General features: G+C 42.3%; 1 long non-coding RNA gene across 1 annotated transcript; it reads right to left on the bottom strand.

The window, feature by feature from the left end:
* Positions 1-17693: 17693 nt before the first annotated feature.
* Positions 17694-63676, bottom strand: LOC140454611 (uncharacterized). The gene is made up of 4 exons (XR_011952722.1): positions 63590-63676; positions 41945-42170; positions 19983-20131; positions 17694-17925 (listed from the first exon to the last, which is right to left on the bottom strand). It is a non-coding gene; the product is annotated as an uncharacterized lncRNA (long non-coding RNA).
* Between the last annotated feature and the right edge of the window lie 8413 nt (positions 63677-72089).

The raw sequence follows: 72089 nt of genomic DNA, 5'->3' as shown, positions 1-72089 counted from the left end.
GAATAACAATTTCTTCAACGGCTGCTGCAGTGAATCAGCAAAGAGTGAAGCCAGGGAGAGGAAGCTGAATGGGAGATGAGGCAGGGTGAATATCAGGATGGAGAATTAGCACATATAATGCATAGATCAGCTCCCTAGATCACATGCATTCACACACATAATGAAGTGCTTCACATTACTCACTGCCAAAAAGAAGACAAAATTGATTCTGTTAAAGAGAGACTTTTTTATTCACTGGCAGTGTTCACGTTGCTGGCAAGAACAACATTGATTGTCCAACTCTGACTGCCCTAGAGAAGGGGGTGATGTGCCCCTTCCTGAAATTCTACAGTGAATCTGATCCAGGAGCACCCATAGTGCTGTTAGGAAAGGCATTCCAGGACTTTTGTCCAATCATAAAGAAACTATTACATTTTTTTCCAGGGCAGAAGGATGTGTAGCTGCAAGGAGGACTTGCAGTTGGTAGTGTTTATAATTATCTGCTGTACTTATCCTTGAAGGTGACAAAGCTCCTGTGTCGAAGCAACCTTGGTGAGTTGATGTAGTACACCCTGAGACAGTGCACACTGGTGCCACTGTGCATTGGTGGTGGGGATCTAAACCTTAGTTGTGGTGGACATGGTGTCAAACAATGGCAGCTTTGTCCTGGATGGCACTCAGCTTCTTGAGTGTTGGCAGAACTGCAACCATCCAGCTAAATGGAGAATATTCCATCTCACCCTTGACTGGTGTTTTGTTGGTAGGTAGTCAGGCTATTGGGAAGCCAGGTGGCAAGTTACTCACTGCACAATCCTCTGCCTCTGATCTGCTTTTGTAGCCACAGTATTTAGATGGCTAGTCCAGTTCAGTTTTTGGTCAAAGGTGACCCTCAGAATGTGGCACAGATTTACACATAGAATCAATATATCAGTTACATACTTAATGAGCCAATTGTCAACTAATAGACCAATATTGCAAATTTACTTCAGGAAAATAGTAATGTAGGCATTGAGTACCATGATTAATTTTATTACATTGGCATTGCAGTGACCTTTCTGCACAAAGGCTTGGGACCAAGGGAAGCAAATACTTTTTCTTGTTTGTTGTCTCAGAAGCAAAGCCTAGTGCTTTCTAGGATCAGTGAGTCATGTGGTCAAATGTAGCCACTTAGGAGATGGGCACCTGCAAGTTCGGAACCAGCAGCTGCCTCCTATATCTGCTGAGCCCTACTTCCCACTGGAGCTTTTCCTCCTTGTTCACCACAAACCAAGTAAAGGGCAATTATAATGAGAAATGCCATTGTTGTCTCCTGTGACAAATGAAGTTTACTTAGAAAAAATGGATTGGAGCATCAGCAGCAATACAGGGATGAATATATAAACTCAAAACTGGAAAGCACTTTCGCAGTAACATTATTGCTGTATCCTAAATCACTGCTGCATCACCACATTTTTTAATTAACATTGACTCCAATGTTAGTTATAGGTGGGAACATGAAAGAAAATTAAGATTGCTTGTCATGAAGTTGGAGAAACGTTAGGACAGACGAAGACTTGGTACGGCTCAATCTTCCACACCATATCGATTTCCTCTGTTGTCCAACATGAAACCAGTAGAAAAGAATGATAATTATGTGAATGGTTTCAGCACTTGTTAGAGTGCAAAGTGAACGATCAAAGTTCTCTGACTCTAGTATTTTACAATTTCCAATGGCATTATGTATTTTGACCTCTTTGTAGCTAATATCTGCAGCTAAAGATAAAGATAAATATTTCCTATAATTTTGTCTTAACTTTGAGTTGCTGGTACAGTACTTCGATGAAAGATTGTGCAAGTGATTTGATTTCTTTTATCAAATGGTATCTGACAAGGATCAGGAATGCAAGTGGTAGGGAAAATAGAACAACAAATCTAAAGAATGCAAGGGATCTATGCACTGTTCCTTGGTGACATTGAAATACTGCAGATGTTTGAGACAATGCATTGCTTTGGCATTTGGAGACAGAATTACAGAATTGTTGCAGTGCTGGAGGAGCCATGTGGCCCATTGTGTCTACACTGACTTTTATTGAATGCCAATTTCCTGTCTTTTCCCCATATCCCTATGCATCATATCTGTCCAAATGGTCATCCAATTGCAGATTGAATGCCAGCTATATTGATTCTATGTGTACATTAGTATTATCATCTGAGGCTCATCTTTGACCAGAAACTGAACTGGACTAGCCAGGGAAATACTGTGACTACAAAAACAGGTCAGAGGCAGAGAATTCTGCAGTGAGTAACTGACATCCTGGCTTCCCAAAAGCCTGTCCACCACCAATTAGGCACAAGTCAGGGGTGTGATGGAATATTCTCCATTTACCTGGATAGTTGCAGCTTCAACAACGCTCAAGAAGTTTGGTGACATCCAGGACAAAGTAGCCCATTGTTTGGTGTTTTGTTTTTTTGGTAACTATGACAGCTTTCCCATACGAGCAGCCTTATCCCAAAATAATAGTAAGAAGGAATGAGCAACTAAGCTGTTTATTTTTGGATGCATTCCTCGTGGTGATGTGTTTGTAGTACTCCACTGCTGTTACTCTACAAACCTTTTAATATCCACCTGAATAGAAATGTACAGAGTGAAGTTCCTCCAGAGAGGAGTACGTTCTGTCTTTCAGTTTGAGCAACTCTTAGCAATTCAGTGGGAGAAAAGCCAAGGAGAAAGAGAGTACAGAATTCTATTTTAACTTGACTCATACATATTTCTAAGTAATACTGGAGATTAATTGAGCACGTGAGTTGATGCATAACATTCAGCGGCTAGAAGAAAAGTGGACTCTCGACTAGGTCCAGCCGGGATCCAGGAAAGCAGCCTGGATCTCAGAATTTTGGGGGGGAAAGAATCAAGGCTTACATCAGAATGGGTGAGGGAAGTTGGTCCTGGGGAAAGAGAGAGATTGAAAGGAGTGAGGAACCCATCTCATCAATGGCAGGTAGACAACAGAGGAATCAATACTGGGTGGCACAAATGAAGGAAGGACATGGGTATCCAAATGTAACAGGCCAAAATCTCAGTTAAGCATTTACTGCAATTAAGTGACAGCCTAGATTATGTACTCAATCCTGTTGAGGGACATCAATCTATAACGTTCTGAATGATCTGCCCAGATGCTAAAAGCTGGAATCCAGAATTTATTTCATAAGTGCAAAGCCTATAGGGCAGACGTCCCACAGGACTTGACGACTTATAACTTCCCTCGCTGTTAGTGAAATGAACTTTGTACTCTTGCTAAAACTGCAAATGATTGTATTTATCAATACATGCTAATGGTATTCAGGAAATTGAAAGTGATTTTCTTGAAGTCGCTTTGAGATTTCATTTTGATTCTGGGTTAAGGGCCATGTTAAAATATCACAATGATATATTTTACACAAAAAATGTTATGCTATGCACCACCAGAGGGAATTATTAACCAACAGTCTCATAAATCTTAGTTTAAACTAGTCCTCTATTATGGAGCGCATTGAACAACGTGGAGTAGGTACGGTTTATTCATTTGCATGTGAATGGTAGGTATCCATGAGTAAAGGCAAATGTTAGTTGTCTATCTGTTCCCAACAGGCTGTACTTCATGCTATAACCTTCCAGTTTCCCAGGGCGTTGAGACCAGACCCACAATAGGATTGTCTTCTGAGCTATCAGTGTCCACCTTTGCATTGCTGATAGTCTCGCATTTTATTCAAACCATCAATATCTAAAATTTAAATGGCCACTTTGGCTCACAATCAATTAGACAAGCTAGAAATTAATGCAATCAATTCCATTGGGCATTTCAGGAGGGGGCAGAAATATTGGCTTTACAAGCAATGTTCTTGTCCACGAATTAATAAAAATAACTTTGAACATTGCTCTTTCATCAGGCCAATGCTCCAAAAGTTAATGCTTCCAAATAAATCGTTGGACTATAACCTGGTGTTGTGTGATTTTTAACTTTGTCCACCCCAGTCTAATACTGACACCTCCAAATCATTTGTCCAGATGGCTTTCATTTATGAATGTATATTCACAATGAATGCTGGCATTGCAACTACATTCAACCATGTCTTCACATCACATTGACATACATGTACTCAGAGAAGGTATGCCCAGTGTTCAGGAATAGAGATACTTGACTCACTTTGTCTGCTATAACTTGAAGGTGCTGAAACTGATTGCATGCAACCATTGTCACAGTGCAAGCTGAGGAGCAGCAAATTCAAGATGATTAGTGATTGAGCCTCAGTTCAGTCTTGATGCCCATGACTCAGCTGTTCCCTGGACTCAATGACGTTCGTTGCCATTATATACAATAGTAAATCAGCCGCCTGTTGTACATCTCTCCCACATTTTATTATCAATGAGTTCAAGAGAAGTAAAAATTGGGAGAGAAATAAAACTGGCTGCGAATTTGCTCTTACTTGTTATACCATTCTTCACAAATGCAAAATCTCTTCAATTTTTTTTTTAGATGGCTTTGCCCAGAGAATATTAGAGGTTGAAGCCCATTGAATCTATTAAGGGAAACGTGAATAAACATTTGAAGTTATGGGACCTTGGAGAATGTGCAGAGCAATCTAATTTGTTTTTCATTGCTTCAGTAAAGAGAATGGCTTCCTTCTGTGTTGTGAATTTCTATGGTAGCTTTGATAACATTGTTGAACCAGAATGTAATTTTTCAAACAACTTCAGATTTTTTTCAATGTGTAGTAGGTGATTAAATCCCTGTGGTAAATGCATATTAATATCCGTGCACTAGTTGTTTCATCTATTTTTAAATTATTTACAAATTCTAGCCTTTCTTCTCTCGATTAGTGATGGCAAAAATGTATTATTAAGATGCATTCAACTGCTACAAATGAGACAAAATCAGTTTGTGCTGTTCTTTTTACAAAAGCAGGTTACAGGCAATATTCTTCTTGTTGACTAGTCAAAGATCTTTATGACTCATGTCATTTTAATGGATCATGGGATCCCACTTATCTTTGCATAATTTCCAGTTATGAAAGTAAAGGTACAACTACCAATCATTTCCAAACAAACTGAGTTTATGTCACTAATTTGTCAAATTAATGAGAACTCTAACATGTCGAATTACTGCAAGATAAACTTAAATTTAAATATGTCAATTATTCCCGTGCAGGCCCATGCTGTGTATAATTAGCTTAATTGAAACAGTCATGGTGATATAGAACTAATGAATGAATTAGAAAATGAGATAATCATTGTGTTTTATAATACAAGAAAAGCATTTACGTGTGAGCCTTAGGATTTTTAAAAGGATTTTTTTATTATTGCAAAAGATAATGAAACATATAGCTGTCGAAATTGAAGGTATGTGAGTACTGCAACTATACCATTATCTACTTAACAAGGTGCTCATTATTTTTCACCTTTTAGCATGAGCATTTGAGAAAGGATATGTTTCTGATTGTCCAAGCTCAGATATGAGCATCTAATTCACTCAACCTACATTTTTCGAAGTACTATTTTTGTACAGACGTTAATCTGTTCATTGAAATAGATTAAGGGAACTTATTGCACATTAGAATGCTTTATGAGAGTATTAAGCATTCAAGCCTAAGCTGTCTCTCATGTACATCTATACTTTTATGTAATGATTATAATGAGGTCAGCCAGGGGGACCTCATAAGATATGAGTTCCCTGATTGGGGCTGTTAATCTGGTCCAATCAGACAGCCCAGGGTGACGGATATAAACAGGAGTGTCAGAGGTTCTGTTCACTCTGAGAGCTGGCTCTGAGGAAGCCAGATCAGTGTCAAGGACTCTCCACATGGAAATAAAGCATAACTTTGTGACAGGATACTAGCCTTTGTGGAGTTATTTCATTTTCTACAGTACACATTCCTTTACTGGTGATTGAGCTCTTGCAATTCACATCTATTAAAATTACAGTCACTCGGTAGGGTCATTTTGGCTTTGGAATTTGATATAAAATTTGGTGCTATCAATTCAACTGCATTGACCTGCACTCAGTCTATTATTGTTGGATAAATTGGCTTATATTATGACACTAGGTAATTGATTGAACAATTCTATTTGCGTCTTGGTATGTGGTAGCATTCTTTGGAGGAATAAAAGTGAGATTTGTTTAAGCCTTTCAAAGCATTCCATTATTAGGGTTTCACTTGTGTAATTTCTGTAATGGACTCATTGATAGCAATTGATTGCTATAATTAATCAACTGTTCCATTCTTGTTGCATTGTGAAATTACCATGATGGTAGGAGATGCAACTACATCCAACATGGTTCATGAATGATCTGGCGATTCAGATCGTTCTATGAAGATGTTGAAAAAACCCTAAATGTCAAATTGGGACACGCACAGGTTAAAAAGAAAAAGCATCAAACCTATTAAAGAAAGTTCATTATGAGGGCCTAGTAAGTTAACTGTCATACCTCACATAAATAACTGATATTGTCAGAACTTTCTCTTGGCCAGTGGGAATGACCTGTGTACTGCCAGGAGGAGGTGTGAGTTGATATTGTTGTAGAACCTTTGGAAAAGGTGACTAGCAAAGTTAGCCTGGAGAAACAGAAGATCCCTTCCAAGTGACAACAATGGATCAAGCCTCCTGAAAATCAAAATGTTCGCAAGTTAAAACCATGATGAGTGGGTATGTTATAAAAGTGCCTAGGTTTCTTTATGACTGCCATTTTAACACTCTTCACCTTGATGTGATGGGTGAAGTCAAAGACTAAATATTTCATACAGTCTATTTATGATGAATATCTGGAGTGCAGACAGAACTCCAAAGTACGATTGGAATTTTAAAAATTTGTAATATATGTCTGGAGTCACGACATTTCCAGGTTTGGCATAATGGCCTTGGAAGAAAGTGATTTGAAGCATGTGACTTTTGCTGCTGGCAATGGTAATTGTCACCTTCCGTAGAAACAGTTCACATGTGGCCACAGGGTTGATGAGCTCCAAGATGAGCTGTTTGAAAGGCCTGCATTTGTTCTTCATCCCCATTGTTTTATTCAATATGAAGTTTCCATCCATCATCCCATCGCATTTATGGATGTTACTCTGGCAGTTATGTAGTTAACTTAGTGTTGTAATGCATGCCCAGGATCATATTACAGGGGTCCAGTAACAGAGAATGGTAATGCACTGTGATAGGTTACGTGTAATGTAGGGAACCAGTGTGGCACTAATGATGGTTAGTTTAGAAAGACAATGCAATCGGTATGATTGGTTATGCTTATGTTATCCGATAAGCGCAGGAACAACTGCATAAACTTCAGTAAGACAAAGGATTGGTGGGCAATCAGGAAACCATTAGCTGATTGTCACAACCTTCCTTTGCAAATTAAAGTTTAACTTCATTGGGAATTTTCTGCGTCTCCTGGTAAGTTTTACAGAATATTGAGTGATTCTTCCACAACAATTTTGGCACCCGAAATGGGACCAGGAAGAAACCTTTTCCTCTGAAAAGAGGCTGCAGCTGCAGGGCACTTCCCAGTTGAACCTAAAACTCTTCTGAGACTGACAGAATAAAAGGATTGGCCACACACAAAAGAAAGGGCAAGTGTTTTGCTGCTAATGTGGACTATATTCTGTCAAATAAGGGATGTGCCTGGGAATGCAGAAATGCAAAGAAAGTTGCTGGTGGGTCTCTCCAACCCAAAGAACCATAAGGTGAATGGAAACTTAAAGTTTGAGGAGATGGGCATGGGGGAAGCTAAGCAGCTAAGCTGCATATTGCAGCACCAGATTGGATGAAGTGGCTCAGGGATATCCACCTTGATACCAGAGGCTTGCGGTGGCTCATATTGCCAATGAGAAGCATCCTGTGTAACAATGGGCTACCCTGTGATCTTGTACATGCATCATAAGGTAACAGTATTGTTAGATAAAGGGCAGTTTGTTTTGATGCCTACCAGGATAATAGCATACCGGATGTTAATGATATTTGCTAAATTCAGGATAGATTTACAGTCTGAGCCACTGCCTGATGAGGTTAAAAAAGTTCTTTCTATAGATGGCTCATGTTACAGAGACTATGATGGGTGTCATGGGGGTTTTTGCCATTGTCCAACAGGAGGAGTCTCAGTTTAGGACTGTTGTTGAGTTTTGAGAAGATTTGTAGCTCAGGTTGAGGTTCTGGATGTAGGTTTGCTCGCTGAGCTGTTGGTTCATTTTCAGACGTATTGTCATCATACTAGGTAACATCTTCAGTGAGCCTCCAGACGAAGCATTGCTGATGATTCCTGCTTTCTATTTATACGTATGGGTTTCTTTGGGTCGGTGATGTCATTTCCTGTGGTGATGTTATTTCCTGTTCTTTTTCTCAATGGGTGGTACATCATGTCCAAGTCAACTGTTTGTTGATAGAGTTCCAGTTGGAATGTCATGCTTCTCGGAATTCTCGTGTGCAAAACCATTTGGCTTATCATTGGTTTACCACTCCCTGAGAAAAGAACAGAAAATGATATCACTATAGGAAATAACATCACCACAGGAAATGACATCACCAATCCAAAGAAACCCAAACATATAAATAGAAAGCAGGAACCATCAGCAATGCTTCATCCAGAGGCTCACTGAAGATGTTACCAGTATGGTGACGAAATGTCTAGAAATGAACCTTGCAGCTCAGCGAGCAAACCTACATCCTTAGAGTCGTTATATTGGAGGCCTGGAGGAAGATCAACTCATCTTCTGCCTAGGAAACCTCCAATCACAAGGGATGAATGCAGAATTCTCCAGCTTCCTCATTTTGCTTCCCCCCACCTTTTCTCAGTCCCAACCCTCAGACTCAGCACAGCATTCTTGACCTGCAATCTTCTTCCTGACCTCTCCGCCCCCACCCTCTCTCTGGCCTATCAACCTCAACTTAACCTCCTTCCACCTATCGCATTCCCAATGCCCCTCCCCCAAGTCCCTCCTCCCTACCTTTTATCTTAGCCTGCTTGGCACACCTGCCTCATTCCTGAAGAAGGGCTTATGCCCGAAACACGATTCTCCTTCTCCTTTGATGCTGCCTGACCTGCTGCACTTTTCCAGCATTTATTTGGACAGTCTGGAAGCAAAGGGGCTCCCTGAAGAGCAATGGAGATCCCATGCAACATTGTCAGCAGATTGTCGAGTTGATGACACCATTGATAAGCCTAAAGCATTAGCTATTATAAAGTGTCAGGCACACAAAAAAGATAGTGATGTGATTGTTAACGGTAATGAGGCATCAGATGAAGTGGCTAGACTAGAGTCTGGGTTTAGGTCTATTTAGATCTGGAGCCTACCATAGCTGACATCATTGCAATGCAAGGTAAGGCGACCTTAGCTGAGCAGCTGTTGTGGGGTCAAAGGGGGGGCCAAGTGTAGCCAGGAAAGTCTGTGAAGCATAGAGGGTGGGTTGTGGGGTGGCACCTACCCCTTTATTGACCATTCTCATCTCAGAGGCACATAGGTTGGATCACTGTTCTCGAGGCGAAGTGCTGCCGAAGATAAAGAGGGACGGTTTTTGGACACGTGACTTGCAGGCCTCAGGGGATTACATATTATCGCAATGTGATGTCTGTGCTCAAAATAATGTCAGAAAGGAGATAGCAACCCCTATAGGACACATGCCTGTATCGAAGGAGCCATTTAAACATTTTGTGATCGACTATGTGGTCATATAAAGATGGTGAAAAAGAAGAAATATACATTGGTGGTCATTGACACATTTAGGAGACAGGTAGAAGCAACCTTGTTAAAAGATTCAGGGGCAGGCACAGTGGTAAAGTTTTTAACAACTGAAGTTATTCCGAGGTTTGGCATACCATCGGAGATCAGTTCAGATAACAGGTCTGCCTTTATCTAGAAAGTGGTTAAGTTGGCGCTGCAGACTTTGCGGATTAAGCAAAAGTTTGGCAGTGTGTATCATCCCCAGTCACAGGGTTTGATGGAATGAATTAATAGTACTTTGAAAGCTAAGTTGAATAAAATTGTGCGAGCACCAATCTGAGCTGGGTCAATGTGCTGCTGCTTGCACTAATGAACTATCGCATGCAGACTAATCGCATGACTAACTTGTCGCCACATGAAATGCTTGCCGGTAAACCCATGCCAGTGCCCGTGCGGAAGGGTCCATATGACAGGCATGGCTTGAAGCAATTGGAACTTGAACTTAAGCAACAGCTAACAACGATGCATGAGTCTATCCACACACAGGAAAAACTGAGGAAGCCAGAGTCTGGTAACAAGGAGGGGCCTATTAAACCTGGAGGTCAGGTGTATATACGGGTTTTCCAGAGAAAGTGGAATGAACCAAGAAGAGAGGGTCCCTTTACAGTAACCAAGGCGTCACCTACTGCCATTCAAGTGGAGGGTCAGCCCATGTGGTACCATCTGAATCACTGTACAAGGGTGCTCCCACAGGCACAGACAGACTCCGGGTTTCAGGTGTGTGAGGGTGGAGAAGTGGCTGCGATGGTTGGACGGACTATGCTGGGACCCGTTACTCCTTTACGTGACCTTGAGCAGTCGGTCAGTGAGGCTTGTGGGGGTACTGGTGTCCCTGAGGCCATCGTGGGATGCGTTCATGGAAAGAGACTTCTCTCCTGATTTTATGGCTGGGAACGGATTGGGGGCGGTTGTAGGTGTCCCCCTCTCCCGTCCTGAACCTTTCTATTCCTATCCTGATTTGGAGACAATCAATTTGTGGACTGGTGGATCTTGCTCGGTGGTGCCAATCCTTTGCACAGACTGCCCAACCAGCGTAGGGGGGTAAGGAGAGTAGAGCCCGCACCCCTATCATGGTTGTCTGCCCATATAATCATTGGTATCAGTGGATCAACTATGCAGCAGCCATGCTGGCTAGACAGGACTATTTCCTGTGTATTAAGTTGCAGCCCCTTGTACTTTGTCGATCCTGTACCCTATAATTCTTTCAACTGTTCTCAATGGCACTGCCAGCGTCGGTTTGCTCAACCATTTGATCCAAAGCACTTATCATTATATACGCAGCCCTATTGTCCTTCGTGATGCCTCTTCCTCCAGGTTTCCTCGGTTTATCGTCAGGATGAGTCTGGGTGGCAGCACCTTCAGGAGTGTTGTGGTTATGGTACTCCTTGGACTACCAGTAAGAGTAACCAGTCATTCTCCATGGCTGAGTGGGAGTTGCGGGATGGTTTGAGTTTTGAATGTTTCAGATGGCGTGGCTTTGTTTCAGTGAGCGACTTTGGGGGTCCTTGTGTGCACACATTTGATGTTGTGACTGCCTCACTTTTTTGTGTCAGTGTGATAAATGATGACCTCATTATGATTCTCAGTTTGCTCCCTTGGCTGAAACCTGGTGGCTGTGTGGCCTCAACAGAGGGCTGCATCTGACACTTCCTTTTGGTTGGGATGGTGTCTGCACCATGAGATTGTTGTATCACCATGGGCTCAGTTTGATACTCTATCCCTGTTGGCTTTGCGCCGCTCTAGATGGGTGTATGTCCTTGATCCTGCGGTGGTGTGGACACTATTAGTCAGCCAAGGTGTATCCCCACTGTGTTCAAGGCCAGGAATGAGATTGCTGTGGGCCAGGAGTCACTTATCCCTGCCATTGGTATTAGCAAGAATGCTGAATGGATTAATTATATCTATTACAATCAGGAGAGATTTATTAATTACTCTGATGATGCCCTCTCTGTGTTGGGTGAGCAATTGGATGTGACCAGTTGGCAGAATAGGCAGGCCTTGGACTGGTTGTTGGCTAAGAGAGGTGAGGTCTGTGTACTGTTTGGGGAACATTGCTGTACCTTTATACCCGATAATACTAGCCTGGAGGGATTTTTTTACTCAGGTGATGGGTAAGCTGTGGAATTTACAGGAGGAACTTAAGGAGAATGTGGGGTCTGGCCATCGGTTTTTTTGGCTGGTTGGATAGTATTCTGGTCGATGGGGAGCTTGGAATTGTTGTGGGTATTGTGCTACTTGTTGTTGCCTTTGTCTTTTGCTGTGCTCTGCCTCTTGTTAAGTCTTTTTTAGTGTGTCTTCCTGCGTGACAGTTCCCTGTTGTTCCAGTGGACTCTGGCCTAGCTCCCTTTCCACTGTGGGTTCTCAACTCTGTTTCAATGATCTGACTTCTGCTGTGGTACTGAAGCTTTGTTCAGATGGAGACAACTGACTTGCATGTGTTGCGTACATGTTTAGATTGTACGGGGTCTTTGGGTCTTTTTTCCTGTTCCAGCTGTTGTGGGACGGGTTTTTGGCCGGGGACTCCAGGTGCGGAGGGAGAGTCCTTTGAGTTTAGACCCTGGAAATTGTTATTGCCCACTTTTGGGGCTATGCCGATCGATTTGGCCTTTGTGCGTCCAGCCTCCTTGTATTCTTTCTCTGTGTGAGACCAGTTGGTCTCAAAGTGGGGAATACGTGGAAGTCACTCTGGCAGTTATGTACTTAACGTAGTGTTGTAATGCATGCCCGGGATAATATTACAGGGTTCCAGTAACAGATAATGGTAGTGCACTGTGAAAGGTTAAGTGTAATGTAGGGAACCAGTGTGGCAGACAATGATTAGTTGAGAAAGACAAAGTAAGTCAGTATGATTGGTTATGCTTATGTTATCCAATAAGCTTGGAACAACTGTATAAACTGCAGTGAGACAAAGGATTGGTGGGCAATCGGGAAGCCATTGGCAGATACTCACAGCTTTTCTTTGCAAATTAAAGTTTAATTTTGTGAGAGATTTTCTGCGTTACGTGGTAAATTTTACAGAATATTGAGTGATTCTTCCACAACACATTCCGTTATGATCCACCACCCCAATACTCCTCCTGCCCTCTCCAACATTCCTCCTGCTCTATCCAACACTCCCCCTGCTCTATCCAACACTCCTTTTGCCCTATCCAATATACCTCCTCCCCTCGCCAACACTCCTCCTGCTCTATCCAACACTCCGCCTGCACTATCCAATACTCCTCCTCCCATTTCTAACACTCTACCTGCTCTATTCAATACTCCTCCTGCACTATCCAACACTCCTCCTGCCCTCTCCTACACTCCCCCTGCTCTATCCAACAATCCTCCTGCTCTATCCAACACTCCCCCTGCCCTATCCAACACTCCGCCTGCCCTCTCCTACACTCCCCCTGCTCTATCCAACAATCCTCCTGCTCTATCCAACACTCCCCCTGCCCCATCCAATACTCCTCCTGCCCTCTCCAACACACCTCCTGCACTATCCAGCAGTCCTCCTGCCCTATCCAACAGTCCTCCTGCCCTATCCAATAGTCCTCCTGCTCTATCCAACACACCGCCTGCCCTATCCAACATACCTCCTGCCCTATCCAACACTGCTCCTGCCCTATGCAACAGTCCTCCTGCCCTAAACAATAGTCCTCCTGCTCTATCCAACACACCGCCTGCCCTATCCAACATACCTCCTGCCCTATCCAACACTGCTCCTGCCCTATGCAACAGTCCTCCTGCCCTATCCAACAGTCCTCCTGCTCAATCCAACACTCCTCCTGCCCTATCCAACACTCCTCCTGCCCTATCCAATACTCCTTCTGCTCTCTCCAATGTTCCTCCTGCCCTCTTCAATACTCGTCCTGCTCTCTCCAACACTCCTCCTGATCTCTCCAACAATCGTCCTGCCGTATCCAACATTCCTCCTACTCTATCCCACACTCCTTCTGCTCTCTCCAACACTCCTCCTGCCCTATCCAACACACCTCCTGCCCTATTCAATACTCCTCCTGCCCTATCCAATAATCCTCTTCCTCAATCCAACACTCCATCTGCCCTAGCCAACATGCCTCCTGCTCTATCCAACATTCCTCCTACTGTATCCAACATTCCTCCTACTCTATCCCACACTCCTTCTGCTCTCTCTAACACTCCTCCTGCCCTATCCAACACACCTCCTTCCCTCTCCAACACTTCTCCTGCTCTATCCAACACTCCTCCTGCTCCATCCAATACTCCTCCTGCTCTATCCAACACTCCTCCTGCCCTATCCAAAACTCCTTCTCCCCTATCCAACACTCCTCCTGCTCTATCCAACACTCCTCCTGCCCTCTCCTACACTCCCCCTGCTCTATCCAACAATCCTCCTGCTCTATCCAACACTCCTCCTGCCCTCTCCTACACTCCTCCTGCTCTATCCAACACTCCTCCTGCCCTATCCAAAACTCCTTCTCCCCTATCCAACACTCCTCCTGCTCTATCCAACACTCCTCATGCCCTCTCCTACACTCCCCCTGCTCTATCCAACAATCCTCCTGCTCTATCCAACACTCCTCCTGCCCTATCCAACACTCCTCCTGCTCTATCCAACACTCCTCCTGCCCTATCCAACACTCCTCCTGCCCTATCCAATACACTTCCTGCTCTATCCAACATTCCTCCTGCCCTCTCCAATACTCATCCTGCTCTATCCAACACTCCTCCTGCCCTCTCCTACACTCCCCCTGCTCTATCCAACACTCCTCCTGCACTATCCAACACTCCTCCTGCCCTCTCCTACACTCCCCCTGCTCTATCCAACACTCCTCCTGCCCTATCCAACACTGTCCTGCCCTATCCAATACACTTCCTGCTCTCTCCAACATTCTTCCTGCCCTCTCCAATACTCGTCCTGCTCTATACAGCACTCCTCCTGCACTATCCAATACACCTCCTCCCCACACAACATTCCTCCTGCCCTCTCCAACACTCCTCCTGCTCTATCCAACACTCCTCCTGCTCAATCCATCACTCCTCCTACTCTATGCAACACTGTTCCTGCACTATCCAACACTCCTCCTGCCCTATCCAACACTCCTCCTGCCCTATCCAACACTCCTCCTGCCCTATCCAAAGCTCGTCCTGCCCTATCCAACATTCCTCCTACCCTATCCCATACTCCTCCTGCCCTATCCAAAACTCCTTCTCCCCAATCCAACACTCCTCCTGCCCAATCCAACACTCCTCCTGCACTATCCAACACTCCTCCTGCCCTATCCAACACTCCTCCTGCCCTATCCAATACACTTCCTGCTCTATCCAACATTCCTCCTGCCCTCTCCAATACTCATCCTGCTCTATCCAGCACTCCTCCTGCACTATCCAATACTCCACCTCCCCATACAACATTCCTCCTGCCCTCTCCAACACTCCTCCTGCCCTCTCCAACACTCCTCCTGCTCTATCCAACACTCCTCCTGCCCTATCCAACACTCCTCCTGCTCTATCCAACACTCCTCCTGCCCTATCCAACACTCCTCCTGCTCTATCCAACACTCCTCCTGCTCTATCCAACACTCCTCCTGCCCTATCCAACACTCCTCCTGCCCTATCCAACACTCCTCCTGCCCTATCCAACACTCCTCCTGCCCTATCCAATACACTTCCTGCTCTATCCAACATTCCTCCTGCCCTCTCCAATACTCATCCTGCTCTATCCAGCACTCCTCCTGCACTATCCAATACTCCACCTCCCCATACAACATTCCTCCTGCCCTCTCCAACACTCCTCCTGCCCTCTTCAACACTCCTCCTGCACTATCCAACACTCCTCCTGCCCTATCCAACACTCTACCTGCTCTATCCAACACTCCTCCTGCTCAATCCATCACTCCTCCTACTCTATGCAACACTGTTCCTGCACTATCCAATACTCCTCCTGCCCTATCCAACACTCCTCCTGCCCTATCCAACACTCCTCCTGCCCTATCCAAAGCTCGTCCTGCCCTATCCAACATTCCTCCTACCCTATCCCATACTCCTCCTGCCCTATCCAAAACTCCTGCTCCCCAATCCAACACTCCTCCTGCCCAATCCAACACTCCTCCTGCACTATCCAACACTCCTCCTGCTCTATCCAACACTCCTCCTGCCCTATCCAACACTCCTCCTGCTCTATCCAACACTCCTCCTGCCCTATCCAACACTCCTCCTGCCCTATCCAACACTCCTCCTGCTCTATCCAACACTCCTCCTGCCCTATCCAACACTCCTCCTGCCCTATCCAACACTCCTCCTGCTCTATCCAACACTCCTCCTGCCCTATCCAACACTCCTCCTGCTCTATCCAACACTCCTCCTGCTCTATCCAACACTCCTCCTGCCCTATCCAACACTCCTCCTGCCCTATCCAACACTCCTCCTGCCCTATCCAACACTCCTCCTGCCCTATCCAATACACTTCCTGCTCTATCCAACATTCCTCCTGCCCTCTCCAATACTCATCCTGCTCTATCCAGCACTCCTCCTGCACTATCCAATACTCCACCTCCCCATACAACATTCCTCCTGCCCTCTCCAACACTCCTCCTGCCCTCTTCAACACTCCTCCTGCACTATCCAACACTCCTCCTGCCTTATCCAAAACTTCTCCTGCTCTGTCCAACAGTCCTCCTGCTGTATCCAACACTCCTCCTTCCCTCTCCAACACTCCTCCTGCCCTATCCAACACTCCTCCTGCTCTATCCAATACTCCTCCTCCCCCCTCCAACACTCTACCTGCTCTATCCAACACTCCTCCTGCCCTATCCATCACTCCTCCTGCTTTACCCAACACTCCTTCCTGCTCTATCCAACACTCCTCCTGCCCTATCCAACACTCCTCTTGCTCTATCCAACCCTCCTCCTGCCCTATCCAATATTCCTCCTGCTGTAACCAACACTCCTCCTGTCCTATCCATGCCAATTCATACCAACTCATGTCCTCACCTACGAAGGCCTTTCTTTCCCTCATGGTTGTATTCATATGTTTAGATGAAATCACAATGACCCCACAAAAAACCATCCCATACAATTTATTTATACGCATTTTGGGAAAGCCATGCTTTGCAAGACTTATACATTTGATGGTAAGCTCTTAGCAATTGTTGCTGAACAATGAAACCTTGGATTGCAGGTTCATAACTCCTTGAAAGTGAAGTCACAGGTAGATAAGATAGTGAAGAAGGCGTTTGGTATGCTTTCCTTTATTGGCCCGAGTATTGAGTACAGAAGTTGGGAGGTCATGTTGCGGCTGTACAGGACATTGGTGAGGACACTGTTGGAATATTGTGTGCAATTCTGACCTCCATCCTTTTGGAAAGAAGTCGTGAAACTTCAAATGGTTCAGAAAAGATTTACAAGGTTGTTGCCAGAGTTGGAGGATTTGAGCTATAGGGAGAGGCTGAACAGGTTGGGGCCATTTTCCCTGAAGCGTTGGAGGCTGAGGGGTGACCTTATAGAGGTTTACAAAATTATGAGGGGCATAGATAGGAAAAAAAGCAGTCTTTTGCCTGGGGTCGGGGAGTCCAGAACTAGAGGGCATAGGTTAAGGGTGAGAGGGAAATGAAATAAAAGAGACCTACGGGGCAACTTTTTCATGCAGAGGGTGGTACGTGTATGGAATGAGCTGCCAGAGGAAGTGGTGGAGGCTGGTACAATTGCAACATTTAAGAGTCATTTGGATTGGTCCATGAATAGGAAGGGGTTGGAAGGATATGGGCCGGGTGCTGGCAGGTGGGACTAGATTGCTTTGGGATATCTGGTCAGCATGGACGGGTTGGACCGAAGGATCTATTTCCATGCTGTAAATCTCTATGCCTCTGTGACTCTATGACTAATGTGACAAAGGTTTTTCCAATTTTCTAACATAAGAAATATTGAGCATGGAAATCAACAGAAACCAGGAAAAAAGGAATGTTATTTATTTGTGGGATTCCATTGCTGGTGTACTGAAGTAAAGACAGATGAACAGCAGCACATCTTGAGCAAGTTCACAACTTTTAATACATAACAGTGAGAAACCCTTGAAAAGGATCACAAAAGAAAATCTGGATATTGGGATTCAAATAGTTTCGTGGTTATTTCTGACAGGATGCAGGCAGGTTGAGTTGAACGGCCTTTTTCTATACTGTAGATCTCTTTGACTCTGTGACTCTCATAGGGTAGCAACATTAAAGTTCTGTGATTATATTTGTAGGACTTCTAGCTGCAGAGTATCTGAAAGGGAAAAATAGACAGTGCAGGTTTACTGGTAATCACAAATTACGAACTGCAGCTAGGATGATTCACAAGGGTGAATCAATAGATGTTGCATATCAGGACTTTCAAACGGATTTTGACAAGCTTCCACACAAGAGATTAGTAAGGAAAATTAAAGCTCATGGTATCAGAGGTTACATATTGACATGGATAGAGAACTGGTTGGTAGACAAGAAGCAGAGTTGGAACAAACTGATCCTTTTTAGAGTCGCAGTTAGTGATGAGTGGGATGCCACAGGATTGAGCACTGGGACCTCAGCTGTATATTCATGATATACATCAACAATTTGGATGAAGGAATTGAATGCAATATCTCCAAATCTGCAGACAACACTGAGCTGGGTGGCAGTGTGTGCTGTGAGGAGGATGCTAAGAGGCTGCAGGGTGACTTGGACAGGATGGCTGAGTGAGCAAATCCACTATAATGTGAATAAACATGAGGTTATCCACTTTGATCACAAAACAGGAAGGCAGATTATTATCTGAATGGTGGCAGTTTAGGAAAAGTGAGGTGTAATGAGACCTGGATTTCATGGCTGAACAGTCGCTGAAGGTTGGCATGTAGGTGCAGCAGGTGGTGAGGAAAGCTAATGGCAGGCTGGCCTTCATAGCGAGAGGACATGAGTATAGGAGTAAGGATGTATTGTTCCAGTTATACAGGGTCTTAGTGAGGTCACATCCAGTGTATTGTGTTCAGTTTTAGTCTCCTAGTCTGAGGAAGAACATTCTTGCTATTGAGGGAGTACAGCAAAGGTTCACCAGACTGACTCCGCAATGGCAGGACTGACATATGAGAAAAGATTGGATTGACTGGGCTTGTACTCACTGGAATTTAGATAAATGAGGGGGGTAATCTCATAGAAACATATAAAATTCTGATGAGACTGGACAGACTAGATGCGGAAAGAATGTTCCCAATGTTGGGAATGTCCAGAACTAGGGATCGCATTTTAAGAATAAGGGGTAAGCTCTTCAGGACTGAGATGAGGAAGGATCTCTTCACTCAGAGAGTTGTGTACCTGTGGAATTCTCTCCCACACGAAGCTATTGGGGCTGATTCATTAGATATATTCAAGAGGGAGCTGGATATGGCCCTTGCAGCTAAAGGGATCATGGGATTTGTGGAGTGGGTGGGAATGGGAGACTGAGATTACATAATAAGCCATGGTCATATTGAATGGTGCAGGCTCAAAGGGCTGAATGACCTACTCCTGCACTTATTTTAGAAGTTTCTATGTAAGGATATGATTGGATAACATAAGCACATGTATTATTTCAAATATTGTGGTCTAACATCATGCATGCATACTAACGTGGATTGTGAACAATACAAATATGATTTGGAAGAGATAGCAGTGAGTAAAGCAGAACATCTTGATTGGAAATGATTATTGGTAGCAATAATCAATTGAAGCTTGTTATCTGTAAGAATAGTATAAAATCTTTGTTCTTGTAATCAAGAATTTGAACTGTATGCCATTTTAGATATATGCATGTCTCAAATATGCACAAATAAATGTTTAAACAAAGAAACCTGAATCATACCTAGTCGAAGAGGACATAAAGTGTTAAACTCACCCTTGCAGTATCTATCCCATAATTGTGATATCTGCAATGCATTAATATTTGGAAAAAGTGATCTGACATGCTTTAAGTCAAGGAAGCCAGGAAGTTCATATTGTTAAAGAAAATCATTTGAAATAAACTATATGTGATAAACATTTGGAATGCATAACACATCATGCTTCCTTTCAAGCATATCAAATAAAACAAAAAGCAAAATCATAGAGAGACAGAAAATCTAAAAAAAAGAAAATTGTGTAAACCACTTAGCAGAACAGGCAACATCTGTGGAGAAGGGATAAAAGTCACTTTATAAGTCTTGTGACTCTCCACAAGCTTACCCTGGTTCATAACAAATTGCATACTAAATGCTGCTAGCTGGAAACAAAACAAATTTGTTTTGTTCGCAGCTATTTGTATATCTAAACATTTATTCTTTTTCGTTTGCTTACCATCTAAATTAGCAAAATGAGTTACAAGAATCGGATTTGGGAATATTTCATACTTTGCTGCGGTCAGATGTCAGCAGCCTTAGATCTCATTGTTGTTCCTCTGCGATTGAGTAGTCATTAAAATGTCGCAGTTAACCAAACAGGCAAATCTAGAAAATGATCATAAAGCTGATGAATATCAAATAAAAAGCTGTGTGCGTAATGAATATCAATAAGCTGTTCAAAGGACAAAGAAATTACAATTCATAGATGAACCTCACCCTGTTTTACATACATCTGCCACATATTCATTTTCCATCAAAGGTCCCTGGATAACAATAAGGAGGGACAAGTATACCTGATTTTTCTTGTTCCTGGCATGGGAACATTGGGAAAAAAAATTAGGGAAACAAGTTCCTTGGTTTATGATTCTGTGCCATTTCAAGAAGCTTATTTACATAAACAGCTTTTGGCAAAACAAGCAGCGTGTCATTATTAATTGTTTTTGCCTTGTGATGTGCAAAGATGACCAACAGCAACTGGAGTAATCTCAGAATACAATGTTTTGTTAAATGGAATATTTTGAAATAAGCAGTCCAAGTGTGATAAATATTTGGAATGCTTGGCAAATTCTGTATTTCTTTCTGCCTGCAAGCATGACAAATTAAATAAAACAAAAAGCAAAAGAATAGAGAAGCCAAAAAATCTAAAATTCAAATGTTATAACGGCAATCTACCTGGCTCTATAGCAAGCCTGTTAGCAGCTTCTAGATCCACCAACCATCCACACCCTCCAGGATTGCCTTTGGGATTCGAGCATTTTGTTGTGAAATTCACAGAATCCCTACAGTGTGGAAGCAGGCCATTCAGCCTATCAAGGAGAAAGTGAGGACTGCGGATGCTGGAGATCAGAGCTTGAAAATGTGTTGCTGGAAAAGCGCAGCAGGTCAGGCAGCATCCAAGGAGCAGGAGAATCGATGTTTCGGGTATGAGCCTTTCTTCAGGAGAAGCCCATGCCCAAAACGTCGATTCTCCTGTTCCTTGGATGCTGCCTGACCTGCTGCGCTTTTCCAGCAACACATTTTCAATTCAGCCTATCAAGTCCATATCAACCCTCCAAAGTACATCCTACCCAAACTCACCCAACTCACATCCTACCCTATTCCTGTAACCCTTCATTCCCCATAGCTTATTCACCTAAACTGCCATCTTTGGACTGTGGAAGGAAACCAGAGCACCCAATGGAAACCCACACAAATACGGGGAGAATGTGCAAACTCAAAACAGACACCGAAGGTAGAATCAAACCTGGGTCCCTGGTGCTGTGAGCCACCGTGCCACTCTTTGAAAACGTTGTCTAATTCTCTCGCAGGTTCCCTGGAGAACAACAACAGGCATCCACAGTTCACCATTTTATTTTAAAACCTTGGACTTGATCTCAGAATTTACCTTTTCCTGTGCAGGAGGACTCTCTGCTTCCAGTTCTTGCTCGCAAAAAAATGCTACCTAATCAGCTATGCATTCCAAATTTTAACCACATCCAGATAGTTTATTTCAAATTTTGTACAGAGCAATATGAATCATCTGATTTTCTTGACTGGAAGGTCGAAGTACAACAGATCCCCATTTTATAAATGCTCATGCATTATTGACATAACTATCACTGCAGAGAAATACTCTGCAGCTTAGGGTCTTTCTAATATAAATATTGCAGAGCGTACTTACATTTGGATATCCCCATTGTTTCTAGTTTCTCCCTGCTATGCAGTTACGTTTATGAAAGGTAGTGAACTTGAACAAAGTGTTAAACAGAACAGCCATGGAATCCTTAGAGGAACAATGAATGAAGAGCAGAGATTGGCCACTTGACCCTTGAACCCAGCTCTGTTATTCAATAAGATCAGAACTGATCTGAAATTAAATGCATGTTCCTGCCTATTTGATTGGTTAGTAAGGAATTATCTGCCTCTGTCTTAAAATTATTTATCTAGCTTTTGAGGAGGATTGTTCCAAACACTCAGAGCCCTCAGAAATAAAGTATTTCTCCTTTTCTCTGTCTTAAATGGGTAACACCTATTTCTGATGTTGTGATGCCTAGCTGTCGATACTCTCATCTACCCTGTCATGGCCCCTCACATTATTGAATGTTTCAATCAGGTCATTGCTTTTTCTTCTAAACTCAGACTTAGCCAGTTCAGCCTATCCACAGAAAACAGTGCGCCATAACTGACTGTGTGGAGTTTGCACATTCTCCCCGTGTCTGCGTGGGTTTCCTCTGAGTGCTCCAGTTTCCTCCCACAGTCCAAAGATGTGCAGGATGGGTGAATTGGCCATGCTAAATTATGAAAGGTGGTGAACTTGTAGTGTTAGGTAAGGGGTAGATGTATGGGTGGGTTGTGCTTCGGCGGGGCGGTGTGGACTTGTTGGGCCGAAGGGCCTGTTTCCACACTGTAAGTAATCTAATCTAGTTCACTTATAAATGCATCCATGCATTTATTTTCTTCCTTAAAATGGAGACCATACTGCAGATAGTAGTCCAGATGTGGTCACACCAATGTCCTGTACAGCTGAATTATAGCTGAAAATGTGTTGCTGGAAAAGCACAGCAGGTCAGGCAGCATCCAAGGAGCAGGAGAATCGATGTTCCGGGCATGAGCCCTTCTTCTCCTGCTCCTTGGATGCTGCCTGACCTGCTGCGCTTTTCCAGCAACACATTTTCAGCTCTGATCTCCAGCATCTGCAGTCCTCACTTTCTCCCACACTTTTTCCCATTGACAAGAAATTACACTGGACTTGACATTAAAATATGATGGCTACAAGAGCAGATCAGAGGCAAGGAATCCTGCAGCCACTAATTCACCTCCTAACTCCACAAACCTTGTTCTCCATCTACAAGGCACAACTGAGGAGTGTGATTTAATATTCCTTGCTTGCCCGAATGGATGCAGCTCGAACAACACTCAAGGATTTTTGCATCCTGCAGGACAAATCAGCTCTCTTTATTGGCACCACTTTCACAAAAATCCACATCTTTCATCACCAACATTCATTAGCAGCAGAAATTGACCAAAATTCCTACAACAGCACTTTCCAAATGCACAAAGACTTCCATCTAGACGGACAAGGGCAGCATATATGTGAGAACACCACTACCTGTAAATTCCCCTCAAAGTCACTTACCATCCTGACTCGGAAGTATATCACTATTCCTTCAGTGTCAGAGGGTCAAAATCCTAGAATTCCATCCTTAACAATATTTTCAATCTACCAACAGCACTTTGATGGCAACATAGCAACTCCACACCAGTTTCTCAAGAGTCTCTAGAGATGGGCACTAAATGCTGGCCCAGCCAGCGACACCCACATCCCTCATTCCACAAGTGAGTAAGCATGAACATTACATGTTATCAGATCCAAAATAACCTACTCACTGGTGGGACTCACAATATATCGTTCCTGGGTAAGTATTGTTATCCATCACGTGATGCAATGTCAACAGTGAGCAGTCAGCCTCCAGCTTCTCAACCCAGATTAGAAGTTCTTCAAGCTGCAAAACCTTTAGTTCAGATGTATTTGCTCTGGATCAACTTGGTGTCCAGTAACTTCTACCTGCTGCAACAGCAATATTCCTCCCAAATTGGATCACAATCATAGTGATATAACTATATTAATCAATACACTTTATATAATAATACATACTTTTGGAACATATGGGACTTGAACCAGGTGGGTCTTGAACCAGAGTCTCCTGACCCAGAGGTAGAGACACTGCCACTGCACCACAAGACCACCAATTAATGCACTTTCCTGTATTTTTAATAAGTAAAATGGCCTATAGCAATCTTATATTTAGATGCTATTTTTAAGAAATAAATAGAACTGATACAAACTGAAGACCTTACTTTTACTTTAAAGGCAAGCAATATCCCTCAATCCTACTCTTTAATCCGCCTCTTTCCCTGTACTCATGTCATGTTGCTGGTTTGTGATGTCACTCTGTTGCTGGTCTCAGCAGGTCGGCCACTCAACTTCCATCTTCTATTGTTCCCCATTCACTTCTCTCTCTGGATAGATTATATCTTACAGTAAACTATGCCCAGGCTTCTTTTTACAAATTCACTCTTTAAACCAAATTTACAGCTTTATTTACTTGGCCTTCCTCTCGCTCAGATGAAGTCTCCACTCACCTTAGCTATGCTCCTTTCGCAAGTCAGTGAGTTGATGTCACAGAGACTAGGCAGTAGGGAAGTTCTTGGGGGTGTTGAAATTGGGGAGAGCAGTAAAGGAAGATGCTCCATGCAATAATGCGAACAGTAGTTCCCGAGCCAGAGTTAGAGACAGAGTGAAGTACAGATCGGATTTGGTAGCAGCTACCCTCATGGAAGACTGAAGGTTGATACTGATCTTCATGCACTGTTGAGCTTCTCTCTGGACATCACACTGACATGAATTGAATTGAGTGGCAGCTTTCAACAAAGTTGGCAGGATCTAGTGCTGTGGTTGTCTCTGGAGGTCTTGTGGAAAGAGGTTGACCCTATTCGGCACCATCCAATCTGCCAGGTCCTCCAGATACCTGGTGACGAAACAGGGAGCTACCTTCCCTTTCTCAATTTGTCACATATAGGAACTGCGAAGGGCAGTTCCTCCCTGATCCAGCTTGACCTGGTGAATAGCTGCATTTGAAAATAGAACTGGGAATCTCAGGAGGTCCCAGTCACACAGAGTACTTCTGCCACTGTTGAGCATATGATAGCACAAACAGCCTGCTGTGGAGATTCGGTACATTTATAATGAATATAATAGCAAATTTATTGTCACTTGGATTGTTGAAAATACAGTGAGATGTGTCTAAGTCGCCACAATTTGGTGACATTTTAGTTACAGAAATTATAAAAAGCAAAAAAAGCAATAATTGAGACAAAGTTAATCTTTTGTTCCCTCCATGGTAATCTGGGTTTATGGAGTGGCTATGGGACCCCTCATCAGAACAGTTCTAAAGAAAGATTACTGGACCTGAAATGTTAACTCTGCTTTCTCTCCACAGGTGGTGCCAGACCAACTGAGTTTCTTCAGCAATTTCTGATTTTGTTAATGTATTCTGCATCTTTGTTGAAATAAGCCAATTGAGCAATTGAAGTACATATCTTGGACTGCAATTCTGTGCTATCCCCAATGCATGACAAACCAAGCAGGATGCAATTTTTGGTTGTTTCTGCCTGTCTAAACTGATTGTCATTTACAAAGGTGACCATTAGCAATTGAAACAAGTGACAGATGAAAAATACCTTTGCTTAGAATTGAAATTTGTCAGTGTTGTCCTGTTGTGCCTCCACTTTAGTTTATTAACTTAGCACGACAAAAAACTGTTTCCCACCATCAGTAAAGCAGGAATCGGTTATGCATCACTTTAAAGTGACTATTTTAAAATCATCAGAAAGCCTTGCACAGCGCCTCTCAAGTCTGCTCAATGTTACTCCTAGCCGGCTCAACTCCTGCCCACATCAATTGAAAAACAACCCTAGAGGAATTCGAGGAAAGCATGCTTTTTTTTTGCCTAATCATTACACTGATAGGATATTAAAATGCACAACCAGACTGCAGATGTGGCCTCTAAATCGCCTGTGTACTAAAGATGAAAATGGCCAACTACCATAGCCATGGTCGTGTTGCTGCGCTCTTAAACTTGAATCAGAAAGCTGTGAGTCGTATGGATCAGTTGCCATGGAGCCCTGACTGAGTGTTAACAGCTGCAATGTCCCCTTAATTTCTTGCACTTTCTGAAAAATGTAATCACTGTGGACTTAAAGGCCAATCTCTGAGGTCTGATCGCTGTCTAGGGAAAAAACAAGTAGTGGAAAGTTAGGTGCCTTTTACTTAAAAACACTTCAGCCAGCCCATCCTGCCCTTATCATTCACTGTTCTCCAGCAGCCAGTTTCTGCAGCTTTCTTCCTTCACTACTTTGATAGCTCTTACCCCTTTTCCACCCTCACAGACTGCAGCCTTCTTGCTTCTGGAGTTTGGATTCTCATCAAATATTTATTTATCAAGCTTTTTGAAGATTCACACAAATAGGAAAAGCTTGTAGTGCCCTCTCTGAGGAAAGATCTCAAGTGCTTTATATTTTGTGAATAAGTAATTGCAATGGTTATTCTGCAGAGTCAGCATATTTAACGTGAACTTTTTTTTGTTATTCATGTGTGTGCTTATGTGAGTGGAAAAAGCAAATGATGTCTTGAAAAGGGTCCACGTTATAGAAGAGGAGATACTGTAGGTCTTAAAATGCATAAAGGTAGATAAAACCCCAAGACCTGATCAAGTGTATCCCAGGGACATTGTGGGAAACTAGGGAAGAAATTGTAGGGTCCCAGCAGAAATATTTATATCACCACCAGCCAAGGATGAGTTGCTGGAAGACTGGACATTAGCTAATGTTGTGCCATTGTTTTAAAAATGCTGCAAGGAAAAGGGAACGACAGACTAGTGAGCCTGTGGTGGGTTTGTTGTTGGAGGGTATTCCAAGGGACAGGATCTGCATGTATTTGGAAAGGCAAGGACTGATTAGGAATAGTCAACATGGCTTTGTGAATGGGGAAATCATGTCTCACAGACTTGATTATGTTTTTTGAGGAGGTGACCAAGAAGATGGATGAAGGCAGAGTGGTAGAAGTTGTCCTTAGCAAGGCCTTCAAAAAGATTTTGCGTTTTAGACTGGTTAGTAAGGTTAGATCACATGGGATCCAGGGAAAGCTAGCCAATTGGATTCAAAGTTAGCCTGACAGTAGAATCCAGAGGATGATGATAGAAGAGCTGTTCTTCAGAATGGAGGCCTGTCACCAGCAGTGTACCAAAACCAGTGCTGGTTCCACTGTTGTTTGTTATTTATGTAAATGATTTGGATGAGAATATAGGAGGTATGGTTCCCAAGTTTGTGGATGACACTAAAATTGGTGGTATCTAGTGGACAATAAAGAAGGTTATCTAAGAATACAAAGGAATCTTAATCAACTGGGTCAGTGGGTCGATGATTAGAGATTAATGCAGATAAATGTGAGAAGTTGCAGTTTGATAAAGCAAATCAGGGTAGGACTTACACCATTAATGAAAGGTCCTTGAGGAACGTTGCCAAGCAGAAAGATCTAGGCTGCAGGGATATAGTTCCTTAAGAGTAATATCTTAAGTTGATAGGATGGTGAAGAAGGCATTTGGTATGCTTGCCTTCATAGGCCAGAGCATTAAGTACAGGAATTTGTCTGTCATGTTACAGCTGTACAATACATTGGTGAGGCCACATTTGGAGTATTGCAGACAATTCTGGTCGCTCTGCTTTAAGAAGAATGTTATTAAACCAGAAATAGTGCAAAAAAGATTTGCAAGGTTGTTACCAAGACTGAAAGGTTTGAGTTATAAGGAAAGGCTGGATAGGCTGGGACTTTTTTCCCTGGAATGTAGGAGGCTGAGGGTTGACCTTACAGAGGTTTATAAGATCATGAGGGGCTTAGGTAAGATGAATAGCAAAGGTCTTTTCTACAGGGTAGGGGAGTCCAAAACTAGATGGCATAGGTGTAAGGTGAGAGGAGTGAGATTTAAAAGGGACCTGAGGGACAACTGTTTCACACAGAGAGTGGTGTGTATATGGAATGAGCTGCCAGAGGAAATGATGGGGGCAGGTACAATTACAATATTTAAAAGACATTTGGACAGGTACATGGAACGGAAAGGTTTATAGGGATATGAACCAAATGCAGGCAAATGGAACCAGTTCAGTGCCTGGTAGGCCTGGATGATTTGGGCCGAAGGGTGCTGTAGGACTGTATGACTCTGCGCCTTTATTGTCGCCAAGGTCAACATTTGTACCTAACTTGATAAAACTGAGCAGTTGTGAGAGGACATCAGGGACCAGTTAAGGAACACTATTTTGACACTTGAATGGAGTCACATTTGTATCGGACTGGATAAGAGCGACATGTCCATACCAAGAGAACATCCATGCAGCTATTGGAGCAATCCAACAGCTCCTGCAATAGCACTTATTATTGTCAGATTTTAATTTCAGATTTCAGACCGTAACGCTTAAATTGAAGTTCTCGAGTTGCAGCGATGGGATGTGCACTGCAGCTTTTTAGATTGTTAGTGTGGGAATCTACTCAATTGCTAGTCTAATAACATAGCAAACACACTACCATGCTCATGTAGCACGCCATTGCAAAAACCATGTTGTTCACCATGGCCCAAAAGTCACAGGTTAAATGTTTTCCATGTCTCTGAAATATATTTTCTGCCTTAGTCATTTCAAAATCATCTTTCTGAAGCTGGTACTGTTGTTTTTACACCTGACTGCAGTTGGCTGTCGCACTTTGAAGGCAGAAGCTCCAGTTAAGCCACTAATTTACTTTTATTACCACTCCAAGTTAATTATCCTGACCCATTACATAGTAAATGTACATGACAAGTGCTAAAGTATATTAAATTTAATTGATTTGCATTGTAACTGTGTGTCTTTTGAAATAAAGGTGTTGAATTCTGTTGAACCATAGTATTTTAAGACTGATGATACAGCTGGGTCACAAATATAAATAGCCTGTGATAGAAAGAAAATGCAGATCTTAGAATTAATGAAGGTTTTACATTCAGAGGAGTAAAACCATCTTTTCAGTTGCTGCTATAATTTTAGTTATTCACAGCATTCCACAGAAGCACAGAATCATTGTGGTGCAGAAGGAGGATATTCAGCCCTCCATTGTCTGTACTGGCTCTATTATCTAGCGCTAATCTCCTGCCATTTCTCCACATCCCTGCAAACAATTGCTCTCCAGAAAAATTCCAATGTTGTCTTGAAGGCCTTAATTGATGCGTATTTCCTGCTCCTATTCATAAAACTTAGGTGGGCTAAAATATCTCGTGGATTATCCACTGGTCTGACCCCCATCAGCTACCACCTACCACAAAATAAAGCTCATCAGCATCAATGGGAAGCGTGTTGCTGCTTTTGAGGAGACACTAATGAGGTGATGCCTGGGTCCAAGGTGGAAAAGTTCCATCTCATGTCGCTTCCACACTCAGACAGTTCCTCCTCTTTGTCCTCAGCCCCACATATGTTGAAAATCCTGTCTCACACTTGTAACAGTAACAGAAATCTTGCTCAGAAGTTGATATTACTGTTGTTCTACCCACCAATGCTTTCTTATATTCTCTCTTTGCTTTCTTGAGATGCCTCTTGTACTTCCTTCTCAACCCTCCATTGCTTTGTTCCCTTTGTACCTATTGTACATTCCTCTTTTCCTCTTTATTCAGTCCTGAATATTTTTAGACATCCATAGTTCTCTGGGCTTGTTGCGCCATCATTTCACCCTCAAGGGAACATGTTGAGCCTGTGCTCCCCAGTACCTCTTTGAGTACCTCCCACTGTTCAACTATAGATTAACTCTCAACTAACTGTTCTGGTGTCCTCTGGGGAGTTTAGCAATGCAATGCAACTGAATGGCAGTGAATCTGCTATCCCATCAAACAATTGATCCATTTGCTATAAGGAATGTTGGTCACTGGTCAATGTGTGCTTGGATAACACTCCAGATTATTTTACACTGATTCCCCTGTCGCTATTTGAAATGAGCCTGTGATAGAAAAGTTGAGTGTAATTGCTTCTTTTACAGCTTGCTGGCAGAGTTGCCTTGACAAGGTCACAGGTCTTACTAACAAAACATAGCCTTCCAGCAAAAAGCTTCTCTCTGAGATGTTCACAGGACCTTTGTGGCCGATGCATTTGGTCTCCTGAAGTTAAAAGTCATACTGTATTCCTTTCCTTCATACTCCTCTGTTCCTCACTTGAAACTAGTGTACAGGTCGTTCTGCTATAATGCGCATTTCGTCAGCGCGAATTCGCTGCTACACAATTGATGAATTGGGAACGTTGTTTTTAAAGCACATACTTTTAAAACCTGTGTTGGCTATAGCGCAATTACAGCTTCAACACTTTAAACATTATTTCTAAAGCACTGTTTTTCTATAATGTGGGGATGCACAAGAACGGAACCATCGTGTTTTAGAAGAGCTGACTGTACTTAAATACTGGGTAAAGGTACGTACATGTTATTTTACTAGGCTAGTGATCGAGCAGCCTGGAGTAATGAAACAGCGAACATGAAGTCAAGCCTAGTTATAACACAACTCAGGTTTTAAAATTCTTGAACTAAAACATTGACATTGATAAAGATCCCTGAAGTGAGATAAGAACTGCGGATCTCTAAACCTTACTGCCTTGTACCCATAATTGTCCTTATTGCACTGCCAAGCCGTTCAGACTCAATTTTAATATTATCAGTGCCTTTGTTTTAGCAAAATGGACAACCATTCACTTACTATACTAAATTTCCATAAAATTAATAAAAAACATTTCTTCAGTCTCTTTCTTATCATTCATCTGGAAGAATCGAGGCTACAACTTGGAAACACGTCAGAAGTGTGATGGAATACTCCTTGCCTGTCTGGGTGCAAGCTTCTTCAACTACAAGTTTGAAATGATCCAAGGCCAGGCAGCCCACTTAATGGCATCAACAAATATCCACTCCCTCCACTGCATTTGTTCAGTGGCAGGAGTATGTAGCATTTTCAAGATGCAATGCAGAAATTCACCAAAGATCCTGAGACTGTGTTTTCCAAACCCTAGACGATTACAATCTAACAGGACAAGGACAGAAGATTCAGGGAGACGTCACCACCTACATTTTCCCTTCCAAACCATTCACCATCCTGACTTGGAAAAGAAATTGCTGTTGTTTCACTATCTTCAGTCAAAATCCTGGAGCTTCCTTCCAAATGGCATTGTGGGTTAACCAACAGTGCATGGACTGCAGTAGTTGTAGAATGTAACTCACCATTACCTCATCAAGGGCAGCTAGGGACAGTCAGTAAATGTTGGTTCAGATATCAATATCTATGTCCACTGAATAAATATAAAGTCTTGTCCTGCCATTTGGAACTATAATAGTGTAAAAGATCTATCAAGGGTCATTTTCATTTTGCTGACAATGGGTAACATCAAACCAGCACCTCATTCTATACTATGGGGAGCCTACAGCTTAATACAACCAGTCTTCAAACACCAGCTTTGGGGCCAGGAGGGGGGCTAAGACAAAAAAGGAGCCACACAAGAAAAACCGCACCTGCACCACCAGCAATGACTTTGGAAGTTTTTCAGTTTGGGCTCATCGATTTTTTTCAGGATTTTCTTCTCCTCCCTGCTGAAGGCAGCAGATCTGCAGCCTGCCTGAGCAGTGGCCACGCCGAATGTCCCCATTAGAACTGACTATCACATGGAAGAGGGACAACAGCCTCTGTAACAGCCATCTGTAAGATTGCTGGGAAAGCCTACCGACCACCCCTTCATGCCAACAGAAAGCGTTTTAACCCAAGGTTGAACCCTCCCCCCAAAGAATAGTTTCCAATTCAACCATTGAAGGTGGAGGGGTAATCTTATAGAGGTTTATAAAATCATGAGGGGCATGGATAGGAATAAATAGTCAGGCCTTTTCCCAGGATAGGGGAGTCCAGAACTGTTGTGGTTCTGTTCACCGAGCTGGGTATTTCTGGTGCAGACATTTCGTCCCCTGTCTAGGTGACATCCTCAGTGTTGGGAGCCTCCTGTGAAGCGCTTCTGTGATCTTTCTCCGGCATTTATAGTGGTTTGAAACTGCCGCTTCCGGTTGTCAGTTCCAGCTGTCCGCTGCAGTGGCCGGTATATTGGGTCCAGGTCGATGTGCTTATTGATTCAATCTGTGAATGAGTGCCAAGCCTCTAGGAATTCCCTGGCTATTCTCTGTTTGGCTTGGCCTATAATAGTAGTGTTGTCCCAGTTGAACTCATGTTGCTTGTCCCCTGCATGTGTGGATACTAAGGGTAGCTGGTCGTGTCGTTTCGTGGCTAGTTGGTGTTCATGGATGCAGATCGTTAGCTGTCTTCCTGTTTGTCCTATGTCCTGTTTTGTGCAGTCCTTACATGGGATTTTGACCACTGCATTGGTTTTGCTCATGCTGGGTATCGGGTCCTTTGTCCTAGTGAGTTGTTGTCTGAGTGTGGCTGTTGGTTTGTGTGCTGTTATGAGTCCTAGTGGTCGCAGTAGTCTGGCTGCCAGTTCGGAAATGCTCTTGATGTATGGTGTTCTTTTTCCTCTTTTTTTTTCCCTCTTCCTCCAGAACTAGAAGGCATTGGCTTAAGGTGAAAGGGACCTGAAGGATAACTTTTTCACATAGAGGGTGGTGCGTGTATGGAATGAGCTGCCAGAGTAAGTGGTGGAGGCTGGTACAATTACAACATTTAAAAAGTATTTGGATGGGTATATGAATAGGAAGGGATTAGAGGGATATGGGCCAAGTACTGGCAAATGGGACCAGATCAGATTGGGATGTGTCGTTGGCTCAGAGAAGATGGACTGAAGGGTCTGTTTCTGTGCTGTCTAGCTCTATGACTCTATGACCATTTGATGTGAGATTCCTCTGCTTGACCAGAGTACCTGAGGAAGGGACTTTGGGAGACTATATAAGGTAGATCGTCATTAGCTTATGTTGGCACAAAATTTCCAATGATTCAACATTCTCTTAGGTATCAAAGTAAAGTGGTTTTGGATTAGATTCCATCGACCAAGGTGCATACACCCCAATCTGTGTAGACAATAAAATTATTATTCATTGCTTTGAAATAATTTTGAAATGAAAAGGCAAAATCTGTTGAAGATATTTATGCGAATGATTTGATCATAACAAGTAAGTATCTAAGAATGACTGTTTTGTGTCTCAGCTGGTGTGGTACTGCTGAAATGTGAGATGCAATCTTACAATGGAATACTATAAAAAAATGTCCTGTCTCACCTCTCAGGAAAAATAAAGGTATTTTGTGATATTAATTCAAAAAGTAGCAAGGAAATTATCACTGGTATCCTGACCAATGTTTATTTTTGATCAAACTTATTAAAACTAAACATCTGATTATTATATAGATTTGTGGGATCTTACCATGTGCAAATTGGCTGCTACAGTTCATAACTTCTCTTGATGATATTTCAAAAGTACTTAATTAGTTGTCAAGCTGTTACAGGATTGCCTGGGATGTTGAAAAGTGCAATGTACAGTAAAGTCTTCATGGTCTTTCATGATTTTAGGAATGTACGTAGTTATGATTATGCAGGTTTTTTGGATTGTCGATAAAAATCTATTGCTCTTCTGAATCACCCATCAATGTAAACTTGACCAGAGTGAGGAAGGGCTAAGATTTAGTGTGGGACCCAGATATGCTGGATCCTTACTTATATATTTTTGGATCAGAATGTTGCACAGCAGGTCAGGCAGCATCCGAAGAGCAGGAAAATCAACATTTCGGGCATAAGCCCTTCATCAGGTAAGTGATTTCCTGATTAAGGGCTTTTGCCCGAAACCTCGATTTTCCTGCTCCTCGGATGCTGCCTGACCTGCTGTGCTTTTCCAGCACCACTCTGATCTAAACTCTGGTTTGCAGCATCTGCAGTCCTCACTTTTGCCTACCTAACAATACATATTTGTTCCAGGTCTGCATTGTGATCCCAATCACCAAAAACAAAGCAAAATATTTTTAAAACATAAATGCAAAATAGGACGGAAGCAATGGGGCTGGTATTGCTATCTTTCAGGAGGGATCTAACTCAGAGGTTTGGAAATTTCCTCTCTCAACCTCTCCATTTCTCTAACTTTCCTTCATACTTTAAGATGCTACTTAAAACTTACTCTTTTAGATTTAGACGTTATTGTCATCTCATCTAATATTCCCCTCCTTAGCTCCATGCCAATTTAAAATTTTAAATGCACTATAAAAATGGAAGATATTGTTGGCCTCTCTATGTCACAATACAGGAGTCTGACTGACAAATGCTCATACTTATGAACTCAATCCAATACAGGGATGCAATCTTAAACATCTAGCATATGAATGTTTACTATAATTATGAAAGGAGAAAGTGAGGACTGCAGATGCTGAAGATCAGAGCTGAAAATGTGTTGCTGGAAAATCGCAGCAGGTCAGGCAGCATCCAAGGAGCAGGAGAATCGACGTTTCGGGCATGAGCCTACTTATGAAAGGCTAGTTTATATTACCCTGCATTGTGTTGACACTTGCATAAAACCAACTTGCAAACGGACTCAAAGCTGGAACTCTTTTGTAACCTGGGGTCAGCCTGTAAGTAGTTATGGGATGAGAAAGGTGACCATTGAGACATAATAATACAGAATAAAACCCTGACCCCATTCAAGTGACCCGAATGACTGAAATCTTACATTGACAATCCCAGCGGCTACACTGGGGATGCATCTTTCTGCTGATATTTGATTGAGTTCTGAAGTAATATTCTGAAACTGCAGATGTTTGAGGCCTCTGCAATAGTAGTCCAAATGATGAAGTTGTTCAGATCAAGTTAAGTTCTCAGTTAAAATATCAGTTTGTCAACAGAGAATATTTATCAGATCTCACTCCTTACATTTTAGGTTGTTGCAAGCGACAAAGAAAGTAAGTAGATTTGGAATATGTTTTGTCTGGCAGAAAGTTTCACCTATGCATAAGATTGTCAGAGTGTCATGGTTAAGTGTAAAGTGTGGAGTAATGGGCTTGCTGGGGATCAAGTGAATAACATAATACAAATTCTACAACCATTTTCATTCAAAGTAAAGTTGTAACTGACTGCATGAAGTGATCTATCTTATATCTATCATACTATGCATTTACTGTTTGTGTATGATTTTTATGAAGTAAAAAAATATATATTTTCTTGCACAAATCACCAGTGGAGGAATTTTTTAGAATCACAAAGATTATTTCATGGGCATGTGCACTTGTACTCTGGCCATTTCAAAATGAACGAGTTGTTTTTTTTCTCCCTGAGCATGCCACAAGGTTCGCAAATGTGTTTTGTGAACAGGAGTTATAGTTGAATTTGGACCAGCTACACATTGCAATTTTATTTGTAGCTGTGAGTTCTGAATAAAATCCATTGTGTTTAAAAGGATAGCAAGTGTCGATATATACATACAACGGTTGCAAGTATTTTATACACAACCTTCACTGTATTACACAGGTTAAGTTTGGGTATAATTTTCTGCTTTAACTGATGGCAACTTGGAAAGGGAAAGATATTTAAATAGGCAGGATTGTGACACACCTGGACCCTGCCACTGTCCCAACACCACTGGGATTCAATTCTGAGTAGGATGGCCCATGGCTTCTCTGAGTCCCTCCAACTGAGCCCTTAAGTGGAGAATTAATGACCACTTAAGGGCATCATTGTTAGGATTAACTCAGTTGCAATGGAGAGTTCTGTCAGAATGGGCCTTACACAGGATCTAGAAGCATTGGGCTGCCTTGTCATCTCTGAGAAAAAGATCCTTTGATCAAATGGAACTTGAAGAATGGTGGCCCACTGAGAGATGTCCATCTACCTTTGCTGTCAAACCATGCTCTCTCCACACGTTTCCCTGTCCATCACCCCCTAAACATTACATGCCTGTAGCCTGCATTGCTATGCAAGCCTGGGACTCTGGTACCTGTCCTTCCTGCAGCAGACCTGGCCTCCCAAAGCTTCCAGATTTGAGCTGCCAGCAACTCCCAGTAGACAGATCTTTCTGTCTCCTGGATTCTCAACTTCAAGGGAGATCCTGCTGGTGCCTGATTGGCTTGTGATTCGATGAACCTTCCTAACAGCAGGCAAGATGAGCTTGTTGTTGCAGACAAGACCGCAGCGGGACTATGAGATTTTGTCCTTCCATGTGGCTTCGACCAAGTCACGTCTTTCAGGCACAGTTTCTAACTGAATTAATTTTCAGTTGACAAATTTAGGATGGAATATGCTTTGATAGTGAAACAGATGCTACTTATTGAATCCACCTTTTCAGCATGACAAAATGCTATTATTCAACAGCACAGGAATATATTATTCTCAAGTGTGAAGCATTAAACTATATGCAAACAACCATGAAGCATTTGAGCTATCAAGACAGTGAAGCAAACTGAGTTTGGAATCTGATTGAAGCACGATCTGTATATATTGGCTCACAGCATCATCCCCTGTTGTCCTTTAATGATGTGTGCACTATCGCACATCACAGACATTTCTCTTTCTTCTCTATTCTTCTCTATTTTTCTCTTTTTTTTCTATTGGTTAAAAAGCCGTTTTGTTTCCAACATGGTTCAATCCTAATGCAAAGTTATCTGACTCCAAAGATGCTACCCCAAGCCGCTGTATGTTTCCAGCAGATTCTGTTGTTGTTCCTAATTTTGAGCGACAGCAATATTTGAATTAATTGGCATTATCTCCACGGGCTGAAGTGCATTTCTTACCTAAAAATTGACAGTAGGGGTATGGGACGATGAATCAAAATATGCAAATTTACCAAAAGAAAAGGAAAACAAATTACTGGATAAAATTTCGCATTTTGCAGCTTGTACTTTTACATATACTCAAATCAAAGTAAATTCTAGAATTTATTTCACTTAAAAATAAGGAATCTTCCAATTAACATGGAGATGAGGATATTTTCCTTTTATACAGTGAATCTTCAGAATTCTCTTTGTTGAACAGTGGTGGAAGCTGTGTCTTTGAATATTTCTAAGGTAGAAGTAGATTCTTCATAAGCAAGGGTGAACAGTTATCCCAGGTAGGAACAAATAAATATGGAGCATTCAGATTCTAATTCAAATGGTCAAATGTAATTTAACAGGAAAATCATGGCCAATATAAACGATAGATTGTACTTGGAATAGTTGGTACTTTTAACAGAGGAAATTGCATTGATTTAGTGGCAGTCCACTCCAGCTACATGATTTCAGTTTCAGCCATGTAGTTCTTCCAGTTAGAATTCCAATCCCTTTTGTTTTGAATTGAGCCAATTCGTCATCAGATGCAATATTCACATAAATAGGATTCCAACTGCAATATTCACCAGATATGCTATATTTCTTCCAGCACCGTCTCAACTTTCCTGTACAGATTTCTATATGTGGTTGTATGAAATAAGCCTCCTTGTAGTTTAATCATTATTAGTACTGCTTCCAGGTCAAGGGCCAGAAGGGCACATCATCCAAAAATTACAACTGATCCCTTTAGAAGTCATATTAACTCTTAAAATGCTTTTTTTCTCATTTTTTTAAACCATGTAGATTGTCCAAATGTTTCAATGTAATTATTGACATTCCATTCTGATTCTTGTTTAAGGATTGTCCTTTGTTACTATTTCTGAGCCATAAGCCAACCCAAGCTTACAGAAGGAAGTGATTTCTTTGGTAAGCACATCATACGTCACCTATTCCCCTATAGATATCAAAAAGTGCTGTGAATTTACAACAAACAGTTCAATTTGTAGAATAAAAATAAATGTTCTCAGTTTGTAAGAGGGAATAACAGCCTGCCCTTTTCTTGTGCTAAAACTCCATTCTGGCACTTGTGTTAATGTGACAGCCCAGACTGGAGGTAACCCCGAACATTTTAGGAAATAGTTCACATTCCCTAGGTAGATAGAACAATTGAATGAACCTTCGGTCTGGTGATTTCAGATTCTTTCAGTAAGCGCTGGGGAATCACTACAGTTTACTGTCACAAGGCAGCGTGCAGCATCAGAGACATCCACAGAAGGAAGCTAACACAAAACACAAAAGTGGTGTCATTTGGCTGGATTTTCACCTTTGAGGTGGTAATTGGGATTCAAGCCATAACCTTGCATTGTGATCCCTCATTACAGTGGCCATGCCTACCCATCATTTATTGTACCAGAGTCAAGAGCTGGCTAGAGTTAGAATTGCTAACTTCAAACCTGGTGGTGATGGGAAAACAGGTGGTCAGATGTTGAGACAGGGAGATTAAGGTACCATTCACTGGGACATCAGACCAGTTCAATAGATAGGTATAAGGCCCATAGCACTCACCCTGAATATTCCTAATATCCTGCTCATTCCTCACTCCCCCTCCCTGTCCCTACCATGTGACCCTCATCTACAAATGTTAACTGGTCATAAAGCTGTCAAAATAAATATGCTCACAATCATTTTGTAACTATATCAACAACCCCTGCTGACCTGACACCATTATTATTTTTGAACAAGATATTAACAATCCCTCCCATACTGAATTCATTATAATCTTAAAAGTCATTGAAAGATCTCAGCTATCTGGTCATGTGTAATAGCATTGGGAAGAGATGTCTAAAATATTATTCAAATAGAAGATTGCATCATAGGTGACTATAGAAACATTCAAATCTGATCATCAAGACAGTTCAAAGTGGTGGGGGCTTTATTCTCTGGACAGTGTGTTTGAAAACTTTTCCAGTCTCACAATGCTGGTCAATTTAATGGTCAGTTAAGTCTTAAGAACTGTATTAAAAATGTATGTAACTTACGATACAACACTGCCATTATAACATCACTACCCACATGGCTCATGGTACCTTTGAGCAGGAATGAACTATGTTGGCTTCAGAAATTAGCCCAATTCCATGCAAATTGGGAGCAATGTAAAGTGGTCACTCTCAATACAGAGCCTGCAAGGAAGTGTTTTGTGGCAGTTTACAATTTTGCCTATTTCCCATGACATCAAAGTAGTCAGTGATAGATAGGGGGGGTTATGAACTTTGCATGAAGACTCATACACCTTCATGTTTGCTTCTTGACATTTGTTTGGCCCCATGTTAGGTTGAAAGAATCCAGTCCAAAGTGTCTCCGGGTAGTGTTCCCTTGGATGAGATTGAAACTTTCATATGGTTACTTGGTTAAATCAGTTTTGAATATCTACATCAGCAGTGGATTCTGGATTAGTGGTGCTGGAAGAGCACAGCAGTTCAGGCAGCATCCAAGTAGCTTCGAAATCGACGTTTTGGGCAAAAGCATTTCATCAGGAATAAAGACAGTGAGCCTGAAGTGTGGAGAGATAAGCTAGAGGAGGGTTGGGGTGGGGAGAAAGTAGCATAGAGTACAATGGGTGAGTGGGGGAAGGGATGAAGGTGATAGGTCAAGGAGGAGAGGGTGGAGTGGATAGGTGGAAAAGAAGATAGGCAGTTAGGACAAGTCCGGACAAGTTATGGGGACAGTTACTGAGCTGGAAGTTTAGAACTAGGATGAGGTGGGGGAAGGGGAAATGAGGAAACTGTTGAAGTCCACATTGATGCCCTGGGGTTGAAGTGTTCCGAGGCGGAAGATGAGGCGTTCTTCCTCCAGGCGTCTGGTGGTGAGGGAGCAGCGGTGAAGGAGGCCCAGGACCTCCATGTCCTCGGCAGAGTGGGAGGGGGAGTTGAAATGTTGGGCTACGGGACGGTGTGGTTGATTGGTGCGGGTGTCCCGGAGATGTTCCCTAAAGCGTTCTGCTAGGAGGTGCCCAGTCTCCCCAATGTAGAGGAGACCGCATCGGGAGCAACGGATACAATAAATGATATTAGTGAATGTGCAGGTAAAACTTTGATGGATGTGGAAGGCTCCTTTAGAGCCTTGGATAGAGGTGAGGGAGGAGGTGTGGGCACAGGTTTTACAGTTCCTGTGGTGGCAGGGGAAAGTGCCAGGATGGGAGGGTGGGTTGTTTGGGGGCGTGGACCTGACCAGGTAGTCGCGGAGGGAATGGTCTTTGCGGAAGGCGGAAAGGGGTGGGGAGGGAAATATATCCCTGGTGGTGGGGTCTGTTTGGAGGTGGCGGAAACGTCGGTGGATGATTTGGTTTATGCGAAGGTTGGTAGGGTGGAAGGTGAGCACCAGGGCCGTTCTGTCCTTGTTACGGTTGGAGGGGTGGGGTCTGAGGGTGGAGGTGCGGGATGTAGACGAGATGCGTTGGAGGGCATCTTTAACCACGTGGGAAGGGAAATTGCGGTCTCTAAAGAAGGAGGCCATCTGGTGTGTTCTGTGTTGGAACTGGTCCTCCTGGGAGCAGATCTGGCGGAGGCGGAGGAATTGGGAATACGGGATAGCATTTTTGCAAGAGGTAGGGTGGGAAGAGGTGTAATCCAGGTAGCTGTGGGAGTCAGTGGGTTTGTAAAAAATGTCAGTGTCAAGTCGGTCGTCATTCATGGAGATGGAGAGGTCATCAGCAGTCACTAGTGGCATTGAGTCTTCAGTAACAATATACACACGAAAGAATGTGAGTGACTGTCAGGTTCACGATTTTAGCTGACTATAATGAAATTGCAATTTATAAAGAGATTAACAAATGGATCTTCTTTGGGCAGGATGGAGGAGAGTTAAATACTGCATTATTTCAGTGAAGAAGCAGATTCAAAATAGCAACAGAAATTAAGTTGCAAAGACCCTGAAATATTCCATTTATAATAATCAGTGCACTGTCATTCCTTTCATGGCTATCAGCTACTCAAAACGCTCTCGAGCCAATTACATACTTTTGACTTGTAGACCCACAAGTGGAAATGGCCTATTTAGAGCACAACATTCTTTGTTTTGCTCAGATTTCTAGGGTTAGATATTGCTCAAGAACTAATCACCACTGAACAGGTAACCTGAAGTGTTTTAGTAAAGTGACATGAAAACAGATAAAGCAGGAATGCTTCTCCAGGATGGACATTACATCCTCCATCAACCACTTTTTAGCTTTCCTTACTCAGCCTGGAATTCAGAGCCATGACCAGCAAGGCAGGTGCCCGGAAGTGTGAGTCATCAGTCTGGTAAGGCAGTGGGGATAGAGACGTAATAGATGCTGACAGTTCCCCATGTTTATTTAGAAGAGGTTTGAGGACCATAATTCTTACAATCCCTATGCCTCCTCTTTGAATAGTAAGATCATTCCATGTACTCATTTGGTACTTGCAAACTGGACTAAACAGGTTTCTGTGTCAATGAGTGTACAGGTAGCATCTAATGACAGAAACTTCACTCTGTGGGTCAGCAGCCATTATAGTGAAACTTCCACAGTTCCTCCACAGTGTCCACATTATTTGAAGGAGAAGAATCGATGGTGGGATGAAGAGAGAGCTCTTCTTCCACAGTTATTGATCTCCCTGTTGAATGCCCTATGATTCTATGAACTTTTCAGAAGTGCATTCGCCCCCCTGTGCTTGGGTGAGAGAAGGAAACAGAGATTCAGGGCTTACCCACAAGAGTCTGTAAGGTCAAAGCTGAAAATATCAAAAGGACATTAAACAACAAAGTAATCCAAAAATGTAAAATGCTAATGTAACTGATGTAACCTATTAGGATTGTTGTGACATTATATATGTGTGTATGGAGTGCAGCTGAATTGCTACTAAAGATATAGCTAGCTTTTTTGTTTTCCTGTGCCGTTCCTCACATGGTAAAGGAAATGTTAAATTACAAGACCAGCAGGAGAAGAAATCACTTTGGGATGGTACTGCATCCAAGTAAATACCCAAGTAGAGATCGTTGACTGGGATCAGAAGTTTGGGCTGGAATGATAAAGACGATTTGTTTTTATTTTAGAAGGCTGTTAATCAGCATCTTTTCAAAGATAATTAGGGCTGGGCAATAAATGCAAGCCCCCACCCGCTGAATGGATTAAAATAACCTTTCTTTATCACAACTTTGTATATTCAAACCGGCAAATATCCTTTTTGCATCCACTTCTGAAACAATGTTTTGAACCTAAACTGAATGTAAATTGAAATTAAATAATAAAATGTTTGAAATAAGCAGGGGACAAAATGCAAGTGCTCATTGTGGATACTTGCTTCACTTCAAAAAGAAAAAAAAGATCACGGGGAACTTTATTCACATAAGGCTGAACAGAACTGTTTCATTACGTGACACCACCAACATAAGTAACCAAGGGAACAGCACGTGCACTGACTCTCAGGAGTGTTCAGGTATTACCCTTGACTGACAGCTGCATTTGGGAGATTTGAAAATATGCCGAGCAGCAAAGCTATAGCACTTTTTAAAAATGTTACATGCTGACTTATATCACTGCCACCATTTAAATAAAAACATTACAGCATCAAATATGAAGCAAAGAAGCATGCCTGAATTTCACCTGAACACCAGATAATTGTCAATGGATGCATCAAAACTCGAGTTGTCAAATGGAGAAGAAGGGAAGCTGGTAATCTGCAAGGAAACGCCTGACAGAAGGAGTTGAACCTGATTTGGGTTTCTTAGTTACAGTAACAAGCTGGAGTGATTCCAAAGCCCAAGATGTTGCAGCAATGCCATGTACGGTCTTCCTGGGAGTCTGAACTGGCAATGATTCACTTCTGCCACTGAAAAAAAAAGGATCTATTGAATAAAGTTCACATTGACTGTGTAATGTATCAATTATCAGTCATGACATTGAAACTTCTATTTCTTCACATTCGTGCAGATCGACGTGAACCTAGAGCAGCTAAAATAATAAAATGGCACATTAAGTATACTTTCAGTGACAAGGGACAGAGGTCCACTCATTGAGGAATGCCAACCAGAGAGCCTGACACAAAGGTCAGAGCACTTTTTTTCAAACAATCTAAACTTTTAAAACAAATTTTGAGTCAAATGCTCACAATGTTGCTGCCCCAAATACAACTGTTCTTAAATTAATAGGGAGGGATGTTGCAGAGCTCACAGGAGCAGGGATTTTGGCACATAGTGACTTTCTCTAAGCTGTTACTGTGAAATGAAAGGTGCACTGTGTCATACTGCCTGAGGACATGCTTTCGGCAAAACGAAAGACATGACCCGTCTTACACTGCAGATTTGTAGGTTTGAAACTATTGTAATTAAAGTGTCTCTCAGGATGGAAAATTGTTCTCCTTTCTCACCTGGGAGGAAAAATCTTATTGTCTTCAATATGCTTGTTAGATCAGCAACCAAGGAGTGATTCTTTCTCTCTGTCTCTCTTTCTCATAAATTTCACTTCTGTGAAGATTGGCAGTGGGAAATATGAAGACTTTGGGGGATAAAAGCATATATTCTTCACAGATAGTGAAAGTTTAGAGGATTCCAGGAGGAATAGAAGATGGCTGTTTGATCAATCAACTGCAACTGATGAACAAAACGAGAAATAGTGCAACAGAACCAAGAGAACTGAGAACCACATCACCCTCCAAAAAAAAGCTTGTAATGAGCTTTGCGATTGCCATCATATTTTGTACCACACTCACGATCAGTGCAGTACTGCTGAGGATTATCTGAACCATGTGCCAGCATGTTAGGGCAGGGAACTACACTGTGCAGGGTGAATCAGCCAAAGGGGAGAGTACTGTAGTACTTACAACACAGTGAAATAACAGGAGAATTCGACATTCAGCTGAAATTGTAACCTCTGCAAAAGCCCTGTCATCACAATCTCAAGCCTACTTCAGCTTGGGCACTCAGTTTACAGATAGGCAGTTGGATTTTCAAACTGTAATTAATGAATTGGGACTCTTGTGAGGATGGGGTACAATGTTTCCCAGCTAATCATCAGCTCGTCAAACGACATAGGTACTCTTTCCAAAAAAGACAACTCCTGGCTGGGTCTTGAAGCTGGAGTTACCACTATGTCGCATGTCTCATTGTGAGGAGGGGGATGTCTGAATTTGGACGATGTGGAATCTGGATTTCCCAACAATAGGTTGAGATGCGGAGATAAAGTCAGTGGTGTGTTTGTGGTACATGCAGGGTTCTATGCAGTCCGTTGGAGTGAAACAGGTTTTACCTGTATCTGTTTATGCTCAGTACATTGTTTTTTGCTGCACACAATCGGGTCTCTTCTCCATTAGATAATTTGGGTAACCAATTTCTTAAATGTTTTCATTCTGCCAGAGCAGGAGCCTGAACTTCTAGTTTCCTGTCCTTTCCATTTTCTGTCCTATTTCCACACTGACCTCTGTCCATCCCCCCAGCACTACTTCAGTTGAGCTCAATGGAAACTCATGGAACAATGCCTCATCCATCAATGAATCTGTCCAAGTTCAGCATTTGAGTTCAGAAATATCAGATCATAACCTATGCTTCCATCTTTCAGATGGTAAGCATTTGTTATTCTACTATTTCCAATTACACCTTCTGTGGACCCACTTTTTATCTCTTTAATTGTATCAGTACTCTGTACAGCTGCCTATGGCATAATTCCCTAATCTTTCCTGCCTTTCACCCTGTGGAAGGCCTTTTCTTTTGGTCTTTCACCACTCTGCCTTGTTTCATTGCCTCTATTTACTGATAATGCACTGCATCTCCAACCTTTTCCCAATCTGACTTGAAACATTAACTGTCACAGACAATGAGTGTTGTCCAGCGATCTCTGTCTACATTTCACATCTTACATTTACAGAGTCATAGAGATGTACAGCACAGAAACAGACCCTACAGTCCAATTTGTCATACCAAACAGATATCCGAAATTAATCTGGTCCCATTTGCTAACACATGGCCCTTATCCCTCTAAACTCTTCTTATTCATATACCCATCCAGGTGTCTTTTAAATGTAATTGTTCCAGCCTCCACCACTTCCACTGGCAGCTCATTCCACATATGCACCACCCTATGCATGAAATATTTGCAGCTTAGGTCCCTTTTAAATTTTTGCCCTCTCAACCTAAACCTATGGCTTCTAATTCAGGGTTCCCCCAAACCAAGGAAAAGACTTTGTCCATTTACCCTATCCATGCCCCTCATGAGTTTATAAACTTCAATAAGGTATTCAACATCCACTGCCCAAACACTCCAACCATGCTAATATCCTTGTAAATCTTTTCTGAACTCTTTCAAGTTTCACAACATCCTGCCGAAAGGAGGGAGACCACAATTGCATGAAATATTCCAAAAGTGGCCAAACCAATGTCCCATCAGCCGCAACATGACCTCCCATCTCCTATACTCAATGCACTGACTAATAAAGGAAAGCATACTAAACATATTTTTCACTATACTGTCTACCTGAGACTCCACTTTCAAGGAACTTGCACTCCAAGGTGTCTTTGTTCAGCAACACTCTCCAGGACCTTCCCATTAAGTGCATAAGTCCTATCCTGATTTGTGTTTCCAAAATGCAGTACCTCACATGTATCTAAATTAAATGCCACCTGCCATTCCTCGGCCCAGTGGCCCATCTGATCAAGGTCCCATTGTACTCTGAGGTAACCTTCTTTGCTGTCCACTACACCATCGATTTTGCAAGCTTATTAGCTATATCTCCTATGTCAGGGTCACCCGATCTATAGTTCCCTGGCTTTTCCTTACCACTTTTATTAAACAGTGGCACCACATGAGTCAACCTCCAGTCATGCAGCACCTCTCCTGTGACTATCGATGATCCAAATATCTCAGCAAGGGGCCCAACAATTACTTCTCTCGCTTCCCACAGAGTTCTTGTGTACACCTGATCAGGTCCTGAGGATTTATCCAGCATCTCCTTCTCTGTAATATGGACATTTATCAAGATGTCACCATCTATTTCCCCATATTCTATATCTTTCATGTCCTTCTCCGCAGTAAACACTGATGCAAAATACTCATTTGGTATCTCTCCCATCTCCTGCAGTTCCACACATAGGCTGCCTTATTGATCTTTGAGGGGTCCTGTTCTCTCCCTGGTTACCCTTTTGTCCTTAATATATTTATAAAATCCGTTGGGATTCTCCTTAACCCTATTTGCAAAAGTTATCTCATGTCCCCTTTTTGCCCTCCTGATTTCCCTCTTAAGTATACTCCTACTGTCTTTATAACCTAAAGATTCATTTGATCTCTCCTGTCTATACCTGACATATGCTTCCTTCTTTTTCTTAACCAAAACCCCAATTTCTCTAGTCACCCAGCATGCCCCCCTCCCACCAGCCTTGCCTTTCACCCTAGCCTGAACATACTGTCTCTGGACTCTTGTTATCTCATTCCTGAAGGCTTTCCATTTTCCAGCCATCTCTTTCCCTGAGAACATCTGCCCCCAGTCAATGTTTGAAAGTCCTTGCTTAATACCATCAAAAATTAACCTTCCTCCAATTTAGAACTTTAACTTTTAGATCCTGTCTATCCTTTTCCATCACTATTTTAAAACTATTAGCATTTGATCATAAGTTTGTATATCTTTCTAGTATCTACTCCATTTTCTTTTTGTATTCATGGAAAATGAGTGTTCGCCAATCGGTCAGCTGTTTTACATCCTGGCTGATTTTCCTGTTTGCTGACTTTAAATGGAATTTGATGGACCTCAGTTTTTCCCATCTACCAATCCCTATATATTGCGATGCAAAATGGAAATAACCATTTACCAACAGAGCCCAGTCTTCACTAAATGCAAGTCCCAATTATGAAAATTGGATTTTATGAAAATCCAACTGCCTATCTGTAAACCGACTGCCCGAGCTGAAGTAGGCTTGAGATTGTGATGACAGGGCTTTGGCAGAGGTTACAATTTCAGCTGAATGTCAAATTCCCCTGTCATTTCACTGTGTTGTAAGTAGTACAGCACTCTCCCCTTTGGCTGATTCACCCTGCACAGTGTAGTTTCCTGCCCTAACATGCTGGCACACGGTTCAGATAATCCTCAGCAGTACTGCACTGATCGTGAGTGAGGTATGAGATATGACGGCAATTGTGAAGCTCATTACAAGTTTTCTTTGGAAGGTGATGTATTTCACAGTTCTCTTGGTTCTTTTGCACTATTTTTCAAGTTCCATTCATCAGCTGCAGTTGATTGATCAAACAGCCATCTTCTATTCCTCCTGGAATGCTCTAAACTTTCACTATCTGTGAAGAATATATGCTTTTATTCCCCCAAAAGTCTTCATACTTCCCACTGCCAATCTTTAAAAAGGTAAAATTTAAGGGATTGGGACAGAGGTAAAGAAGTGAATCACTCCCTGGTTGCTGATCTAACAAGTGCACTGAAGACAAGCAGATCTTTCCCCCTGTTGAGAAAAGAGACATTTTTTTTCTATCCTGAGAGACACTTTAATTACAATAATATCAAACCCACAAATCTACAGTGTAAAAGGGGTCATGTCTTCCATTTTGCAGAAAGCATTTCCTCAGGCAGTATGATGCAGTGCACCTTTCATTTCACAGTAACAGCTAGCAAGGAGAGCTTATCTCCCATAATGTTTTGCTTTGAGTTTTTTTTATTACTTCAAGACAAGACCCAAGATTTATTTTGAAACGAAATAATAATGTAACTAATCATTCTGTTAAAGTCCTTGTTTTTTATTGGCATGAAATACATGCAGTTTATTGTATACCTGAGACAAAGGGACAGCAAGAAAATAAGTTGTGCTATCGACAACCAAAATTCCTTGAGAACAGGGAGGCAACAAAACAGCTGGATTGCCCAACATGGAAAACATTTTGAGTAGGGTTAATCACATTCCAGAGAGCATTGCATGCTTATTTGGGTGGAAATAGTATGCAAGGGCATGGCGATAAAGCAAGTGCTCAGCTCTGGGCACTTGTTTGAAGAGCCAGGCCAGGCACAATGGGACAAATGACCTCCTTCTATGCTGCAATATTTCTGTGATTCAATCATTTTCCATCCTGTGTGAGCTGTAGCCTAAAGTTGTAGTCTAACAAGTGGTAAGGTTGTTAGGGAGGAGGAGTCAGGTGAGGGCAGCAATAATACCAATGGTGACCAGAAGCAAATTTCCAGGAATACTATCCCAAATAGTACATTGATACATTCAATAGTTGCTCAACTTAGATACATTCAACTCAGTTAGATCTCAAAAAAAATGTTTCTTTAAAGGTTGCCTATGTTGTTCTATATCAGAATGTAAGTTGGGACAGAGTAGGCCATTTGGCCTCTCAAATCTCTTATGCAATTCAATGAGAGCAAGAACTGAGGTTAAACTTCACACACAAAAAAAACACTCTTCCTTGACCCTGACATGTTGGATAGATTTCTTACCTTTAACATCTTACCATAAGATTGAAGCTGACTACAAATATTTAGCAGATAAATGAGGCTCACAAGAGGAGTCTAATGGAACTCCTAAGAACATCAAACTTTCTCTCAGTAAGCAAAGGAAGGAGGAGACAAAGGGCTGGACCTTTAAAACAGATACATGGTATTTTGACAAGTGTTATTATGGGAAAGATGGTACTGACCTCACTTGCATACACTTTCTGTATGTCATAGAATTATAGATGCATGCGCAGAAAAAGGCTTTCAGTCCAATGAGTCGATACACTCATTACTACCACTAGAGGCGCACTAATCCCAATGTTGTGCATTTGTCCCATATCTTTGCATGTTATGATATTTGAAATGCTCATCCAAATATTTTCTAAAGGATGCAAGGTTTCCTTTGCAGAGGAACATGGATACTTTAAGTGAGTGGTCAAAGTGGCAGGTGGAATGCAATGTTAATAAATATGAAGTCATTGTCTCAGTGGACCATGGGGATGCCATTTCATTAGAGGGAGATGACTGGTGGGTAGTTTAATCTGAGGGTCACTGTGCCTCAAGGTTGAGAGGGTTGAATCTTCATGGTAACCTCAGCTGCTGCAGGAATTGAACCCATGTTATTGGTTTAACTCTGCATTGCAAACTAACCATCCAACCAACTGATCTAATGAACCCCCCGTGTGTATAACGTACAGTGACATCAGTAAGAATAGGACTCACACCATGGGCAGATTCTTAAAAGGCTCAGAGTGATGTGGGCAATGGTGAGATTTGTGGAAGAATTAGACAAGAAATCTGCTGATGTCTATTTCAATATTGGGAGGATCTCGTGTCTTCTTTTATGTGTATGTCGAGCAATGAAGCAAGTTTCTTGCTAAGCAGCACATTGCCAACATAGTGGGAGTGATAGCTTGTTAAATGCCTGATTAACATCAAAGCTTTCCTCATTCATATTCAGCTTTCCACCTTACTAAAGTCTCCAAACAAGGTAGACATGGAGAAATAGCCAGAGGGCAATGGAGTGGGTATCTGGCAATGTCAGCCTCCTGTCTGCTCTGAACGACCTTCGTATGGCTTCAGACCAAACAGCATCTCATGTTTTACCAGACAGCCGCACAGACCCCTCGCCCATGGAAATGGCATCTACCAAATACCAACTCTTCACAAACATCATAGCACCGCTCAGATCCAACTGTGGCTGCTAAGAAGCACAGACTTGCTCTGCAGGATGCACCAGCAACTCACATTGAAAGGCTGTAGCAGAGTCAGTTTGCGCCAAAGGAAGGGCATCCAGCTCACAGATTGGACCAGGATGGATCCTAGGGCTGCTCATTTGCTCTCTTAGCATTCGTTCACTTTGTACTTGTGTATTCGTACCATCCTCGGCTTGCCTTGCGTGTTATGCCAATGTGCACATTATTGCTACAGGCAGAGCTGGATGCAGACCAACAGACAAGTTGTTTTGTCTGTAAGGGTCTGTCCATGGATGAGGGGCAACTTGATGTACAGCATACTGAAGTATTAGTTTAATACCTACAACATATGTCAACTGCCTGCATGACAAACACCTTGGCATATTTGTTGAACCAAGTTGTCATGTTGTAAACTGGTGATGGTCAGTACACAATCCAGTCAAGGTGATCAGGAGGTCCTGATACCATTAATTGTGGACATGGTCCACACTTAGTCCAAGAGCATGGCCACAATCAGTCATCAAGGAGAAAGTGAGGACTGCATATGCTGGAGATCAGAGCTGAAAATGTGCTGCTGGAAAAGCGCAGCAGGTCAGGCAGCATCCAAGGAATAGGGGAATCGATGTTTTGGGCATAAGCCCTTCTTCAGGAATGAGGAAAGTGTGTCCAGTAGGCTAAGATAAAAGGTAGGGAGGAGGGACTTGGGGAAGGGCGTTGGAAATGCGATAGGTGGAAGGAGGTCAAGGTGAGGGTGATAGGCCGGAGTGGGGTGGGGACGGAGAGGTCAGGAAGAAGATTGCAGGTTAGGAAGGCGGTGCTGAGTTCAAGGGATTTGACTGACAAGGTGGGGGGAGGGGAAATGAGGAAACTGGAGAAATCTGAGTTCATTCCTTGTGGTTGGAGGGTTCCTAGGCGAAAGATGAGGCGCTCTTCCTCCAACTGTCGTGTTGCTATGTTTTGGTGATGGAGGAGTCCAAGGACCTGCATGTCCTTGGTGGAGTGGGAGGGGGAGTTGAAGTGTTGAGCCACGGGGTGGTTGGGTTGGTTGGTCCGGGTGTCCCAGAGGTGTTCTCTGAAATGTTCTGCAAGTAGGCGGCCTGTGTCACCAATATAGAGGAGGCCACATCGAGTGCAGCGGATGCAATAAATGATGTGTGTGGAGGTGCAGGTGAATTTGTGGTGGATATGGAAGGATCCCTTGGGGCCTTGGAGGGAAGTAAGGGGGGGGGGGGGGTGTGGGCGCAAGTTTTGCATATCCTGCGGTTGCAGGGGAAGGTTCCGGGAGTGGAGGTTGGGTTGGGGTGTGGACCTGATGAGGGAGTCACGGAGGGAGTGGTCTTTTCGGAATGCTGATAGGGGAGAGGAGGGAAATATATCCATGGTGGTGGGGTCCGTTTGGAGGTGGCGGAAATGACGGCAGATGATACGCTGTATATGGAGGCTGGTGGGGTGGTAGGTGAGGACCAGTGGGGTTCTGTCCTGGTGGCGGTTGGAGGGGTGGGGCTCAAGGGCGAAGAAGGAGGCCATCTGGGTTGTATGGTTTTGGAACTCCCACAGCTACCTAGACTACACCTCTTCCCACCCTGCCCCCTGTAAAAACGCCATCTCATATTCCCAATTCCTTCGTCTCTGCTGCATCTGCTCTCAGAAGGACCAGTTCCAAAACCATACAACCCAGATGGCCTCCTTCTTCAAAGACCGCAATTTACCCGCCAGACGTGGTCGATGATGCCCTCCACCGCATCTCCTCCACTTCCCGCTCCTCCGCCCTTGAACCCCACCCCTCCAACTGCACCAGGACAGAACCCCACTGGTCCTCACCTACCACCCCACCAACCTATTGATTCTCCGAGGCAGACCTTTACCTATTCCATTGTCTCCATGTTCTCTCTCTCTCTCAGCACAGGAAGAGCATACCACAGGTTTTTAATATGTTAGTCATTCCCTTTAAAGAATATTAATTATGTCAGGGACCTTACTATACTCCACAGGCCAGGCAGCATCCGAGGAGCAGGAGAATCGACGTTTCGGGCATAAGCCCTTCTTCAGGAACATTCCTGAAGAAGGGCTTATGCCCGAAACATCAATTCTCCTGCTCCTTGGATGCTGCCTGGCCTGCTGTGTTTTTCCAGCATCACATTTTTCAACTCTGGTTTCCAGCATCTGCAATCCTCACTTTCTCCTACTTTTCCCTTTCTGTACTTCCACTGCAATGCAGAGTCATTGCTTTTTAGCTCAGGACTTTGTTTCAAGTCTTAGCTTTGCTTACCTTACTTTTTAATTACCTTATTATTTTGGAACTGACTTTCTCAATCACATCCATGTACGGTTACTTGTTTAAAAATATACACTTCTCTAATTTATGCCAATTTGTAGACCAACCTTAGCAATAATTTCTCACCAGCCAATGAGCTAAAGTTTACCTGTTGTGTTCCTCTTCTTTTTATTTCCACTTTGTTTTGAATTCTGTGCCAGTTGCTTCCTTGCAGGTCTCACTACCTCGCTGAATCCAGTGGTAAGGAAGAATTTAAAAGTACTCTGTCTAAATGATGAGTGATTGCAGAGCACTGAGATGCAGAGTGATCTGGGTGCATTGGAGCTTGAATTGCAAAAGTCTTAGTACAGTGAGTAATTGGGAAAACTCATAGAATGATATAATTTAAGGGGAATTAAACACAAGCATCAGGAGATTATATTTCATTGCATAGTGCCCTGCTGCTCTACTTCTTGAGTATCGTGCACATAATTGGTCATTCAATTTATGAAAGGTTGTATATGTGTTAGAGGCAGCTGGAAGAGGGTTCCCTAAACATTTGCCTCCTACATGGCATGACGGATTGAAATCATCTTGGTTGAAAAACCAACCAAAAGACTGTCAATGGACAAAATTGTGAGAACACATTCACCATCCCTCCCCCGCAACCCCGCCACCCCCCACCTCCCCCACCTCACCGCCACACTCATACAGCTCAATTGTCTAGCTTCACTACCCCTTCCCCTTCCCTGATGCCCCCAGTGCTTGAATAAGACAATACTGTAGATAAACTCACAATGAGTTCCATGGACTCATCTTTAAAACTGCAAAAATCTTTTTCCATAATTTCCTTGGTTTAAAGCAGCATATTTTCCCACCTTTTTTAATCCACAGTGCAAACAATAAAAGTGGCCTTTACAATAAGGGGGACGGATTTAAGTTGTTTCGGTTAAGTACACAGGGAAGATGCGAAGATCTTTTGTTTTGCAGCAGGTGATGATGATCTGGAAGTTGTGACGTGGAGGTGCTGGTGTTGGACCCGTTGGACTCTAACTTGTGGTGCTGTGCAATTTTTAACAATGATCTGGAAGTCGTGCCTTCAAGGGTGGTAGAAATAAAGAGATTAATGATTTCAAAAGTAAATTTGAATGGGCACTTGAAGGAGATAAAAGGAAATAAAGAGTTAGAGGATGGAACAGGCGAATGGAATTGATTGGATTGCTCTATGGAGAGCTAGCATAGCTAGCATAGGCTGAATGGCTCATTTTGTGCTGCACTTTCTCTATGATTCAAGTGCTTGCTTTAGACAATAGTCTATTAGCAGGTACTATTATGGTGTATTAGATAGTCCTGCATAGCTCTCCAATTTTGTGTAGATATATCTGTCAGTGTTTCACAGGTTACTAAAATTCAAAGATACAAGACCTTTAGTACTTAATTTTAACTCCTTCAATCAGAAGTGTGTTATGAAATCCAGTTTTCAATCATTTTTTTCTCTGTAAATCAAAAGGACTTTGTGTCAGCCAGGATTGCTTTCTTGTTGCCTTTCATTAGTCTTGCCTGAACTACAAGCGCTGAACACATTACTCTCTCATCTGAATTCCTTCCGTACAGTCTATTTTTCTTCTTGGTAAAATAACAGTCAATGATGAAAATAAATATTCAGTCACTGTTTCAAACCTGTCCTCTGCATAGCTCTATATCTACTCTGAATCAGCTGCACTCTAAATGGTATTAACATGTCTTTATGGATCCATCGCTGTTTTCATACCTTAGAAAAAACTGAAAACCATTTAGATTTTTTATTGCTGTTCCAATCAGAACAATATCTGTTAACAACTCATATTTTAAAGGGCATTTAACACTTGATTGATGATTGCTACCCCAAGTAATTTAGTCCTAGTTGAGTCATAATTGTAACTATGATTTTAACTTGGTTGAGAGCAAAATCCAGACCACAGGGTCAAATTCAGGTGGTGATCTCTCTGGTCTTTGAAGTGAACAGTACCGAGCATCTTAGGTCCCAGGACAAAATGTCATATTCCAATAGTAAATCCCATCAGGAATTTTGAGGATGGCATCACCACTGGACATGAGAGTCAAAATTCATGACTTGGGAAATTATATATTGAAAAAGACCTGGATTGTTACTTAAGAGACTTAACAAACAATCCAGATCTTTTTCAAGACATAATTTCAGTAATGTCACACTGTAAATTTTTGCTGTAAATTCTGTGTCCTACGATCTTATACTCCAAAATCGCTTGATGAAGGAGCAGTGCTCCGAAAGCTCATTGCGTTCAAATTAGATTAGATTACTTATAGTGTGGAAACAGGCCCTTCGGCCCAACAAGTCCACACCGACCCGCCGAAGTGCACCCAGATCCATTCCCCTACATTTACCCCTTCACCTAACACTACAGGCAATTTAGCGTGGCCAATTCACCTAACCTGCACATTTTTTTTGGACTGTGGGAGGAAACTGGAGCACCTGGAGGAAACCCACGCAGACACGGGAAGAATGTGCAAACTCCACACAGTCAGTCGCCTGAGGCAGGAATTGAACCCGGGTCTCTGGCACTGTGAGGCAGCAGTGCTAACCACTGTGCCACCGTGCCGCCCACTTTTGTTTTTTTCTTCTTCTTTTCCTGTTTCTTTCTTTTTACAAAAGGTTGGCTCGAGGGATGACTTTCAATAGATTGCAGTGAGGTAGCTGCTCTGCTACTTACGAAACCCTGAGCCTGAATCAGGTCGTCTACGAATGATTTAGCACCAGGTTCCCCATGAACATGAGGTGCAAGTCAAGGAGAGAGGCAGCGCCCATACGGCCGCACTCCAGACCAGAATCGAATGGCGATACGCACCGACTGGAGTCGGTTATCCTAGGCCAACCAGTGATCCACGGCGCTAGGGTATTGTTACATTTAGGTGGGATTCTGACCTCGAGGCATTCAGTCATAATCCCACAGATGGTAGCTTCACACCATTGACTCCTCAGCCAAACACATACACCAAATGTCTGAATCTGTGATTCCTCTCGTACTGAGCAGGATTACTATTTCAACAACACACCATCAGTAGGGTAAAACTAACCTGTCTCACGACCGTCTAAACCTGTTGGACCATGATCTGGTGTTGTGTGATTTTTAACTTTAAAGCAGGTTTCTGCTCCTCTGGGAAACTGGAGCTCACTACATGTCAGGGTTGTTGGGGATAAAACCCTCATAACATTTCAATACTATACACACTTGGACTTACAATATCATAGACCAAGTGCATTCAAACGAGATTATACAAGTTGGGTGGTTGTTTTTGACAGGCACAGACACAATGAGCCAAAGGACCTGTTTCTGTGCTGAACACCTCTATGACTGTGTTTTCTGAGCAGAGCAGAACTGAGGAGAAATGTGTAGATCGAAAACCAAAGTAGGGTCTCTTCTTCTTCCCTCTCGATCCAGCTCACCTGATAAGCTTCAAGCTATGTTTCCTGGCTGTGATTATCCCTGCTGAAGACAAAAGTTTCTTAAAAGAATGCAATCTATTTCCTGAGGATCAATCCATTCAGTCACCTACTTTGTTAACTCAAGAGCACCGTAACGATTGAAGTTAGCCTGAAGCCAGCTGAGTCACCAAATTACAAATCTATTCCTCCATATTATGCAGTCTGTATGTGTGGGCAAGTGTGTGTGTCTATTTGAAGGCTAATGTGTGCTCTATTATTTTACTTTATGGAGTTTAAGTGTAATGAAGGTAACCTTTTCCTTTGTTAACCTCAATAAACCTCTCCTTTTTGTACTTTTTGATCAAAGTGTGTCAACAATTAAATCACTTCTGAAATGACTCATTTCTCATGTTCATGTAAAAACAAGTTAAGCTGTTTTGATCAAACAAAGAGAGGGCAAAAAGAAAAGTCATCAACCTACTTTCAGCTGATCACAACACTTGTATAATTACTCACAATATCCACTTACTGTAGAACAGTCCAAAAGTTTCATGAATTTTCTTATTTTCATGGTTGTTCTTATCATTCATTTGGAGGATGTCAGCATCTATTACCCCTACCTTAATGCCTATGGTATGGTCTGCAATGCACACCAAAGATAGTACCATTTACTCTCCTTCTGCTAAACCTTCCCCACACCTTCAGTATTATGTCAGAATTTAAATACTATTGACCATAATCATCTCTCTTTCTTTATCTGACTGATCCATTCTGGCCTCTGGAACATCAGAGATTAACAATACCACCCAGAATACCCATGGAGACCTGCAAAGATCCTGATGCATTGACTCTGTGGGAATTACCTGTGAAGTTTGAACTCTGAAGGACTATTTGTGGGATTCTCCAAAACAAACTGTGGGCAGAATTTTACTATTTTTTGGACTAAGTGTCAGACTCAGTGGAGGGTTTCTCTCCATGAGGTGCAGTGAGTTTTCTCACTGTATCATGCTCACCTTACCTCATAATTATCCACTCTCCTGAATGCCCTCATGGGCCCCCTCCCATCTGATTCTCACCCATTCTCCCCCGATACAACTCACCACTGGTAGGACATCCAGAATGGACTGGCATCCTTAGCACTGGTCTGATCATTAAAAGATATTGTGCATCTGGTCAAAGCGCGATCAATCGATTGCTGCCTTGCACAGTTCCAGACATTTGCCCTGGACATGGCAGACAAGTAACCATTGATGACTTGCTCAATGAATAGGGACCTGGAAGTCCTGCTGGATGAGGTGATGATGGTACAGGAGTCCTCTGACTCCAAACCAAAAAAGGAGGTCAAGACACCAGAGCCTGCCTGGCGAGAAGTTGCCAGCTGAGCTAGTGTAGTCACAGCCAGCTGGAGAAATGGTGAGGAGGGTTTGGAGAAGGTTGGAGTGTGCCCTGAGATACTAGTGCCTCGTGTCTAACATTGAGCTTCTTTCAAACAAGTGATGAGCTGAAGTCACCAGGTACCCATCCTGGTTTTGAGAATTCTCACATTGAGAATTCTGTGTCAAGTTTGCTCTGTGGAATTGGAAGGAAGCTACCTAATAATGAGTTAGGAAGAGCAGTTAATGAGATCATTCACAAATCAGCAGTGTCACATATAATGTGCTAAATGTCATTATAGAGTAATAGCGTCATAGAAATGTACAACATGGAAACAGACCTTTTAGTCCAATTTGCCCATATCAAACAGATATCCTAAATCAATCTAGGCTGATTTGGCCCATATCCCTCTAAGTTCTTCCTATACACATCCAGATGCCTTTTAAATGTTGTAATTTTACCAGCATCCACCACTTCCCCTAACAGCTCATTCCAAACACACATCACCCTCAGCGTGAAACATTTGCCCTTAGGACCTTTTTAAATCTTTCCTCTTTCACCTTACATCTGTGCCAAAGGATCAGTGCTGGATCCAATGTTTTTCATCACTTATTTTTAAAGTTTCAATGTGAATATAGGAGGCATGGCTAGTAAGTTTGCAGATGACACCAAAGTTGGCAGTATAGAGAACACCGAACAAGGTTATCACAGAGTAAAATGGGATCAGATGGACTAATGGGCCGAGGAGTGGCAGATGGAGTTTAATTTGGATAAATGTGAGGTGCTGCATTTGGAAAGGCAAATCAGAGCAGGACTCATACACTTAATACACTAAGACCTTGAGATGTAGGTTTATAGTTTCTTGAACGTGGAGTCCCAGGTAGATAGGATAGTGAAGAAGGTGTTTGGCATGCTTGCCTTTATTGGTCAGTGCATTGAGTGTAGGAGATGAGAGGTCATGTTGCGGCTATACAGGACATTGGTTAGGCCACTTTTGGAATATAGCATGCAATTCTGATCTCCCTGCTATAGGAAGGATGTTGTGAAATTAGAAATGGTTCTGTAAAAGTTTACTACAATGTTACCACAGTTGGAAGGTTTGAGCTATAAGGAGAAGCTGTTTTTCCTGGAGCATTAAAGGCTGAGAGGTGACCTTATAGAGGTTTATAAAATCATGAGGGGCTTAGATAAGGTGAATATCCAAGGTATTTTCCCTGAGGTGGGGGAGTCCAAACCTAGAAGGCATAGGTTTAAGGTGAGTGGTGATAGATTTAAAAGGGACCCAAGGGGCAACTTTTTCACAGAGAGGGCGGTGAGTGTATAGAATGAGCTGCCAGAGGAAGTGGTGGAGACTGGTTTGATTACAATATTTAAAAGGCATCTGGATGGGTATATGAATAAGAGGGTTTAGACGGACATGGGCCAAATGCTAGCAAATGGGACAAAATTAATTTTGGTATCTGGTCAACGTGGATGAGTTGGACCGAAGGCTCTGTTTCTGTGCTGTATATCGCTATGATTCTATGAGGCCCAGGTAAGACTCTATCCTTTGACTCTGAATTACAGTTGGATTTTTCAGGCTGTCCATAGATTGTACAATGGTGAGAAAAATCTGAGTGTAATGCCATGCAATGGTACAATTGAACAGCCTTTGACTCTCCCACAACCCAATCAGACTAGAGCCCACCACCTGGTTGCTCCCTCAACCTCCCCTGAGACCGAGACTTCTGATTGGGAAGTCCTTCCAATCTGACCCAAATCTCAGCTCACCCACCACGCTCCCTACCTACCATCTTGCTGTTATCTCACCCTCCAACCACCATCCGACCTTAGCCACTCACCTTACCCACTTTCCCACATTTCTTAGTCACCCTAATCATTTTTATACCTGTACTTTCAACTATATGCTTACACTAACACTAGTGAAAAGATCAGTGATGTTTGCATGGTTACTAACCAGAACACTGCAGCTTCTGCAAAAAGAGTGATTTCTAAATGGATTCTGCTCTCAACAAGGACTCTCCACTGACTGGGATTGGAAGTTTGGCTGTGCAAATTACAGGAACAAAAGTAAAATTTCTTTCTGTGTTTGGTCAGCATTGGAAAAAAAGTGTTCTGAGGCTGATTGGAAGACTTGTATCATTATATTAGTATAAAATAACAGAAAAGGAATATTAAACTCCCAAACCTGTACAATACTCATTTCCAACTCTGCCATGTTATTTCCATTGACAATTATTAATTTATTTAACTCTTCAGAAATGGCTTGCAGAGTACTCTAACTTTTTAGAGTTATTTTAAATCCTGATGTTGCTAAACTTGAATATTCAATTTTCTTCCCATAGCTGAGAGGTATAGTGATAATTACACTGACATGGTAAATTGGAACCCCAGACAAATATTCTGGAGTCAAACCCCACTATGACAGATGTTGAAACAGAATTTTTTTGACAAAAGCCAACTTAATGGTAACTATGTAATCACTGTCATAAATACCCATGTGGTTCACTAACGTCCCTTAAGGAGGGGAAATCTGCCATCCTTACTGTGTCTGCACTATATGTGACTCCAGTCACACAACTATGTAGTTGATTCTCAATTTCCCTCTGGGCAATTAGGGATCAGTGCAATAAATGCTGGCTGAGCCAGTGATGCCCTCATCCCATGACTAAACTAAAAAAACCCTGTGCTCTTATTTACTTCAAAGCCTCTTCGACTTTTGTCCTCAATTATTTTCAACTATTTTCTCAGTGTCTATCCTGACGGCTTTGTTAGTCTTGCTTTCTCTAACCACAAGCTTAGACTTTGCCCTGACTACTCTGGTGCAGGTCCCCACACAACGACTGGCTTTAATTTGGTGGGAATATAGGAACGTGCGGACAAGAGGAGGCCATTCAGCCCTTTGGGCTCATTATACAATTCAATGAGGTCGTGGCTGATCTGTAGCCTAACTCCATAGACCTGCCTTTGGCCCATATCGCTTAATAGATTGGTTAACAAAAAATTATCGATCTTAGATTTAAACTTAACAACTGATCTAGCATCCATTGCTATTTGTGGAAGAGAATTCCAAACACCTATGTCATCTTGTGTGTCAAAGAGCTTCTAAACATCTCTCCTGAATGATCTGGCATTAATTCTCAGACTATACCCCCTAGTTCTAGAACCTCCAACCAGTAGAAATATTTTATCTTTATCTACCCTGTCTGTTCCTGTTAAGGAAAAGGATGAGGACAAGACTTGCCAATTACTTGTTGACCTTAGGATATTAGCACAGAACTGGAGTTAGACTGGATAATAGTTGACTTCCCTGAATACTAGTTTGATTTTTCAACCAGAGAGCATTGTAGTGAGTTTTCAATTCAGAGCATATTTAGAACATACTCTGAATAACAAAACATAGTGGCATTTGAGTTACATTGTTCATTCGTGTGGCTCAGGGAAACGTACATACAATTGAAAAGAATGGTGGTGCTGACATTTAAGCAGGTTCTCTTGCAAACGTAATTGCTGGTGTATTTTTTTTCCCCACTAGGCTGAGGAGTAGTATATACGGAATAGATTAAGAAGTGCCATCTAAATGGACAGAAGAAAATGCAGAAGGCTGCTTTTAGGCAGGAGCTGAATGAAAGTCCTTTCAGTCACATGAAAAATGCCCCTCAAAATTCGATAGGAGAACAAAGAGTAATTCTCTGTGAGCTGCTGCCTACAAGCAATGAGGGATTTAGTCTCTATGTCTCTGAAGAATTCAAAGAAGGTAAACTTTCATTGTGGCATTGAAGGGCACAGAGGAGAACAAGATAGTGATTCAGTCATTGTTCTCTGAAAGGACTGGAGGCAATGGGCATGAAGGGCATGCAATCTGAAAAAGGCTGATGAATGTAAAGTGGAATTATCAGCATAACAGAGGATGGGTTTGAATGATGAGTGGAAGAAATTGCTGATATCATTCAAGAAAAGAATAGATTACAATAATGAAAGACAGAAAAGAACTTGAGCAGTGATGTTGCAAGGTGGTGTCAACTGATCCAAGAAATGAAATGAGTGAAGTTGTTAGATACCCCAAGTGCTTGGCAAATCCTCAGATGTGGTGGGCAGCAGATTGGAAAATCATCAAAACATTGCCTGCTTTTGTTGAGGCAGTGCACCCACAGTTTTCCAATAAGCTACTGCTATGTTAGGTGCTAGTGTCAGGCAAGCTTTATTTTGTTATCAATCTGGCAATAAACTGATCCTACCAGCACTGTGGTGAAAGGTACCTGAGTCAATGCATGCATCAGTATAATGTAGACTTAAGGGGGCTAGACTTTCAATGACAACTATTGGCTTGTTAAGAGGTTGCTCAATTTGTCTGTCGCTCAGCTAGTATCACTCCAGAATTTGAAAGCAAAAATCAAAAGGGTGGTATCACAGTGTTGTTGCTTTTTGCATTGGAAATTGGACCAAGTCCTCAATTGTTCTCTGCAGTGTAAATAAAAGATCAACACATTTCCAAAGAAGAGAAATAGAGTTTTCCTCTGTGTCTGGAGCAATATTTATTGCTCAATCATCATCATGAAAACAGTTTGTCTGGCTAAATTGCTAAATTGCTGTTTCTGAGAGCTGTTTCAGAGTATGACCAAGAGGTCAGTGTGAGGGGTTGCTTGTGATGATTGAATAGGTTAGTCTGCTTTCTGTTTTTTGTCTGCTCATTTGCAGTCTGCACCATTGGCTCACAGTAATATGAAATGGAGAGCTGAGGGTGTGAATCTCGTCCTCAGCCATCAATCACCATGTCTTTACTTGTGCTTTACTATGGAAACATGGAATCTGGAAAAAAAAAGGTGGCATTAGTCTAAAGCTTCAGAGAAACTTGCAGAAAGCCTAGAGAGTGCAGGCCCACCAGAAAAATAGCTCCACCATCTTGTGAATACCTTGAGAATGTTTGAAGGCTAAGGGAGTAAAACCTGACAAAAGAAATCTGGATTGGAGCCCAAAGACAGGTTGAAATTATCTACCAAGCAAGACCTGAAGCCAAACCAGAGCTAAACAAAGAGCTCTGCATTACAAGATGATGAGAGGATTAGATAAGGTGGACAGTGACAACCTTTTTCTTCAAATGGTGATGGCTAGCACGAGGGGACATAGCTTTAATTTGAGGGGTGATAGATATGGCACAGATGTCAAAGGTAGGCTCTTTACTCAGAGGGTGGTAAGGGTGTGGAATGCCCTGCCTGCAACAACAGTACACTCACCAAGTTTAAGGGTATTTGAATGATCATTGGATAAACATATGGTTGATAATGGAATGCTGTAGGTAAGATGGGCTTCTGATTGGTTTCACAGGTCGGCACAACATCGAGGGCCAAAGGGCCTGTACTGTGCTATAATGTTCTCTGTTATATTACTTTAGAATCAACCAGGGATGCTTAGCGGGTTGGGGGTAGCCTGAATAGGTAGCCTAGAGTCTCATAACTAATGTCCAGGCTTGAGTCCTGATGAGGATACTCCAGCTTTAGTGCATAATGGGAGACAACAGTTCTGGGTTTTAAGTGGGAATTAAGTTTTGGGAATTGATACTGTCAGCTCCATACAGTTGTTGGAGGGACCATTGACTTTGCATGGGTCAGCCATCACCCACAAAAGTTAGGCAGCCCCCAATTGGTAAGATGCTGACCCCTGACAATCCATCTGCTTAGGTCAGTGCTTGGAGGTAAGTGTTTCTGCTTGATAAATTTCACACCAGGCAAACCAACAATAATCTCTTTACTGGCAAGCCGAAACATCAAGATCTTGTGGTCAGGATTTGCAGACAAGTTGTAGCTGGTCATTAATGCACCCAAGGCAGCTGGAGTCAACAAGGAACAGGATAAGTTGAGTGTTTACAGAACCTTCCTGCAGGAGACCAGGCTGGTCAAAAGTGGATTACAGAAAGAAAAATATTGTACATTACCTAACAGGGGAAGGATTCAGTAGAAATTCATTAGCAAAGTTCATGTTTTGATGTAAAGATAGCTCTACTCTCAATGCTAGAACCCTCTTCACCATCCCAAAGAGGGTTCAGAGAATATTCTCTCCGGGACTCAATAGCTTCAGAGTACTAATGTTCCAATTCTGTCCCCCATTACGAAGAAAGACAGCAATGCCACAAGGAGATTGGCATTGCTATCAGTGGAATCCCTGGAACAGAACATCTTTACTCACTGGTGGATTTCGATGCAAGAGTGAGTGCAGATCATGAGACATGGAAATCCTGTTACAGCCCTCACGGCATGGGAAAGCAAAGTGAAACTGATGCTGACTATTTGCTGCTGACTAAGTTCTATGGTACTAGCACTTTCTTTCAGAAAAGGTCATGTTGGAAATATCTGAGATTAGGGCATTCACACCAGATGGATCGGATTGTCATCAGACATGACACTGAATAGCAACAATTCACAAGCATCTCCCACTGCATGACACAGAGCACTAGGGTTAGGGTTCAATCCTTGAAGCTTTTTCATTCGGAGTAGAAAGTGTCATTGAAACAGCATCAGCACTTGACTTGATTAAACAAGAATTCTCTTACAATCCCACACAAAGTGCAGAAGCAAAGTGAAACATGCTTCAAGATACAGTTTACACACATTCTCAATCTGTGGAAAGCAGGAGTGCGATAACATTGACTGGCATGAGGCTTACATCATGAAAATGGAACCTGCTCTTGTTAATTACAAAAGGTATCTGGGTAGGAAAGGCACTGAATATGTTCAGAACTGGGAAAAGTCCAAGAAATCATTAAATCCACAGGGAATGCTTGAAGCACATATGAAGGTATCAAAAAGGCAACAGGTTTACGAGCAAAACAAATGACTCAATTGAAATCAAAGGTGGGGAAGTCATTACAAATTGCAGTAAATAGCTGGACAGTTGGGGAGAATTAATTGGCCTGGAGATGGGTCTGCTGACCAGCTCGACTGAGCGAAAGAAAATGATGGGAATACAGGTGGGTTAATAGTAGAGTAGCAAATTAAAAGTCTGTCTCCTGTGGAGCAATCTGACCCTACTTGTCTTTCTCCAAATATCCTTCATGACCTTAATTGAACTTTTATTATCCAGAAAGCTGGTTCACTGAGCAGGTCAATCCACCTTTTTATTAACACCCATCCTACCTCGGACCCAAGGGGAAGCACAGGTCTGAATGTCAGCAGGCATGAAGATCTATAAGCTACTCTCTTGGTCCCTTTACCAGTGAACAAGATTACAACAAGGTTAGACAATGTTAAAAGATACAAACATTACTTTCGATATCTTAGAGATGTGCTGCATTTCAAGTCATTGGAGTTGTACTCAGCAAAACTATTTCTGGAACAAATGCATACAAGTGAACTATTTAACTGTGCTTCCTTTTAATATTCCCAGTACATGAGAAAAAAAAACATATCAAAATCAGTCACATTAAATATTCTAATTAAAAATGAAAGATATCACACGAAGACAGATTTGAAACAATTTTTTAAACTGCTCAGTTATCAAAGGCTAAGTGTAATGCAGGGAAAATTGGAATTTGAACATGTTAAAATACTGAGAAAACCATTTTACTTACCTTTTAAAAGTCTTCCTGTCTCCGTTTCATGGTTCATGCCGGCACTCATGCAGCTGGTCTGAAACACAGTAGCTGCTGAACTCCAGTCGTCTCACTGAAAATGAAAGAAGTTAGTCAGTGTACTGGTTTCTTAATAGGGGGTAAGCTGATTAGAGACCCACTTCCTCCCCTGCCCCACCCCCTACCCCCAGGCAGATGGTGGGGGGCAGAAACAAAAGAGAGATTATGCCACCTTGTTTATATTCTAATTCAACTGGGAACAAGAAATGTCTCTGACTTCTAGTCTATTATGAACACTACTCATGCCACGTCACAAGTCAATGGGCTGCCAGCCACCATGAAAGACTTAGCGTCAAGGTCACATTGAGAGCCTCTGTGAGTGATTATAGCTACAGTTATGTTAAGATCAGTGTAGAATGGGACTGTAATATGGTGATGATCATCTTGTGCTGTTGCGTACACAGGTGTGGAAAGTAGTGTTAAAAGAAATAAATGTTTTCGTGCTGCTTCAGAGTCCGTCTCTCATTTAAACCACTCTATAATGTAACCCAGAACTACAGGTGGCACTGCCTGAGGAGATCTGTGTTATTGGTTTATAGAGTATACACAGCATGATGGAGAGCAAACAAAGGATGCAATCAGCAATAGAAACTACTACAAACTGGATACTGTCCAGTGAGATGGGAACAGCCATCAGCAGGGATTGGGAAGCCAAAGAAACCCAGGTTGAGTTACTAAATCTCTATCTCCTCTGTGTGCCCACTCACAAAATTATAACATATTTTCCCTTTTGATTCTTCAAAGGCTCAGAGTGACCAAAAGACCCCTCCCCACCCCCACAACTGTCATTTCTAACCACAATTTAATCTCTTCTAACTTTTGATACCAGTAGATACCAACAGCTCTACCTTCTTTAGCAGAGACCATTAGTTAGTGCAGAAAGACTGGATGAGGGCAATTCCTTTACATTACATCATTGAAAGCCCTCAGCCTCCCAGGCTGTGTATCCCTGATATGAACTCTGTAAACTCCGACGCATCCTCCACAAAACAAATTCTTTGACCTAGTTTTGGCTAACTATATTCAATAATTCCTGCATTCACTTGATATTTGAAGACATTAAATGTGTGTTTTTTGATCTTATCGAATTGTGTTCTTGGCTTTGCATTCAACAGTTCTCTGAAATCTCCCAGTTTGTCCAGTTAATTTTCAATTCATCCTATTTCTTCAACTTTTTCTCTGTTCACCCCTTGCATACTCATTCCATCGAGATCAAAACTCATCCTAATGTTTTATATTCTTACTCATTTTTTCCAGAACTAAAAATAATTTCATACCCTGACCGAGGTTTGACATATGATCAAATGTGCATATTCTGCGTAACAGTTCATCAGATTAAAACACAATGTGATATCAAAACACATGTCATATTTTTCAGATTCACATTCCCTTTTTGTTCAAATCCTTCCAAGGGCCCGACCTTCTTATCCCACCAGTGACTAAAAAGTACCTGCACTGAGATAATAGTGGCCTCACCTGCATTCCTGATTTGAATCAATTCACCATTGGAACCTATTTACCTTCCTCAAATCCTTAGGATTCCTACTGTGTAGGAAGAGGCCATTTAGCCCATTGAGTTCACATCTACCCTCCAAAGAACTTCCCACCTAGCCCCAGCCCCTTAATCAATCCTTGTAACCCTGCATTTCCCATGGCTAACACATCTCTGAGCACTATGGGTAATTTAGTTTGGCCCAGATGTTGAATTACCATAGAATCGCAGAAATGTTCCTGTAAAGAAAACAGACATTCAACCTACCATTCCTGTGCCAGCTGAATAAACTAACCCCCCCCCCCCCAACCCATTCTAATCCCATTTATCAGTTCCTAGCCTGTCATCTTGCAGGTTACAGTGCATTAGTTGCAGATCCAGGTTCTTTTTAATTGGATTGTGTGTTTCTGCACCACCACTCAGGCCCCTGCAACTCTGCCATTCTCTCCATAAACTTTCCTACCTCCTCAATAAAACATTGTCTTCACCGTGGGTAGTTAGGTCCTGACACTGTCACCCTCTGGATGAAAACATTTTTCCTTGTGTTCTTTCTAATCCTTCTACTGGTCACTTTAAACTTGTGTCCCCTCCTTGCTAGGGGAAACAGGTCTTCCCTCTCCACTCCTTCCAAGTCTGTCTTTGTTTGCTGCACCTCTATTAAGTTATCCATCAACCGACTCTATTCTAAGGAAAATAACCGTAGCCTATACAATGCATTTCTCATTCCTGCAATTTTCAAGCCCAGGTAACATTGTCATTAATATCCTCCTGTGTTCTCTCCAGAGCAAATGTGCTTTTCATGTTTTGTGATGACTTGAACTGTACACAACTCCAGCAATGACCTAACCAGTGTCTTATATAATTCCGGCATTACATCCCTGCTTTTGATTTCAAAACCTCACCTAATGAAGGCAAGTATCCCTTCGGCATTCTTTAACATCTTATCTACTGGTCAGCCAATACTAGAGTCTATTATAAAAGATTTTAATAACAGAGCACTTGCAAGATAGTGACATGATTGGAAAGACTCAACTTGAAAGGGAAATCATGCTTGATAAATCTACTGGAATTTTTCAAGAATGTAACTAATCGAGTTGATATGGAGGAGCTGGTGGATGTAGTTTACTTGGACTTTCAGCAGGTACCACATTCGAGATTAGCATGTAAAATTAAAGTGGGTTGTGGGTAATGCACTGACATAGATAGAGAACTGGTTTGCAGATAGGAAACCAAGAACAAGAAAAAATGGATCTTTTTCTGAGTGATTAGTGGGATACTGCAGGGATTGGTGTTCGGACTCTAACTATTCATAATATATATTAATGATCCACAGAATCCTTATACTGTGGAAGCAGCCGATACAGACCCTTTGAAGAACACCCCATCCAGACCCACATCCCACCCCTGTAATCCCCATGGCTAACCAACCTAATCTGTACATCCCTGGACACTACGGGCAATCTAGCATAGCCAATCCACCTCATCTGCACATCTTTGGCCTGTGGGAGGAAACCCACACAGACACGGCATGAATTTGCAAACTCCACATAGATAGTCACCTGTGGTGGGTATCAAACCAAGGTTCCTGGAGGTGTGAGGTAGAAGTGCTAACCACTATACCCACTGTGCCATGATGTAGCTGCTTTTACGACCTCTCTGAAAGAAAAGCCAAGGACAGCATAACTTTGTTAAAGGATCATCATCATCACAATGGTGGAGGAAGTATAATGGGGATAAATGTGAGATATCCATTTTGGTATCAAAACAGGAAGGCAGGATATTATTGGAATTAGGGCAGATTTGGAAAGGGTGGGGTGCAAGTAGACTTGGGTGAATTGGACACTGGTTGCTGAAGGTGTAGGTTCAGCAGGCAATAAAGAAGACAAATGATACGATTGCCTTCACGGCAAGAGGATTCAAGTATAGGAGCAGGGATGTCTTGCTGCAGTTGTAAAGGGTCTTGCACCTGGAGTATTATGTGAAGTTTTGGTCTCCTTAGCGGAGGACAGATGACAGTTCTTTTATGGAGGCAGTGTAACAAAGGTTTATTAGACTGATAACTGGGATGGTAGAACTCTGGAATGAAGAGATACAAGAGCCGTTAGGACTAAATTCACTAGTGTCCAGAAGAATAAGGGGCGGGGGTGGGGATGGGGATCTTTTGTAAACTTATAAAAGTCTCATAGGACTAGACTAGAGAATCCAGAAGCAAGGGTCACAGTGTGGTGGTGCAGGTATGCAATTTAGAATTGAGATTAGGAGAGATTTCTTCACCTGGATGGTGTTGAACTTGTTGAATTATCTGCCATAGAAAGTGGTTGAGACCAAACCATTGAATGGTTTTCTAGAAGGTGTTAAGTGTAGCTTCTATAGGGCTAAAGGGATAAAAGGATATAGGGAGAAAGCAGGAACAGGGCACTGAGTTGGATGATCAGCCGTGATCATAGTGAATGGCGGAGCAGGCTCAAAGGGCTGAATGGTGTCCTCCTGCTCCTATTCTCTATGTTACTATGCCCTTTTACTGGATGTAGGTTTGCTCACTGAGCTGGATGGAACTTTTACTTTCAGGGACCTGTGGCCATGAATTCTAAGGCCTCTTAGTTCCTTTACCTTCTCTCAATGCCCTCCAGTTTAATGTGTATCTCATTGTGTGGATTGTCACCCCAAATGCACCTTTTTGGATAGAACTCTATTTGCCACTTTTCTGCGCAGTTAATCAAACTACCTTTTTGCAATTCATGACCATCCTCTTCATTTCCAATTACCTGGCCAATCTTTGGTGGTCTGTAAATTTCCTAATTAAATCTCCCATATTAAATTATTTCTCTCTCCCCTCTGTCTTCCTTTAGGATGCACTTTAAAACCTGTCCCTTTGATTAAATATTTTGCCTCCTCTGTTAATATCATCTTATGTGGCTGAGTGAGTAATTTTGCTTTATAAACTTGTTTGAACCACCTTGGGATATTTTATTGCATTGCAGCAGCTTTATAAGTTGTCGTCATAAGATTTGAGTATTTGTGCAATCTTCCTTTAGTAGCTAAATTAATGCCTAAGCATTTAAATTATGGTCAGTTTTAATCAATGTATTGCTTAGCCAATCTGTTTTTATTTATTTTGTCCAATTTTCAGTGATTTTCAAGCTGATATGATGTAGTATTGATGCACTTTGTATTTTTCCTTGGAGTCTTCATTTAAAAACAATCAGCTACCACCAGTGCGTGTTTATAGATATTTGATAATGCTCATAGAACCAGCAAATCTAAATAGCTTCCATTTCTTTACTTAGTAGCTCATTTTGAGGTTTTACTGTCTTATTTTTAATGTAGATAATAATAAAGATTAAAAAGACTTAAATTTAAGGCAATACGCAATTACAATCCCTAAGAGATTATTTAATGCAAAGCATTAGTGAATTTTGAACATTTACAGATCATGTCTATTTGGGTTTTCTGAATTGCCTTGTATTCTACATTAGAGTACATAATCACAGATTTATTGTGGTGCAGGAGGAGGCCATTCAGCCCATTATTTCTGTGCTGGTTCTTTACATGAGCATCATCACCTACTGCCAATCACTTGCTTTCTCCCTCATACCCCTGCATACCAATTCTCTCCAAATAGTCACTTGAATGCCTCAAGTGAACTTACCTCCACCACCTCTCTGGGCAGTGCATTCTACAACACTTGATGAGTGAGAAAATCTTTTCTCACATCACCCTTGCTTCTTTTGCACATCACTATGCACTCTTGCTCTTCTTTCTTTTTTGATTGGGAGCAGCTTCTCCTTTTCTACTTTATCAAGCCCACTCATGACTTTGAAAACAGCTATTAAATCTCCTCTCAGCCTACTCTCCAAGGAGAACAATCTCAACTTCAATCTATCCTCTTGTTCCTGGAACTATTCTTTAAATTACTTCTGACTCTCTCTCCAATGCATTCACATCTTTCCTATAATGTGGTGCCCATAGCTGTACAGAATACTCTGGTTGAATTCCAACAAGTATCTTATATAAGTTTGACATCACCTCCTTGCTCTTAGAACATAGAACATAGAACATAGAAAAATACAGCGCAGTACAGGCCCTTTGGCCCTCAATGTTGCGCCGATCCAAGCACACCTAACCTACACTAGCCCACTATCCTCCATATGCCTATCCAATGCCCGCTTAAATGACCATAAAGAGGGAGAGTCCACCATTGCTAATGACAGGGCATTCCATGAACTCACGACTTGCTGATTAAAGAATCTACCCCTAACATCTGTCCTATACCTACCACCCCTTAATTTAAAGCTATGCCCCCTCATAATAGCTGACTCCATGCGTGGAAAAAGGTTCTCATGGTCAACCCTATCTAAACCCCTAATCATCTTGTACACCTCTATCAAGTCACCCCTAAACCTTCTTTTCTCCAAATGAAACAGCCCCAAGTGCCTCAGCCTTTCCTCATACGATCTTCCTCCCATACCAGGCAACATCCTAGGAAACCTCCTCTGCACCCGTTCCAGTGCCTCCACATCCTTCCTATAGTATGACGACCAAAACTTCACACAATACTCCAGATGCAGCCGCACCAGAGTCTTATACAACTGCAACATGACCTCAGGACTCCAGAACTCAATTCCTCGACCAATAAAAGCCAGTACGCCATATGCCTTCTTCACAGCACTATTTACCTGGGTGGCAACTTTCAGAGATCTGTGTACATGGACACCAAGATCCCTCTGCTCATCCACACTACCAAATATCCGACCATTAGCCCAGTACCCCATCTTCTTGTTACTCTTACCAAAGTGAATCACTTCACACTTAGCTACATTGAACTCCATTTGCCACCTTTCTGCCCAGCTCTGCAGCTTATCTATATCCTGCTGTAACCTGCCACATCCTTCCTCACTGTCAACAACTCCATCGATTTTCGTATCATCCGCAAACTTGCTCACCCAACCTTCTAGCCCCTCCTCCAGGTCATTTATAAAAATGACAAACAGCAATGGTCGCAAAACAGATCCTTGCGGAACACCGCTAGTAACTGTGCTCCAAGGATGAACCTTTACCATCAACTACTACCCTCTGTCTTTTTCCAGCCAGCCAATTCCTAATCCAAACCTCCAACTCACCCTCAATGCCATTCCTCTGTATTTTTTTGCAGTAGCCTACCATGGGGAACCTTATCAAACGCCTTACTAAAATCCATATACACCACATCTACCGCTTTACCCTCGTCCACCTCCTTAGTCACCTTCCTGAAGAATTCAATAAGGTTTGTGAGGCATGATAAGCCCTTCACAAAACCATGCTGACTATCCTTGATCACATTATTCCTATCCAGATGTTCATAAATCCTATCCCTTACAATTCTCTCTAAGACTTTGCCCACAACAGAAGTGAGACTCACTGGCCTATAATTACTAGGGTTATCCCTACTCCCCTTCTTGAACAAAGGAACCAGATTTGCTATCCTCCAGTCTTCTGGCACTATTCCTATGGACAACGAGGACATAAAAATCAAGGCCAATGGCTCTGCAATCTCCTCCCTTGCTTCCCAGAGAATCCTAGGATAAATGCCATCAGGCCCAGGGGACTTATCTATTTTCACCCTTTCCAGAATTTCCAACACCTCTTCCCTACATACCTCAAAGCCATCCATTCTAATTAATTGTGACTCAATATTCACATCGGCAACAATGCCCTGTTCCTGAGTGAATACTGACGAAAGTATTCATTCAATATGTCCCCAATCTCTTCAGCCTCCACACGCAACTTCCCACTACTATCCTTGACTGGACCTATCCCTACCCTAGTCATTCTTTTATTCCTGACATACCTATAGAAAGCCTTTGGGTTTTCCCTAATCCTACCAACCAAGGACTTTTCATGTCCCCTCCTTGCTGCTCTTAGCTCTCTCTTTAGATCCTTCCTGACTACCTTATAACTCTCAATCGCCCCAATTGAACCTTCATGCCTCATCTTTACAAAGGCCACCCTCTTCCCTTTAACAAGGGATTCCAATTCCTTATTAAACCACGGCTCCCTCACACGACCCTTTCCTCCCTGCCTGACAGGTGCATACTTATCAAGGACACTCAATAGTTGCTCCTTGAACAAGCTCCACATATCGATTGCGCCCTTCCCTTGAAGCCTACTTGTACTCTACCCTCCTATTGATAAAGCTGACAACACTCTATGCTTTGTTAACTGTTCTCTGCACTTTTCCTTCAGCTTCAATAATCTGTGCACTATACACCCAGGGGTCTCTCTGCTCTTCTACCTCTTAGAACTGTATACTTTATTTTATATTGCCTTTCAATGCTTCTTATCAAAATACATCACCTTACACCTCTCTACATTGAACCTCATCTTCCACCTATTTGTCCATTCCATTAATATTGTGGAGTGAGACTAAATATTCTGGCTCTATACCAATGAATATCTCAGAAGAAAAATGAATAGGGACAAATCATTGGGATTAATGGAGTACAGGTACATTTTGACTTGTCTCAAAATGCACACAACATCTGTTGCTACTTTGTGGGAACCCACATTAGAGAGAAGGCCTATAAATGGGGTGTGAAATTAAATTCAAAACCTGAGAGAAGACAAAATGAAGACAGGAGAAGATTTGGCTGGTAATTGCAGAGGTGAGAAATTAATGCACACACAAGTAAATGAACATAAAACAATGGAAGCATTGATTTATAATCTTCAAGTACGGCAAAAAAATGCAATGAAAATTTGATTTAATGCAGTCATTGTGAATTAATGGCCTCAACAATAATGCATTTTACATAGAACATAGAACATAGAACAATACAGCGCAGAACAGGCCCTTTGACCCTCAATGTTGCGCTGACCTGTGAACTATTCTCAGCTCGCCCCCCCCCCCCCCCCCACACTATCCCAAAATCATCCATGTACTTATCTAAGGATTGTTTAAATCTCCCTAAT

The sequence above is a fragment of the Chiloscyllium punctatum genome, chromosome 3, assembly GCF_047496795.1.
Source record: "Chiloscyllium punctatum isolate Juve2018m chromosome 3, sChiPun1.3, whole genome shotgun sequence".
In the NCBI taxonomy this organism is placed as follows: domain Eukaryota; kingdom Metazoa; phylum Chordata; class Chondrichthyes; order Orectolobiformes; family Hemiscylliidae; genus Chiloscyllium; species Chiloscyllium punctatum.
This window is presented reverse-complemented; position numbering and strand designations above follow the sequence as displayed.